This window comes from Chaetodon trifascialis, chromosome 19, assembly GCF_039877785.1.
Source record: "Chaetodon trifascialis isolate fChaTrf1 chromosome 19, fChaTrf1.hap1, whole genome shotgun sequence".
NCBI lineage: Eukaryota > Metazoa > Chordata > Actinopteri > Chaetodontiformes > Chaetodontidae > Chaetodon > Chaetodon trifascialis.
Window position 1 is genome coordinate 7,221,391 of NC_092074.1, and position 72,089 is coordinate 7,293,479.

Below are 72,089 nucleotides of genomic sequence, written 5' to 3' on the forward strand. Positions count from 1 at the left end.
GCATTTTTGTGATTCTTTCTTAAAACGTTCTTTGGGAAAATTTAGCATTTAGATATGACATTAACCTGATAATACTGAGAAAAAACTCACTGAAGACAATATCTGCACTAGCAAGTCACTCAAATCCATACTTGTCATTTACTCCTCTGCCTATCTTCACATTCAGCGTACAGCCATGGGAGTGGTATTATCTTCTCATCTAACGCTCTGCAAGAAAGCGAATGCACTTATTTCCATAACTGCTCCTTTCAAACCTCAGCACATAAAACCAGCAGCATTATGTACATTTCTAGCCGTAGCAGTGAGCGGGAAAACATGTGTTTTCTATGTGTTCCTTAAAGATGCCTCTGGGGCTGCAAGCTTTCATGTGGTGGAAGAAATGAAGCAATTAGAGTGTCAAGGGCAAATATAGTATTCAAACTGTACTTTATAGCCCCCCCCCCCCCCCCCCCCAAACATGTGCATTCATATACACTCAAAAGTCTTTGAGAGCCTTCCTGACAATCTCCACAGTTCAAACACACCCCCAACTTTACATTCAGTGACTCACACACTCCAACACACACGCAGTTTTTTGTCCAAGCGTGATAAGGATCTGGTGAAGGTCGTGAGAGGGATCTCATTCTCAGCAGAGATGAGCCCGCTGATAGCGTCAGTCCTGCGGGCAGATTAGGCCAGTCTGATTCCACTGCCGCCCCAGTCGTCCCAGTGGTGTCATAGCTGCAGCACTGATGCTATCGCGTCCAGCCAGACACTGATGACCCTTGAAGTCCATTAAAGATTCCATTTAACTCAGTGTCATGCACGGGAATAGTGTGAAGAGGACGACGCTGTGTGTGTGCAGACGTCTGAGTGAAAGCTTGTGGTTTTGCGTGTGTGTGTGTTTGTGTATTTTTTAAAAGGATGAATAAAATCTGAACCTGCTACACATTCACTCAACTGGGAGCTGCCAAGTACAACCCAAGTTTTTTAAGCAGCTCAAGTGGAGTAATTCTGGGATCGTGTCTCGCTCAAGGCACATCAAGGCTGAGGGAGGGGAGAGTTTCTCTCTCTCAGATACCCCCTCCCAAAGTTTCCCAGCCAGTGTGGAATTCAACAATAATAATCTGGAGGTCAGAAATATGGCTACGCCAACAGCCTGAAGGTGAAAAGACAGATATAAAAATGGAAGAAACATTGTCTCGTCTGCAGTTATTGTATCTATTAAAACGGGGGACTTGGTGTTGAAAGAGAGGTTGTTTTTCTTTGTTGTCATTTCAGAGATTAAATCTTGACACGTCGATCTATTTTAATCATGAAGATCTTAGGACACGCGGTGCATTTTGCTTCTTTGAATATCACATTATTCACCGTGTAACGCAAGTTGTTGTTTTGGACCCCAGACAATGTGTTTTTTTGTGCAGGAGTGACAAAAAGCCAAGTTTAAAAATAAAATAGTGACTAGGAGATGTTCATTTAAAGCGATTAAATAGAAAAGATTTATTTTAAAAAAAGAGCCCCCCTTGTTCTTTGTCAATAATTAGAATGCTTTTATGATGGTGTCATGTTGACATGAATATTTAAAACCGTTTTTGGATGTAAATACTTGCTTTGGCTGAGGAAAAATCATCAGTGTCACATACGTGTTGTTATTAAGGATGGATGGATGTATCTTATCCTCGTGTAAGTATGAAAGACCTTTAGCAATGGATTACACAGGTTTATAGAGTGAATTATTAAAAAGGTGTGGTATTTATGAATTGGCACAGGATTAAACTTGAAGGAAGTATTCACCATTATATTTACATTTTGCAGGACTGCAGTGTCGGATTGCAATAATCCTTTTGGTTCAGGTCTCGTTTGTGCTGCTTTTTCTTTATTTGCACATTCCTGCAGCCTGATTCCTGTTAAATAAACAGTGTTTCTGCTGGTGTGAGGCGAATGTTTTAGTGATTATTAAAATGATGATAAAATAATGATGATGTTCACCTGCCAAACCAACCACTTTGTTTTTATCTAATGAAATCTGTGTCTCATAAAACAAGACATTTGAAGACGCTTTGGATAAAGCCTAAAGCACTTTTTTTTTGGAAGGTTTTACAAATACAGAAATTTCATGGATTAAAAAGAGCGATAGAGTAATAATTGACCTTGTTTATCTCTTTTATAATGGTGCTCTACAAGGGAAATCCTCTTTGGGCCAAAGGGATTTTTTGTTGTTGTTGTGCAGGCCACAGGAACAAATTAGCATCAGGGTCAGCGGCAGTGCCACACTCAGGTCTCTCAATATATCCAGGGACAGTTTAGGTGTAATGGCCACTCGGTATGTAATCATTAGAAAATCACTGGAAAGGAGCAGAATTTATTTATTTTTTTCTTTATCAGAAGTTTATCTATTTCATCTGGAAAAAAATATAAATATTTTTCATCCCATTCATTTCAGTGGGGAGTCACTGGAGGTAACAGGAAATCTCAACTGCATGCAACTTGCAAAGGCTTTTTCAATTATGCAACTTTCTTAGGAACCATCTTTGAACTTGCCATCCATATTGAGGCTCTACTAACATCTGCCATATGTAAAGTAGTTGCGTTTTGGTGGCATTATTATGAAGGGACACTGGTAAGATTTCTGAAGCTGCTGCAGTTGTAATCTAAAGCTGCATTGTTTGTACTTTTAATTGTTGTTTCACTATGTGAAGCCCGATCAGACTGTAATGGCCTACTACAATTAACTAGAGTGTGTTACAAGGGATTGGGGGTATTTAGGAGTTTATACCCAAGACACAATGCATTTGCAAACACAATCTGGTTCTTCACACAATCCAGATATGACAGTTATTAATTCCACTTCTGAATAAAACTTCAAATGGAGTGTGAACACATTACAAAGCTACATCTGACAGCACAGCAGCATATTGTGTGAATAGCTGGCTTGAAGTGCATGCAAGGTTTTGTATTTTTTTTAGAACTCTATATACTGAATAATCAGATGAAAGGTCCAAACATGTGCACCATCTTTGATATACAAGTGTATCAGTGCTGAATAACATTCATTTAGTGCTGGTCGGGCCAGATATCTGAGGACTTTCTCTTCCCTTCCTATCTTGAAGGACTCGTGTTTGAAAAGGTCATTTCTTTGAAAATGTGATATATATTTTCTGTCCTTTGTGTTTTGTTTTGTTTTGTTTTGTTTTTTTGTCATTGAAACTTTTTCATTTCAAAACACTGTCATATGTTCATTCCCTCAGGAAGTATGTCCTCAGAGTGTTTCAAACACCAACTCACATCCATAGCGCGCCTGGCCTTCAGTGAGAAAACATTTTCAAAAAATGTGTTCCGTTATGAAACCCCTCCTTTCATGCACACAGTCTATACAGTCTCTGTGACCTCTGTATATTTCCAGCCTGAAGTGGTGGAAGTCCAGGAAAAACAAACATCCAAACGGTCATTTCTGAAGATTGAAAATACACTGGCAACATATAATTGTCTGCTGCTGCCTCTGAACGTTACTCATTCATGTTTCTCTGTTGTGTACATGTTGTGCAAGCGTGCAGTCGTCCTGATGGCTTCCTACTGCAGGAAGAAAGCAACCATTTTTGAATCATGGCTAATTGGTTTCAAGCAATGGAAACCCACTGTCTAACAATGCCCACTGAGCATTATTAACAGGTAATCACTTCATGTGCCAACATCTTCATTTATGTCAGCTCTTAAGATGACTGACAAGCAAATCTTCCCTCTGCTGCTTTATTGAGGTAATTTGCTGGTAAAACAAAATCATCTCAGCTGTGCAGAGCTGCGTTGCTCGTCTGTAAATGCTCTGGTTTCGTTTTTCTCGCACTGACGATTAAAACCCCACCAGCAAGCAACTTGTGAAATGATAATCAAAACAATGTGTCAGTGATTACTTTCCCAGTGTTTCCAGTTATTGCTGGGTGCTTCCAGAACAGTGGTTGCTTCTGTAATGTTCGGGTTTTACATAATACACACTGTAAAAAGCTACTCTTTTTCTTTTTTTTACCCCCACAAGAGTTCAGTTTTACCTCCTGAAAAGTATTAAAGGATCAACTCCGAGATACAAATTACTTTTACTCTGCCATAGACTGTGTCTCACATGTACATTCAAATTGAATTGATTTGAAATCATTTTAGAGAGTTTATTCCAAGGGAGCTTTTTTCTGAGGGGGCATTTCATGTCGAAAGTTCGCAGGAGAAACACAGAAGCTGTTAGCTGCAAGCTAAAAAGGTGTAAATAGCTTCTTTTTTTTTTTCTGGTAACGTTATGCAAGTATCTGTTGGGAATGTGGCTTGTTAGCAAGCTGAACAAGCGCAGTGCAGCTCCAAGCCTTGATAGTGACTCTCAAGAGCTAAGCAAAAGCGGGGCCTTGAATTGTCCTCTGCAGCTTCATGTCTGTACAAACAGGAATGGTGATGGAGAGGTATTCAAGTCTGTAATATCATGGTACAATCGTGGCTGTCCTGTGTGTTTTGCTAGTTCAGTGCAAACAGAGAAGCGAGTCTTTTTTACTGAATTGCTTTTGCTTCTTGCATTTTCATCTTTGGCTCAGAAAAATGTCCCTCAGGATGAATAAAGTTGGATTTTATCTCATCTTCAGTCCATAAAACATAGGCAGCCTCTCACAACTGCATTCAAACAGCTTAGCCTCCTCAGCTAAAACATTTCAAGTAAATATTGGATTTTTTGTTATTTATATCATTAGTTACTCTCAAACGTTGAACGCTAAACCTAAACACATGAATAATGTATTTGAATGAATTCAGATTAATGAGCATATTCAGCGCTGAATTTAGACCGGATAAAACCCACATCTGTGAAACAGATGCATTATTGAAGCACAATGCATCCCTGTCCTTTGTTAGGTCCCAAGGATCCCATGTTAACAACAAGTTGCATATTGTTCCTTTCAAAGAATTAACTATGCCTCTGTTTTTATTTATCTATTTTCATTTTGTTTTCTTACCCTTTTTAAGTCAAGTGGAAAGGTCTGATGAACCAACAAGACATCTTGTGCACTGCACACTGTGCCACACTGGCTGTCGCCGACTTTGTCCTTTAGCAGAAAATTAATTTAGACTGGCTTCTTTTAAAGTTAAAAATAATTGGCATTACAAAATGCACATTCAAGGTCACACAAAACATGGCTTCCAGCCAGACAGCCTGCACATCTGACTCTAACGGGGAAGGAGTGTGAATAACATCACCACTACAAACAGCCCTGCATCTTGCAAGCCAAGGTTTACTATTAGCCATGTTTTTTTAGGCATTGCAAGAGAATGCAGAAGCATTGCAAAGTTAAAGCAAAACTTTGTGAGGGATCAAAAAAGTGTTTCAAAGAACGTTTCCACAGGCGCCCTCAAAGGGTGTATGTGACGTAGATACTCAATGTTGGAAAATCTGTAAAATCCCAAGAACAAAGGTAAAAATTTGACTTTAATCAAATGCGAAACTTGCGAGTGAGTTTAAGAGAATCATTTAATATAAACTTTTCAGATAAAGTCACCGCAGGAAATAACTGGATCAGCAAGCTGCAGATTTTGGTGAAAAACAAATGTGTGATACATGGAAGAGAGAGAAAAAAGGAAAATCACAGCCTCCAAAATCGTCCATGCGTAAAGCACACTCATACTCTTCCTCACATTAATCATCCTGTCAGAGTTTAGATCAAGTACATTTATCATTAATAAATTAGTCAATGACGGTGATGAGATGGGGGGAGTTCGGGGGTCTATGCATGTGCGGTTTTATGGTTTTGTGCTAATTGGATCTTGGCGAACATGAAGGCTGAGATGTAAAAATGTGATATGTCTGCTTGTGTGTTTCAGCCAGTGACAGAAGCTAAATCCTCAGCAGGACACAGGTGACATTTGAGAACAGCTGGCTGGCCTTTCGGAGCTCCATGCTTCACTTCACAGGCGTCACAACACAAACATCTGGTGGTCAACCGTCCAAGAGGCAGCTTATTTTGAAAAGGTGAGACCGAAGAAGTTTCTATTCTGCAGTCAGACGGTTTGTCTTACACGGCGATGTCCAATGTCCATTAGCAGTAGGTGCTATTGGCAGAACATCTTGTTGTGCAGGAGGAATGCAAAGTTCATGGTTCTGTGTTTGCGCTTATTTCAGGAAATTTAATGAGACTATTTTGTTTCTTGGCTCTGGGCAAGACCACCTCTGTTGAGTCCAATTTAATGATCAGATCCAGTCCTATTTCAGTCAAGGCTATGACCAAAGCAAATTCTTGAGGTTTATCAGTTTACATTTTTTATTTATTTATTGCTGAGAGGAGAAACAGGTAGAGGAGAACACGACTTTGGAGAAATAAATCATGGTGAGAGTTTGTTTCTAATGCTTTGCTCACACATATTTACTGAGGGGAAGAATGGAAACACCTCTTAATATGACAAAACCCAACCCCAGCAAAAATTCACGTGATGTTTAATCAGCACATCCACACAGGTGTTCCTAATGAACTGGTCACTCTGTACTTTCTTTCCTGCTCTGTAACTGAAATGAGCTTTCACAGATGAAGGAATTGCAAGTGCAGAGTGAAATGCAAAACAAAGATCAACATCACAACATCTGTTACGTATCTGGAAGTGTGTTTGTTCATGTTGCAAGTTTCTGTTTCCCCTGGGGGGGGTTTCTTTTGATTGATCTTTTGATTGAGATGCGTGAACATCACACACTGATTCTCAGAGACTCACCATCTTGTGTAGACAAGATCTTGTCAAAACGTTGTGCATGGAGTGATAACTCAACTACAGACAAGAGGATGGGGGATATGGTTGAATGACATCCAAGGACAACATCAATAGTATCTAGACTAGACTAGTATTTCCTGGATGGTAATTACTGTGTGACAAAAATGCAGGCTGGAGCCAGAGCTGAAGCACCTTATGGTGCTCTCTGACCCTTAAACTCCATGTAACGTCCATGTTCTTCCCATGTTCCATCCACGCTGTGTCTGTTTCAGAAGGGTCCCAGAAGCATATCAATTCACATAAGACGTTAAATACAGGAACGGTGTAGAGAATCCAGGAAATTTTCAAAATAAAACACCCTGTGCAGACTCCTGATCGTACAATAAACATAATTAAACCACAAAGAAAAGGAAGCCAGTTAGCTACGAAACCCGTGGTAGGAGCACAATTATCATAGAAAAAGGACCAAATCAGCCAAATCTGATCAGGTCAACAAAACCAGGCAGGCTCTGCTCTGCTGCAGAAGCGCGCAGAAGTGATGTTACAGAGATGCATCAGCTGGAATCTTGGGGAAACACGGAGGGTCTTAGCTCTGAGGTATTAGGGCAGTCAAACCCTGACAAGCCTTTGGTAAAATAGTGCACTCCATAAGGTACACCTCTGGGCTTTAAACTGGTTTTATATAGTCTATGGTAATCACACTGGTATGGCAATTCAAGATCAGATTTTATGGGATCAGATATTACCTTGTCCTGAGAATAGCAGTTATGTACTACCATCCCTATAACAATGAGATGTCGTTTTATTTTTTTTTATGCCTGATGGTTGACTGTAATGTGAAAATGCAGACTCATTTGGTGCATCTACTGATGAAAAACCATAAAAACTGAGATATGACAGCTGGCTGTGAGCAGAATGCCTGAGCTGCTCTGTTGGAAAATCAAATCCAAAAGCCCACGTGGATTTGGGTGAATGTGAAATTGACAGCTCCTTCGGCGAATAATGTCTTGTTATACTGGTTGTAGAATCATTAGATTGTCGAATATCAGTCTCTAAATAATAAGTGTCAATTGTCTATGTCTTGCTTTTACCTTTTGGCTTTTTTCCTGTTTGAATCCTCCTTCCATGCCTCTCCTACATTTGTACCTTAACAATCAATAATGGGCTCTCAGATATCCTATTGCTTTGTTTCAATAAATAAACACTTTTCTAGTTTCACAGCAAGATCTTAAAAATATAAATAAAATTTTAACAGAAATACAGCAGAGACCCAGGTAAAACTATTACTTTCCACTGTACATTGTACAGCAATGTCACATACTGACTTTTAGGATGTTGCTAGGAAACAACAAGAAACTTGACGGTCAGCTTCATAAAGCCGCTTCACAACTTGCTCATCAGTGTCTTCTGCCAGTTGACAGTCAAATTGGATAAGCCCATCATCAGATGCCCTGCTGCCAGAGATGCTTAGTTAAAGTAAAAAAAAAAAAAAAAACATCTAAAGTCACTAATTTGACAGTTAATAAAATGAATTGAGCAGCCAGTGTGTGAAGGTTAGATGTGGCCACCAGTCATCTGACAGGCAGTGCACTTGTCATTGCAGGGAGCCATGAAGTTGTTATTCTGGAAAGCTTTGCAAACATTTGCAGGCATGATGTCCCAGCTTACCACACAGTCCATTGTCCACATAGCTGCAAATCTGATCATACTGCCAACGGAAAAGAGCATTCTCAGGCCCTTAACTGCAACTGTGTGGCTTCTGTGAAACATTTACATTTGTGCTGAACTCTCAGGGCATGAAAACAACCATATCACACGCAGGATAAAGGGGCACTCCATGAATTTAGAATTTAACTTCAATGAAGGTAGAGGACTCAAACGAGACAGAAGTTGAAAATATCATTTAGCTACATTAGTCTCAACTGGCCAGATCACAGATCTGACTGCAATCTGTCTGTGTTTTCCCAGGCTACAAGCTAATCAGGGCCGGCCCTCCTCCAATCCGTGCCAACATGCTAAACTAAGACTATGAACATGGCAAACATTATAGCTGTTAACATCAGAATGTCAGCACTGTTAGCACTGTTAGGCTGTAGACTGAACATGTGACGTGTCCTTGCTCTACACATATGGTTTGGACTGTGACATTAAAGATAAGGCAATAATGTTAAACAGTATAGAGGACACATAGCTATTAAGAGTTTTTTTTAGCATCTAAATATTTTATATAAATTGCTCACATTTTTCCATAAATGTTTATTCATGCAACTTTAACTGTGTTGCTTGCAGAAAGCTTAAAGTTTCAATTATTTAAAAGCTCTGTCAGACGCTGAGCCTCCCCTAAGATGATTATTCAAAATTTGCATGTCCTTCATTGGCACACAGCTTTTCCATAGCTCTGCAGATTGGCTATAATATCCTCCGGCCCGCCTTTTGGCGTCTGGTAGTTCCATTTAAAAAATATATAGACTCTTTATGACCCATTTCTGTGGAAAAGGACTGTGCACACCTTTCATAAGAAATAAATCGCCATGGTGCATACGCACAATTTACACCCCGCTCTCACGCCTGGTGTAGCCAGTTTCATTGATGATAGTGGAAGCGTAGTGTTGCAGCAGCCGCTCTGCAAATGTGGTCATTGCAGTAAAGGGTTAGTCTTGTTCTTTATCAGATTGATCTGCCCGAGACACATGAAGTGGCTAAGTGTAAATGGGACCTTAGTCCCTCATGTGGGTTAACTACACTTCTCATAATGCACCAGTAGCATTTGTTGTAAACCAGTTTGTAATCCAGGAGTCTGAATGAAATGTTGATTCTCAGATCTGACAGAGCCACAGAAGATATACAGTCACGCAAGTGTTTCACAGGTTAAGTAGTACTCCTTGTAACTAGTTATCAGATCATTATATGCGCACACACACAAAGGACATTATCTCAATGGTACTTATATTAACCAACTTAATGGCACAAGCTTCTGATGAAGTGAGTGGGGAAATGGGGAAATATTCGCTCTAATAACATAGGAGGTATACCGCACATTTATCCTGACAACATCTATTAGCTTACAGAAGAGCTCAGAGAAAATAAAGTGGGAAGAAGCAGAGCTGCGTATGACAGCATTTTGACAGAGGACGCACGCTCCGTTCCAAGGGGAATCATTATTTATGCATTAGCAATGTGAAACTAATTGTATTCATCACCACCTCGCATGAGCCCACAGAGCTGACATGTCATCTGAATTTAACATGCAGAGACATTTACATATACCTACCAAGAGCACCAAAGAAAAGAAGCTGCGAGTGGTGCTCGTTCATGCATGGGCGCTCGGATTGAAATTTCAAAACTGGCCGCTGTTTTCTCACGGTTATTTTCTGCTTGTGCAGAGTTTATTAGCATCATACAGTTTGTACTGAATTCAGAGCACACTGAGCAGCTTTGAATGTCAAAGGAGGCAAGAAATCTGTTAACAAGCACTCATGTGTACAGAAATTGTAAAAGATGGATGTAACAGATGAAAGATGAACAAAGGAAATAAAGCACCACTAACCCTGGAATACAAAGTGTACACACCCACATGTCTTCCTCCTTTTATCTTTTTTTTTTCTGCTCTCTTGGCCTGTGCAACATCGAAATATTAATGTGGTGGAAGTCCAAAGTGGAAGTCATTGCCCTTGTTTGCTCAAACAACATGAAACTAGGAAAATAATACAGTGGCAATTTTGGCAAAACTGCTATCACAAACTTGGCAGGCTAGAATGTGCAATAGCCTTATATCTTCTCCAAACTAGTGGCCCAAAGCTTCATCTGGGCAATGGACTGTGACTGGCAAAGCTCATTGAAAAGAGGGAAAAAAGACAATAGGATGAAATGTGCTGGCACCAGAAGGGAGCAAGTTTGGCTCTGTATTTCCTCCCCTCTGTTCCGCTCTCAGCTCCAGCCCCCCCACCTTCTGCCATCCCACTTGTATCTCTCTCTTTGTCTCTCCTTCCCTCCTGACACTACACCTCCATTCTGCCTCTTCCCTCACTCCCCTCCTGCAGCACAATCTAATCTGAGCAGCTTCACTCCCCTTTGAACCACCTCACAATTAGGCAAAGAGGACTGTTGCCCTTGATGTATTGTAGTTACAACCACTCTGCTCTGCTGGAGTTTGACTTTGATCCCTTAAAGGCTGGAGCAAAAAACGCTGGCCGGCTACAGTACAGGATACCCCCGCTTCGTCAGGCACTGCTACGCAGATGCGCTCCATTCAGATCGGACTGACAGCCCCCGCCCCTGAGGCCTGGTGTCAAGCAGATATAGAGAGGAAATCACTGTATCACTCCCACACCTACTCTTAAAAAAAATAATACAGTAAAAAGTGTAAAGGCACAAAACAAATGGCAGCATCAATATTTTAAGCTCTGTCATTTTGGAGGGAGTTCACTTGACACAGGCTGTAATCTAGCACTTTACCTGACGCACTCTGGCAGGATCGGCCGGATAAACTCTGTGGATAGAGAGCGATGTAAGCGGTGCAATAACAGCATCCTTTGAAGATTAGAGTGACTGGTGAGCGTAACAAATTGCTCTCCCCATGTTCCTTGGTGGCGGAGACAGTTGTGGAACACTTGTCGGCAATCTCTTTGACAGCAAAATGTTAGGATTTCTTTAGAGGGGACAAAAACAGCCTGGACAAGCTTTCCTTTCCAAAAATAGCACGCTGCTAAAGTGTGATGGCAATGTATTCTTGAGTATTGCAGATAGTCAGAACACATGTGCAACACCCAATTTAAAAAAAAACACAGAGTAGAAATGGGGATGTTTAGCCGGATGCTGGACCAATTACAAGGGTTTGGCAGGAAGGATGAGACTGACGCAGTATGTTTAGTCACAAAGAGAAACCCATCACAGACCCTCAAAGCAGTAATGAATACCACTCTTGGATGGCGCCATCACTGAATGAACAAAAACCTGACCTGTACAACACAAGCGGAGCAGCATTCACAGCCTACTTCAAGCTTTGATGCATCAGATTGAATCCATGGTTTCTTTCACAAACAAGCTAAAAACACTGATAGGCACTGTGTCATACCAAAGAGAATAAGAAACAGAGCTGACCTGAAGCCTCAGGATGGCATTGGCATGGTGACGTGATGCTAGAAAATGTGTGCATTGCATTTTTACAGTGTCTGCAACATTGCTCAGCGCTAGAACACACAAAGCATGACTATGTGTGTGGCCAGTGTGGATACAACCTTTCAGTTTAGTAACTCGGTCATGTCGCATGAAAAATCTAGCTTGTACCACTGTAACATAGCACTAGTTTCGTCAAAGGTGCTATCCAATAGACACCACTGTTGAACTCTACTGGAAACAGATCACAGATTTGCAGGTTTTGTCTCCTGACTTCTGGTTGCTGTTACTGCCCACAGTAAATGTGATTCAGAATTCTCACTTGTGATTGGTTTGCACAGCCTCAGGCCCGGATTGGCCCACGGAGCACTGGGAAAATTCCAGCTGGCCTGGCAGGCTGATTGGCCTGGGGTGTCAGGCCAGGGTTAAAACTGCTAAATGAAACGGACAAATCAAAGAGAAAACAGCACAGGACAGCTACAGTCACGCAGAAATGTAGGCCATTAGGCCCCCTGCTTGCTTTTAACCTGATGGTATGATCCCTGTCAGTCATCACACGTGATTGGTTGCAGTCATGTACACATCAACGCATGCTCAGACTCATATGATTGTTTTAAACTGAAAGAAAAAGATATTACTGGCAAAAACAGGAAACAGACTTGTACATGTGATTTGTTTGTGCCTGTGAAAGGAGTGAATGTGGATGTTGGCCTAGACTGGTGTCCCAGCCTGAATTATTGTCCCACTCAGTCCATGCACAGCCTGCTATACATTTCTCAAAGACGTTAGACCTGGCACCACCACAAACGCTGGATTAAAAAGGACAAGTTATGTACTGCATTAACTAGCTTTCCTCTACCGGTAGCTCATCTAGCTTACTGTGTGCTGTAGTGGTAGTTTGATGTATGGTCAAATCTTTCATGGTCAAATCAGTACAATGATTAGCTTATTAAGTTCTTAATATTATTTGCATTTTTCCACTAATGTTCTAAAAAAAACAAATGAAATTTCCTTTATCGGTCTGGAGCTGATTTATAGTTTTCACCAAGCTATATTGAATGTGATTTAAGTTTTGATTATAAAATAATTCTTAGCAATAATCAGCTTGTATACAATAATATCCAATAATAAAAGCTCGTCATGCAAAACTGGACTTTGCAGTGTAACAGTGTGGCACTGTGAGTGTCCTCTGGGCACTCTGTGTTGAATGAGGAATTACTGTATAAACACACATTTCAATAAAACACCTGATAAAGCACAAACGCCAGCACATTCTGAGAGTTATCTGATCCCAGCGCACAACTGATCTAATTAGCACAGCCGCTGTGGTAGAAGGTCTCTCATTCTGTTCCAGCTCTGGCAGTCCTCAATGCTGTATTTCATACAGTGATACTGGTCAGGACTTGCTGAAATGCAGGCACACGGGGGTCACAAGCTCAGGATGTCTACCGATACAACTCTATACATTCACATTTCAGGTGGAGAATGTTGAAATATACTGAATTTAAAGATCATATAGTTTTATGTAAATTTGCATTTGTTAGAATCTCACATTTGTCTTTATGTGAAGAAATAGTCATCCTCACCAGCCCTTAATACAAAGAGGGTTTTCATCACATGGCTTTTATTTCATGAGCGTGCTCTGGAAAAACTGATTTCCAGAAACCTTTCTGTTCAGATTTTATGCAGTCACGAAAAAGCCAGCATTAGGACAAAACAGACGATTCAGTAAAACACTGGCGTTTCACGATGCCTTCTAATTCAGTCGAGCCTCATTAGCTCAAAAGCATGTCACGTCTTTTAAATGTCAGGACATGCTGTTAAACTACAATAAAAAGGTAAAGAAGTTTTCCTGAAGGACTCTGATCTCATCCGGCAAATTGAAATAAAGGCCAGCAAGTTCATTTTTACACAGATTCTACATTGTGTGCTGATCAGATACTAATAAAGCCGTCAGCCCTGAGCTTGATTTTTTTTTTTTTTTTTGTTATGCATGATGCTGCTCTGTATTATGAGATGAAGTAACAAAGTAACACAAGCAGTGTATCACCTCAACGATTGCTCTGCCATTTCACAGGGAAATAATTAAAAAAAACATTTTATTCAAAATGATTTTGGAAGTGCTAATTTGTTGAATCTTCAGTTTGCATGAGCACTCACTCAATAATCGTTGTTTCAGCCATAAATTTACTGAAAGCAGAGGCAAAACTGATTGAAGCCTTAGTTGAATCAATAAATATCCCAGGCTGGATCCAACATGGCCAGCCTGCAAAGAATGAAATCTTGCATGGATTAAAAGCCCTGGAGCTGAGAAGCATTTTGCTGAATTCATAAATTTCCTTTGTTTATGCCTTCAACAAAAATCTCCTAATTACAAATAATTAGCCTCAAAGGCATTTGGGGCTGTAGAGATGATGCAACAACAGCTATATTAACCATTCCTTTTGATTCTGCCATCATTCTGGCACCGCCTGATCCAAGATATTTGCTGCTCTGATTTATGACTAATGGATGAGCAATAATTTGACCTCTGAAATATTTACGGAAAAACCTTCATCCTTTGACATTTGTGTCATCTATAAAATATAAGTTAGGGAAGGCAGTCATAAAAATAAGGTGGGAAGATTTGAAAATATTACATGCGTTCATTCATGGCATGAAACAGAATGTTTAAATACAATCAAAGGCTCTGTGGGATTAAATGTTTTGTTTGTCATATCTGGTAAGCCAAATACGGGCATGAATCGAGGACAGAGTATAGAGCTATTCATCCTGGCTCAAAGCATGTTGTTAACCTCTGTGGAAAATGCGGCTTACAAGAGTAAGCTGTAATAATACAGCAGTGGCACAGCAGCAATATGTCTGCTATAAAGGGATTTCACAAATCCAGAATTCTATCACTGAAGCAGCAATCTACACTCTTGAAGGTATGAAAGTTCACTCTCCTCCGACGAGAAGCTGAAACTTCCTTCTCCAGAAAACATTGCTCCCCCCCATGAAACTGTTTGCAAATCCTCAATTTCGAGGAAGCTCAAGTTTGTGTTTTGTGGTGCTTTTGTTTCTTTAAGGATGCTTTCTCCTCCAGGTTCCTGCTACCCTGTTCCCCTAAAACTGGAGATTTTTTCCCTTTTATCCTCTCTTCTTCTGTTTCCCAGAGTCCACACTTGCTCTCGTTTCATTAAAGCAACGTGAATGTGCTTGATGGGGCGGAGACATCCAGGGTAATTGATCATCTCCATGTCCTGGGTACAGTCAGCCGTTCGGCGAGCGAAAAGAGAGGAACCGCAGCGCCTCATTGTCAGAAAGACAGGAGAGAAAAGGCAATAGAACTGCTGATAAGAGATCGTCTGCCCTCATTTCCCTTGCCAGTTCAATTGTAGGAAGCTCTGTGTGTCGGTCTGCAGCTCACGGGGGAGCTCAGTGGTGACTAAAAGACGTCTGGATCCTTATCTGTTAGAGAGAGGGGAAGCGTAGAATTTCACCCCTGTCAGCAGGTTTTTGCAGCATACGGCGAGGGAGGAAGCGTGCTGTCGAGGGCTTTAAGCCTGACGGGCTCATGTCTTGTAGTAATGTGCGATAAATAGTTAACATGCTTCATCTTCACCCCAAGCCAGCTTGAGCCAGGCCAGAGTTCAGCCAGCATACTGAATATAACATGCAGATTATTATTTGCCTAAGGAGATAACTAGTGTGATAGCCACATTCCAGACACACAAGTTTTCTGATAAATGACAGTTTATTTTGTTATAGTTTTACTCGAAAGCTTCAGCTTTTGATAAAATATGCTGAGATCTGTCTCAAAGGGGAATGTGCCTCACATTTTAAGTGATAACCAGTCAAACTATGGACTTGCAGAAATACGTTACGTTCTCTGTTCTGTGCTGGTTTGATTTATTCTGCAGAAGAGCTGCTGAATAAAAGGAAATGCCAGTGATTCAAAAAATGTACCTTGATAATGACATTGAGAATTTCTTAGAGTGGAAGAATAGAAAATGAGGAATTTAAATGTGCATTTGTGTAGATTGTATCTGTATGTGTGCCCCTGCCTCTTATGTGGTATGCACCCAGCCGGGATGGTAATGGAATAGAAAGATGTAGGATTATTGACATATTGATTTCAAGGCCTTGCAGTGATGGAAATGCGGTGCATTCTCTGAATTGTATGGACTAAAGAGTAATCTTCCAATTTAAACTGCTGGAGGGTGCTGTAAATAGATTTGGCAGAGAAAGAAACTGATAATGACTTTGGGCTGAGTATTAAATGTTGGGTGTTATTTGGGTTGGGATATGCAGCGGGCACGCTCAGTGCCCACATGGATAATTTCTAAAGTGGAAAGCACAGAGAGCACATCATTTTCAGTTAATTCCTGTTGTGTGTGTCTGAACTTTATTGTTGCACCACAACCACTCAGCTGCAGTATCAAGCAACTGTTGCCAGGAAAAAAAAGAAGTCTGGCTGCTCCCACAGTCTTTGCCCGGGGTGGAGGACGCACACTAAATAGTTATTTTATGACTTTAAAATATTGCATTTGCATCACACCGAGTTGGCTGCTCATGAAATGTTCTGTTCAGTATATATGTGTAATCAATATAACCTCACACCAAATAAAAATCTTTATTGGACTATGCACTGACCTTCCAAATAAAGATCCCATCTGTGGCACCAATTATACAGGAAATAATCCTTTAATTACAAAACAAAAGCATGAGTTGCTGCAAGAGTTAAATGTTTCGCTTGTTTTTTGTTCATCTTCTAAGTTACATTTTTATTGTTGATGGAAAATATCATTATCACCAAAATGATGATTAGCACAGCTCTCATTTAACCCATTGCCGGGTGCAGTGGCGCGCGCCTGTACCCTCCAAATACATGCAAGAAGATCACCACCTGACCAATGTTGACAAAGAGAGTTGGGTTCTTGGGCGCCGCTGTCGGCTGGCAGCCCACCGCTCCTGGTCTGGAAGGATGGACCAAGGATGGGTTAAAGGCGGAGAAAATAATTTCACGGGAAGCATGGTGTGTAGTGTGCAACTAACTCCATGTGATGTGATAATAAAAAGTATGTTTCTTCATCTTCTTCTTCTTCTTCTTCTTCTTCTTTACAGTGGTATACACCACTACCTAATCTTCACTTCACAGTCAAATTATTAAACATATTAAGTTAAATCCTGCATTCAAGATCCTACTTAAGTAAAGCTATTATCAGTTTGCTATCAACAAGTTAATTGTGTGACAGATATTAGTTATTATATATGACATTATGAGATCATGTAAGCAGCACTATTTATTTCAATGTTGGTCTGATAAATTTCGGTCCAGTTTTAGTCCACTGATTGCCAACAAGAGGCTGGTCCCCTCCAATGGGTCACAAGATAAATCTTACTCTGTATCTGCACAGGAGGTAAGCAGCACATTAGCATAGCACCAGCTGCTTCAGTCCTGTGTCTGTATCTACACAGGATATGTTCAGGGACAGGAACCGAACACAAGCGCTGTAGGTACACGCAGAAAGTGGAGGGAAATATCCTTTAAGTGCAACAAATATGCTTTGGCTTACATTAATTCTGTTTGTCAGATAAATGTAGTGGAGTAAAAAGTACAACATTTGCCTCTGAAATGTGTTGGAGTAGAAGTATGAAGTAGTAGAAAATGGAAATACTTCATTGCAAGCACCTGCAAATTGTATTTAAGTACAGTACTTGTCTCTGTATCTACAATACATCAAAATGCACACAGCTGAAAAATGACTTGATAAACTGATGCTTGTGAGGGTGGGTGTCACCTTTCCATCCTCTTGTTCATTAAAACCCTCAGTGGAAATGTCAGCCATAAAAAAAGGCTGAAAAACAAGAACTCTTTTTATATTTGCGGTGGTGGAAAGAGAAGATGCTGTGTTTGAATGCAAGTTTGACTCCTGTCACCATGGAGACTGATACACATACCGAAAAGGATTCATTCATTTAAATGAAGAGCATATGCTGTCATACGGTGGGGAATTAGTATTCAACACGTCAGCATTTTTTCATCACACATATTTACATATTTTCAAATTAGCTATTGACATGAAACCGAGACCAGATGTTTGGTATTAACTCCATAAAACTAGACAAATAAAGAAAATATTCCAATCCATTAAAAACTTATGTGTGTCTGTGTGTTACAGCTGGGAAACAAATGACTTGTTTACTTGCGTTCAGAGGTGGATAACCCTCTTTCAGAGTGGAAGCACCATCCTACTGACAGGCTCTAACCCTCTAATTAGCACAGGTAGGAGAACTAATCAGTGGAATCAGCTGGTTTACAGCTTTTCTTACTGTGTTCAGTACTTCTTTATGTAAATAGCTGCATTTGAAATATGTTAAATGAAAACAATGTTGATGTGTTGAATACTTTCTGATTTCACCCACTAGGTGAGAGCAGCAACGAAACCCCCTGATTACTGATTCCTGATTATTGAAACTGAAGTCCTATTTGATGTGTTTGCATGAAGGTACATGATGGAGACCAAATGGCAGGAATTACCCTGCAGCTTTTAACTGGAACAAAACTGTGATGACCTTGCTTCACACTAAAATGAGTGCAGCATGAATGATTAAACATTCAGCAGACATTTAAGGATGACAGATGCTGCCAGAAACACAAGATGTAGTATAGCTTAACTCTTTTTGAGGGTCTCCTGCTGCTGGTGGAGCACTACGAAAACACTTGACTTTGGAGTCAAAATCAAAGAGCGAAGACGATAGACAGGAGCAAGGAGAGAGTTGAAATTTAGGCAGTCAGCACACTTAAGAGATAAGACATGCAGGAGGAAATGTGGCGAGCATATATGAATTGTTATCAACCATCTGCACACCTCTCACCCACTGTTCCTCCTCGCCCTGCCTCTATCTCTGCTCCTGCTGAGCGCTGAGGCTGGCTTGTGATGCTCCGCCAGCTCCATCTGATTGCTAAGATCAGATCCAGGCACAGCCAGATGCGACCTCGACCCTGTGTGCTCGGGTGTCATCGCCAAAGACGGAGCCAAGGAGGCCTCCCCTGCTTGTCTCGAGGAGGAGAGGGCTGGACTTGGAATGCTACTTTCAGATCATCTTTGAGTGATTTGGAAATTGTGTTTGGCATTTTTAGGATGCGATAAAATGCTGGCTAATGACTTATTAATTTTACCTTCATGTCACAACAAGTCCTACAGATAATTGAGGGGTCCCCTGAGTGTATCTGTAGCAAGATGATTCATCCATCAAAAGCAGACTGGTGGCCTTTCAAGTTTTGAAAGTCTGACCTTTCAGAAGTGTCCCCATGTTGAACATCTGTCTGTTTGAATGCTGGTGCAGTGGTCCATCATGCCTCCAGATTCTTTCCCATCTCATCCCAATATATCGCCTGAGATCGTGCTTCTGGCAGTCAGATGCAATCACTCTCTGGACTAAAAAGCAAACACACTGCAGTAACTCAACTAGCTTTTCCCATGACAAGGATCATGTTTCTCATTTACAAGTTCAGGGACTGAATTTGCATGCGAACACCCATCGGTATGGAGTCATTTGCATATTTTAATGAGAAGGTGAATGTGTCTTGATGTTTAACCGATGATCATTCATGTTTGCAGTCATTTGCTTGTAACATGCAGCATGAATTTGCTTATGACTTAAAGGTTGAGTTTGTTTTCCCGAATGCTTATTTTTCCTATTCACTCAGAAATTAAAATAATGTCGCCATTTTCACATAAACAACCTGGATGCACTCCGGTGAAGCTGGAGATTGTGGATGTTATTAACATTTTCACATAACAGCAAGCAAATTCTCCCACAAACTGAATAGTGATTGTCCAGTCGCAGCTTAGTATCTGTAGCCAGGCACAGCAGGCCGTCAAGAATGATAGTTGCAAGCTAAGGTGTTTGGAGGATGATGTGTTTTCAGAGCTTTTCCAAAATGGAAAAAACAGGAACAAAAGTTTCAAGGCTTACTATGTGGGATTTGTGCTTAAACAACCACTGTTCAAAGTTGGCTACTCTTCCCTGTTTCAACAAGTGAGAGAGAGAGAGAGCAGTGGTGGTCGAGCGAGCTACAGGGTGAATGAGGAGAGGGAGCAGTATTCCATGACACAGACAGCAAGAGGAGAAAGATGGAGACAGCAGTGTAACCTGTTTGCAACGTTTTTACAGAATCCTGATCTCACACTGTGCACAGTTACTGACTGGAGGCTGCACACACAAAGCCTGCAGCCCAGAAACGTGATGAACACAGCTGAATAAAAAGAAAATAAGAAGATACAGGCAGGGGGCAGAGTCTCTGCAGATAAATACACTGCTGCATGCTTCCAATGGCTCATAAGTAATTGAGAGGGACTGTGTTTTTATGGGTCTATACATTGTTTTTTGGGAAAATCCTGCATTGAATACTTCAAAGGACTGGATTCATGTGCTCTATAGTAAACTGCAAAATGTTAGCACGCTTAGCAATTTACTACCTACAGAAGTAATCTAGCACAGCAATATTTCCGAGGTCAAAGAGCATTACTTTTTTACATTTTATGGGCTTCATTAAACAAGCCCAGCTCACCACTTTAAAGGTCCAGCGTGTAGGATTTAGTGACATCTAATGGTGAGATTGCAGACTGCAACTCACTGAATGCCCCTGGCTTCAGCCCTCACTCTACTACTAAAACACACAAGTCATTCTCTAGAGCCAGTGTTTGGTTTGTCCGTTCTGGGCTACAGTAGAGTACAGTACACCTGTCAGTGTAAAACGGCAGATTCTGTGGAAGAGGACCTGCTCATTCTGTAGATATAAAGAGCTCATTGTAAGGTAGCAAAAACACAATCCTATTTTTTTTTTCAGGTGATTACACAATATGAAAACATAATTATGAATATTATATTCAATTTCTGCAAATAGATCCCCCCTCATCCTGCACACTGGGCTTGTAACACCCACTGTATCGGCCTGCTGTCAGAGTTCAGGCATTAACAGCTCTGTCCTGCTCTTTATTGGATTTTGTCATGTTTACGCTCCAGCGACTCCAGCAAATGCCTGAGATCAATGCCAAACACATTGATAAGTCCTACCCTAAAAACCTTTGATGTTGTCACATTACGTACTGTTTGATTGTATACAAACAATAAAGCACAATTCTACCCTCCGTATGCTAAGTAGGCTAACAGGTACAGTGGCCTGAAATATGCATCTGATTTTTCATTTTTCCCTTATCTTACTTTCCTGATAATATTAGGACTCACTAAGTCTACACTGCATTACAATGCTGTTTCTCTATTTCCATGTTTTCTACATGGATCAACACCAGGTGAGGATGCTTCTGCGTGTAAGGTGCAGCTTTAACATCCGTCTTTAGCATATCGTGTAAATAGCCATCATGTGCACATTTAAGTCCCCTGTGTCGGCATGCTCAGGTTAAAGCGAGTCAACAGGAAACATGGCAGAAACTGACAGATATGTTTTCAACCAACTCATGAAGCTAACATTGGCTTAATTAGCTTCTACAGCTGCTAGCGACAGCTGTCATTTGCAGCTAGCAAAGCATCAGCCACATTATCATTTGAAACTGCATGTGTCCTGTACGAGAAGGGGAAGTTTGACAGGAGCAGAAACATTTACAAAATATGCAAAAAGAAGAAATGTACCCAAAACAGGTTATTCACATAGATCTTATTTTTTTGCCGCTCTGTGGTTTCTCTAATAGAGTACAACAGGAAACTAAATTAAGATGGATTTGAAATTTCTCTCCTCATTGCTCCAGAGAGACAGCGGCCCTCCACATTAGAACTACATTGGTGATATCTTTGATGATCCATCCCTCTCTCAGCACATCTGTCCTTTAACTGCTGACAACTCATCAACTGAGACAATGTCTTCAATTCTGGGAGGGGGATAATCACTGCAACTTTATTAACAATTCAACAATGACCTAATACATGACTGCATTATTAAGTCATCAGTCTTACTTGGAAAAGTTGGCCCAGTAAAAACTAATTAAACTTCTGAAGCAGGCTGTTAGCCTGTCAGCCTTTGCCAAAAAGCCTAAATCTGAACATTCTCAACGTATGAACTACTCACATACTAATCCTATGGATTCCTCTGTGAGGAGGTTAGGAGACTCTTCAGCACCATATGTTGTGTATCATCACCTTAACCAGAGGCATATGTTTAATGGTGTGTGTGGATGTGTCTGCATGTGTGCAAGTGCTCAGATGTGTTTGCTTGAGTGTGTACATGCTGCATGGGTCTTAGATGTTTTGCTGTGGATATGATACTTCAAGGCTGAGACAGAGATGTAGAACAGGTGGTATTTTAATGACTCGCTCATGGCTTGCTTACTCTACTTACTGCAGTGATGGAAGGGAGAGCTCTCTTCCAGAGCATTCCCTCTGTCTCCAAATTCAGTCTGAGTGCTGTTGTGGGTGTGAATGTTAACTGGATCAGGGTAAACTCTCCGCAAGCCCCTGGCTTTAATCTACATGCAGATCTCTTTGATGTGCTGTCTTGGGAGCAACGGAAGGAATTACTCAGCCGACCTCAGAGCTCATTGCTCATGGCCAAGGTGAGTGCACCTGGGTAAGGTGAAACGTCTTCTCAGCGTCCTGCGAACTCGGTCGGCGAGAGAACTGCTTGTCACAGTCGATCGGCTCACAATTCAATATGATTGACCCAGGCAGGAAATCTTTAAGTTGCTCATGCATGGATGGTGAAGGAGAGGTGGTGGCACATCAAAGCGTCAGGGATGCAGATTGCTCATGCATGCTAACATGGCAGCCAAGGTCAGGAGGAGTTGCTAAGTGACTGCTCCCAGTTCAACCACTGAGAATGAGAGCGGATATTTATTTAATGCAGCTGTTAGGTGACGAATGATGTTACAGCTGTGCAGTTTTGGGGAGATTTGTCTTTTTTTTGGCATGTAACCTTTATTAAGCAGTCAGTGTAGAGATAGATAGTAAACATGGCGGCAGAGAGGGGCATGACATGCAACAAAGGTCTACCAGGACAACAGTTCAGTAGAGTTTTGAAACCGTTTGCTCAGAGCCTGAGCAAAAAATCTGCAACTTTAACTGAGCGATTTGTTCATTATTCCTCGCTTTTACTTCTACACTCTTTATTATTTGGACATTTACTGAGTGATGTGGTGAAAATGTTGTGAAATCAGAAAAAGAAAAGCAAGAGAGAGAAATATGGCATCTCTAGAAATCCATCAGTGAAACTACTTTTTAAAGTAATCTAAGAAATACCCCTTGCCTTGATTGGACTATATAGTATTATAACATACTGTACATATATCATACATTATTGATTTCTATGAATAATAGAACATACCGATATACACTGCTTGAATCAATGGCTTATACCTGATATTACCTGTTGTGACAAGTAGTAAATAAATAATGGATTGATAAGCATTTTGGCTTTTTGCTTTAGTGGTTTGAATCACCCAAAATTGATTTTCCAGCACGGGTCCCCTATCTAATCAAGTTAGGTATGTGTTCCTGATAAACAGAGTCGTACGTGTGTGTGTGTGTGTGTGTGTGTGTGTGTGTGTGTGTGTGTGTGTGTGCGTGTGCATGTGTGCGTGTGTGCGTGTGCGTGTGTGTGTGTGTGTGTGTGTGTGTGTGTGCGTGTGTGCGTGTGTGTGCGTGTGTGCGTGTGCGTGTGTGTGTGCGTGTGTGTGTGTGCGTGTGTGTGTGTTTGTGAGACAAATGGGGCTGGTGGGTAGGTTAACAATTTGCATTTTGAGTGTTTTCTTTCCCAACAGGTTTTATTATTAACCATAAATGAAGAGATTGTGTTTAAAGCTGGGGATTTAAAGGTGCCTATATTTTCCACGATCAAACACAACTGATGTATTCATTACTTTTCAGATATGCATGTTAATAAACACACCACACTGTAAATGTGAATAGCCTCTAATGCGCGGTCTGGGTTTATCCTTCGTCAGCCATCGGGGAAAACAAAGGGGTTTGAGGCTGTAATTGAATTGTTTTTGAAGCTTTATATTTGGGGGTTTATATGAAATACGCATGCAGTGGGTTTTCTTCATCTGAGGCAGTGACTTGAGAAGATGATTGAATGCTGCTGAGCACAAAAGCTCTCTCTGCTCCCTCTCCAGGCCCTGGAAAGCCCACTGTGTGCACTGCTTCATGCGTCTGCTTCACAGAGTGGCAGCCAGTATTTTGTTTGTCCGTCCCTGACATTCTCTGAAGAGCTGTGTTCAGAAATTAACATTCCCATCATTTCCCGCTGTCCCACCTTGCTTTAAACGCATCTCCAGAAGCTTTCACCCTTGAACGTGGAGCTCCCTGAGTTGAGTGCGAGTTACGCCACCAGTCTTTGTTGAGGGACCGGTAAGGGTTTATTTCATATCATGCTCCATAAACCAGCACTAAACCTGGGAGGGTGAGCAATCAGGAGGTGAACACATTGTGGGCCGTGGGGATTCTCCAACATGGCTGCACCACCAACTCCCCCGGATTCACGCCAAGCGTTAAATCAAAGATGGGGGAGCTGGCTATGCGCAGGGCTTGAGATTAGTGCTGGAGAAATGATTCCATGCTAATTGGAAAAAGAAACCCTACGACACCTTATAAGCACAAAACCTATTATGCGGCAACATGGTGAGAGAGAGTGGGAGAAATTGAAAATGTGATGAATACAAATGACGACAGAGTTTAAAAGCGAGTGGGCCGAACTTCTGATGGATGGGTCAGCCTAATAGGGGATGAAAGTATTCAGAATGAAAATCACAAAGTAGCCCCCCTTCAGCCTGATTTGAAAGGGCTCATATGTCGTCAGGTGGGGTGGTTGGAGGTGAGCCATTAGGTGGGATGAAAGGCCGATCCCCCAAAATCAATGGATGTACCCCGTCTGCTCCGCCATTACAACACCCGACACAAAGGGACAGCAGATTTCATCATTTCACGATCATGCCCTCAAAGGCTATTCTGTGTGAAAAGGAGTGGTTATAATGTACTGGAGGGAGACAAGGAGCTGAGAGAACCTTAGGAGCAAATAGAAAACCGTGCCAACAGTGTCGGGGTAGTAATGGGCAGAGGTTCGGCTGAAAGGTTGGAGTTGTACAGTTAATTCAAGCTGACAGGGTAGGGGATAAAAATGGGTTTCTCTCTCTACAGCGAACTGGAGGGCCAACCCTGTCCAATCTCTTTGATGGAGAGAGGTACACACCCCTCCCCTCCCTGATAAAGGGTGAGACGGGAGCGCGAGGGAGGCGCTTTATTGAAGGTGAAAAGTTGCAATGTTTCCTGAGTGGACAGCCTCAAGGGCAGCTGGCAAGACATTAGAGGATGTTATTAGAAGGCAATGGGCTGTACCTTCCACTCATAATCCTCCCACATGGGAACGTGTGCGTGAATCTGTGAGTGCACCCAACCTGATGCTATCAGTGAAAAACAGCCTTTACTCCCACGTTCAGGTAAATGTTTCGCTTCTTTGTAGACCCTCAAACTAAACTCAGTCTAATCACATTTTTGAATCAGAACCCCAGCAAGCCCCTGTCGAAATATCCCCAATCCAGAGGACAGGCTCCGTAAGGCACAGATGCACTATATTGTGTATGTAAATACGCTGGCAGTTTTACATAACAGGCTCATGTTTGAATAAGCTCCCAACTCCCAGTTTTCAGAAAAAGTTAGGTCGCAAATTTCAAGTTGTATCTATTTTCCATAGCACTTCCAAGCATGGCAAGTCTTAATCTAAAGAGTGTCACACTGCATTGAAATATGTTCCATAACAATACAACAGCCATTATGTTTTTTCTTAAATGACACTTTTCTTCTGGAAGCTACGAAGCTGGGTCAATGAGCCTCCTCAATAAGTGGAAGCTAGACAGTATAGCTTGCTAACGTTAATACTAATTCCCACTAGATTCATGTTATTTGAACACTTGGTGAGTCACTGGCAGCTCCTTTGTACTCAGTGTTATGGTTTATCCACATTACATGGAGAGGGATTTACATTAGCTTTTTGTAACTGCTTCACGAACAGCATGTGAGTTACAACCTTTTACTGTTCTTGGTTGCTGTAGGCCTGTATAAAATCAGTTTCCCACCTCACACATGAGAAAATACATTGGGGAATCCACCAGAGTGAACCCCTAATAAATGTTAATGATCATTTTTAGTGTTACCATCCCTCATTCTCCCAACCCTCATTAATTAAGGAAACTTAAATGCAAAATAAGTTTTAGTATCCATCGCTAATGCAACTAAAGAGAGAACTAGAATGATTTTCTTCCATGATGGCATTCATTTCAAACTCTGTGTTAGTCTCTGTCCAATGCCAAACATCATATGAGCACTGCACCTCGATCCACAATGCTTCTGTCATGTGAAGCCAGCAATCAAACAGATTCTGTGCCTGAAAAGGGTTTAACACTTAATGCCAGATGTGTAGTTATCCAAGTGTGATCACCTTGGTATGCAGTATGCTGAAGCTCAGCATCACAAAACAATCTTTGTTTTTTCCTTTATTTTTTATGCAGCAAACCTGGCATAATAACGAGTTTTTTGTCTTCTATTTGCAATTTTCTCCAGGTGCTCTGCCTCTCATCGCCCACCCATGACAATAATTGTTGTTTTCTTCATGGGGATGCTTTGAACAGGTCTCTCAGAACAAGGTCACATAGGAAGACATCCGCTCAGTGCATCGTTTTCTGTATCCATTCATGTGGCTCTCACATCCTGTTTGAACAGCCAAGGCTCTTTCATTTACAATTCCATTAGTATGTGCCAGTAATATCTCATCTTGAATGTTATGCAGCTCAGAAAGCTTTACATCAGATTTTTTTTTTTTTTCACCTTTATTAACCCTTAATTTCAGTCAGTTTGTTGCAGGTTTATTAATTTGTTTAAACTATAAGGTACATTTCTAATTCCTTCTGTCCTGTTTATACGGCTGTGCTCACCTTGAGTAGCCAGTCAGCAGGACTCACCGTTATAGCATTAGCATTATAATGTCTGAGTATGCATTCTTGAAAGATATCCAATACATTAGTATTGTGAATATAGGCTGTATAGGTCTGATTGAAACATATATTAATGTGCATAAGTGCATTTTAGACATAATAAGGGTAAACTGCGTTTGGAATGAGACTTTCTTAAAGCAATCATTGTTCTATGTTCAGCACTATTCTCTTGGTGAACCACAGCAGAGCTGCAAAATCATGTTTGTTTATTATGTTAAATGATTGCGGCTGCACACCTGTAACTCGAAAGCTATTTAGGCCACATGCATAATTTTAAGCTATTCCTTAAAACGCCCTCTATTTGTGTCTCACTCCTACTGTTTTAATGCTAAACTGTGTGACATGTTGAAGATGTCTGCCATGACTATTCTTACTGATAATGGTTTTACTTGAATTTTTGATAGCTCATAGCTAAAGGTAGTCCCCATAGACACCCATTGTTTTTATGCAATATAATGTATAGTTTCTGTATACAGTGCAAACTCCTTTCAAATTTCAAAATGGCCATCACTGCACATTGATTAACTGTCTATAAGCTTATTATTTTGATATTTTGCATGACAATTTTATAGTTATTACGAGCAATTGAACTGAGTGAAAGTTTGTGGAGGCCCATTCACTCCCACTAAGTCGGCAAGTGTGCACAATACAAATTCCATTTGGATTTCAATATTATGACTATTGCACTCTGATCTGCTGTACATATGGTCATTATTATGTTTGTAAAGTGCATGTGCAGTTTTTGGATTACATACCACACTGTATTAAAGCTTGATGCATAGCCATTTGAAGGCCCCATTAAAATATCATGGCAATCTATGCACACAGCAAGTACACACATTTTCTTAAGAAAGTGCTTTGCTAGCATCATTATGAGGTGCATAAATGAAATACACACATAATATCCATGCAATTAGCATTCTCCATGTGGAACATTTCACCTGAAGAATTTCCAGCTCAAACTCGTGTTGCTCCGTGTGTGTATGTGTCTGCATTAGTATATTTCTAAATCATCTGTCTACCATGTGTGGATGCTGACCGCCGCAGCACAGCAGCTTCCTTCACTCTCTGCGATCTGCATGCTGCCCGTAAACATCTGACCAGTTTTCCGTCTCTTCTTGCCTCGTCATGAAGAGAAGCTTGGCAACATTTAAAAATTCAATAAAAACAGCACAGCTGACGATCACTCTTCATCTGTAATAAAGCACAAATTTGTCGACATGGTGATAATTATAAGAAATTTAACGGAGGGACTACACGGGGAATGACTCGCCATAATTGCAGGGACCATAAATGTATGCTTTATTGCCTTTATAAAGTATTCATGCTCTATGGTTGATGTGCTCAGAATGTCTCACGACAGCAGCACTGATACACAGCGTGACTGATCAGAGTAATAAAATCCCAAAAAGGGCAATTGGAGGATAATTCTCAGGAGTCGAAGTAGCTACTAATTTAACATAGTTGGGTTTTATGCTGCCATTTCAAAGTATTTCTAGTTTTTCTGTATGTAGAAATATAATATATCCAATTTGGCAGAAATCTCTCAGCTTTCACCCTGCATTTATCCATTCTGAGTTGTTGAGGACGTGAGCTGCAAAGGCTGTTTCGAATCTATATCTATCTCTAATAAATAGTCTTTGGCTTAGAGACAGTTACAGACGGCATCTCTCCAGGTTATTCTAGGACCTCGGTGTAATGACTGTGAAGTCAGGCTGACCCACCTTTTCTCCAGTGACTCAAAGCTAGATGAGGAGCGCATCTCATTTGTATAATTAGCTGATGGGAATAAAGTCCACCGTCACATCACTGTGCAAAACATTCCAAATTAGCATTTAAATTAAGCAACAATTGTTTTTGCATAAAAAAGAGGAAAAATTATTCCCCATCAAATCAAAGTGTTACATGTATTGTGACATCTAGGAACACCTTGTGTCGGGGACTTGTTATTTCTTGTCTGGGTGGGACAGCACTGACTCATTTGGAAAATCATGGCTTTCAGATGGTGCATTTTCTCATTATTAGTAACAGGAACTTTGAGTGGAGACTGTGCTCTTATTTCTCAAATTCCTCAAATTCACTTTGGATTTGCAATCAAGTTGTTATGCGCTTTAACAGCAGGCAAACCCAGGTAGATGGTGTCTTGGACTGCAGGTTCAAGTCCACGAGAGACTGGGCTCCCCCCCTCTTTCTCTATCTTAATCTTTCGCTGCTTAATCATTTAAATGCTTTAACTATAGAATTCATTGGTATCATTTAACAATTTGCTGCTTCCTCATTATTTTTGGAAATATGACATATTTGACAAATTAATGCATGATTTACAAATATGGTGTTAATCAAATAAGCATCTTTTTCCTTCTAGTAGATGCTCTCTTGACAGAAGAGTGGTTGGTTTACTTAATTTGGATCCTCATCAGTCAGAGTGTGAAGCAAAGCCGTAAAGCTGCAAGATGAGCAAGAAGCTGCCTAATAAAAAAGGCAGTACAACAACTAAATAATTGGTTCATTATTTTCCCACCTTTTACTAATGTCGGCTGTTGTAACGTGTCATTAGTATAGACATACATTGTACCCACTGAAGGTAAAGATGTACTCCATACTGTGCTACAACAGTCAACAAATCTTCAGAAAACTTGCAGGCAACAAAGCCAGAAACTGATGTGCCCGCAGTGTCTTTAAAACTGCTGGAGCCGAGTTATCAGTGCACCCTCCGTTCAATCAGTGGTAGAGTTCTGGCACGCATCGCTACTGTACATCAGATGCTAAATTGGCTGTCCCTCAGTACAAGCTGAGAGTGCTGTAGCCTGTGGTTTATGCATCAAACAGTATCTTAAAATGACTGGATATCTCTTTTATTACATAAAATTTCATCTTGGTGAATGCAGAATACAGGCAATGCTGATCTTGAGGATACTTCAAATGACTAAATCAGGGGGAAAACTGACATCAAGTAATATGCACTTTCAATAAAGAAGTAAATTGTATGCATATACTGGATTTTCACTGGTTGGATCTGGCTTAACAGTTTCCTCAGAGATGTTGAACTTGTATGTGCTGCTGGTCTTGCAGTGCTCTGCTAATGCCAGTGAATGGATTAAAAATGAATTAATCAGTTTGATGGTGTCTGAACAGCCTCTGAAGGTCAGGTCAGCCGCACAATTTCTTTTTTGCTCGGTTTTAAAATCTTTCTAAGCAGTAGTGGTGTCCTGAGAATCAGCAGGGGGGAGAAATAATGAGATATGCCATTCTAGAGAAGCACACAGGGGCTATAGAATGTATCGCTAGTTGTCAGTTTCGAGAAAAAAAAAAAATGAATATCCTTATTGAAAAACCAGTGTAAGCCTTTTAAGTGCTACTTGTTGATTGCCCTGCACAGAACGGCAACTTGTGAGGGATGTTTGAATTTGTGCAGCATTAATGAGAATTTTTCATGCATTCAGTTGATTCAGTTTTATTAAAGCCTGGTGATCTCGCATTTAGATGCATAGGAAAATCAAAAAGATACAAGTATTTCTCACGCACACAAAAACTAATCTCTCAGCTCTGGCAATCATCGCCCTCCGAGGCCCTCGGTGGGTGTTATGCAGCCTTGGCCCCCCTTGGCAGCATGCCGCCTCCTGGCAATCAATGCTCATTTTACTTACTCATCCACACCCCTCGCATTGATCTGTGTCGCCCTGGACATCCTGCATGCAGGCAGCAACTCAACATTGCTTTTCTCTCCAGTCTGGAGCACAGATGGCCCTACATGGACCCAGGAGAGAGGACTTAGTGTTCCAGGTCTTTAGTAGAGGGAGCAGGGGAGATCAGGGGAGGATACTGGCCAGTGTGAGGCCACTGGCAGCGTTTAGCCAGACAGACTAAATGATAATGTTCCATAAAGGTTTGATGGATAGGTGGGTGAGTGGGTTAGTGAGATGGGTGGGTGGGTGTATGGATGGCTTCATAAACTAGTGCGCAGATAGATGGATGGAAATAGGGTGCCGTCGTAATGAGGGAGGTGGAGCTCAAGAAATGACTGCCATCATCCACCCTGCTGAGAATGTAACAGCGCAGTAATCCAGGAAATGTCCAGGTGTCATATTTACCCGAGCAGAGGTCTGGATTGGTGTGCGAGTCTGCATCCTGTGTTACATTCTATCAAAGAAAATATCATCTAGAAGTAGGTAAGATGAAATGGCGATCGGACCCAAGGTTTACTGGGTGTTAATTGTTTTTTGGTAATTTGATAAATTGCAAATTTGTATTAGAAAATTGCACAGATGTCAGGTCCTTCATTATTACATAAAAGGTTTTATCCTCTGTAGGAGCATGACAGCACATAGCTTAACTTAAAGCCATTGGTTACAGGTTGTGCTTCTGTTTTCTCTGCCTGTTGTGGGTGGAGGATCAATAGAGTCCCAACAGTGACCTTTTGCCCCGTGGCCCACTAACAGGTTCATGCGGCCATGAAGGTGAGCACACATGCTGATCCCAAAATTCACAGATGTATTCATTACAAGAAATGCTCTCCAATTGTGGGCGCACAAGTTGCCACTCCAATAATCAAAACCCACAACATTTCCTACGTTCATCCCATCTATTTCCTCAAGCTCTTCTTCTCTTCCAATTACCCTCAATACCAACTGCTGTGCTGCAAGAAGAAATACCAACAACCAATCAGGGTTCTAAAAAGTTCACAGTCTTCTCGGGTAACATTTCAGATTGTAGTTTCCCTCTTTCCACAACAGGAACAAAAACCTCTTAATATGACACAGCAGATCCTGCAAATGATAGGCAAATCATTGATCTGACTGACTAGGGAGATTGTTGGATCTTATAAACCCTTGAAAATAATGAGCAGCTTCAAACAGAGACAAAAGTATCACTGTGGTCTGCATAACAATGCGTATACAAGAGAAACTTTGAGCACCTTGAATTATATTTGTTTGTGTCATTTTTTTTTTTTTTTTTTCATATTCTCATTTTGCCTGCATCACTTTTTGAAGTGTGTGTGATGTGTATGAAGGAGTGAGAACAAAACACAGATTCAATATTAGCAGAGGCACAGTTAAGTCCCTGGGCAAACTCTGAGTTGCAATTTCAAATGAGGTCACTTTCTTCCCCTCGGATTTTAATGACGTTTATTGATGTCTTTAATAAGTTTTTCCTTTCTGTTGGGTATTAATGGACAGTGTAGTTCTGGGCTGGCCCTCGTGGTGCCACGAGGAGCAGACCAGCGGACGAGACAGGGAGACAGATGGGGAGAGAGCGAGACAGACAGAGATTGAGAGAGAGAAAGTAGAAGAGATCCCAAGAGTTCAGTCATACTAATCCCTTTGGCCGAGAGCTGCGAGTCAATTATTCTTCATTTGTCTTTTATCTTGCCACTACTGTCTGGGAATGGGGCTCCTCCAAGGCTCTTATTGATGCCGTCTGGCCTGAAGGGTTCACACAATTCTGGAGATGGGACCAGAGGCGTGCAGGGTCCGAGGGGGTAATTGTGTCAGGAATTGGGGTTGGTGGCTGAACAGCTACCTTGGGTTGTAAAAAATGACACATGATGAAGCTATATCTTAAAACTAAAACTGAGCAAAGGGTGTTTGGCAGTGTTACAGTTTTGATTTAACTTTATGGGACTGAGCTCTGTTTAATGTTGGGCCAGGACATAGTGGTAATATTGGATACAGCTGCTGAACTGTTTAGTGTAAATGCATACTGTTACATGCATTATATAATAGTATAGGATGTGCCAATCAGGATTAAGATTAGAGATTTGGAAATACATTTATTTGAGTTCTTGTCGACTGTTAGATGAGAAAATTCATACCACTCTAATGCCTGTGTGATAAGAGCTAGGGTCAGAAGACATCATCTTAGCATAAGAACTAAAGTATCATTTCAAGTTGTAATTGCCAAAATGTTGAGCCATTCTATGCAGGATGGAAAGAAATTACCATAACTGGTGACAGAAGCCATAATCAGCACAGAAGTAGTTGTCCCAGAAGTTTCTGCTGGAGACTTTCCTCCCAAGAGGAACAACAGCATCACTTGTTGCACTAAAAGGACACCCTTCCACAACCTTTGTTATTGTCACCATGACCGCAAAGCTCCCCTAAATTTTCTAAAGTACTTCTTTGAACCCTAACCATGAAATTTCCCTAAACCTAACCAAATTGTAGTTGTGCCGAAACCTACTCAAACCTTAACCTTAACCTTAACCTTAACCACAGCACTGTCACATCATGAAACAGATTTATGTCTCAAAAGGAACTACTATGTCCTCAATATCCTGCTGATAGCAGCGTCACATCAGAACACTTCTCTGTGCTTTGCTAGTGTTTAGATGGGAATTTCTCTGGAAACTTGTGGAGAACAGCCTGTATCAGTCAATGGTCAGGAGCAAATCCAAGAAAAAGAAATTCCAGATCCTTCATCTAAACCCAGACGTGATGTATCTTTCTGGTTTCAGCAGACTCTTTTTATTTTTGTGAGGTATTTCTAACATTTTCTCATGTGCCTCAGTTGGCTCTTCTTGTCTCCCTCTCATCATGTCAACATGAGTCTGAAGGCTCACACATACGTGTCACGTGTCTCCGGCCTGTTACTCAACCAAAACACATCTGCATCCAGTGTCCCGCTGGCCTCAAATGCACCAGCTGAAAGAGATATCAGAGCTATCAGAGGCAGGGTCTTTATGCACAGTGTGGCCCTCCAGAAATGTGTTGATCAATGCGTTTGTCCCCAAAAATTCCCCAACTTTGACCACATGGGACTTCTGCAGCAGCCTATGTATCTATAATTATTAATTGATCTCCAGATCTGCAGCAGGCTCTATAAGAATTACAATACCAACCTCATTGCATTTGAACCTGACAATAACAGTTTTAATGGCTGAGCTCCAGAATGACAAACATTTGTCTCCATGGCCTTGGGCTGATAATGAGACTTTAAATGGTGCAGTGTTGGTTGTTTCAAAAATGCCCCAGTTAACCTTCAAACACTACCACTATAAAGGATTTAACAAACCAGCATGTCAGTAACAAATGTGCTGATTTCCTGAAGGTCAGCATGTCAGATCTATACTCTGTGTCGCATTTTCCATCTGTAGCGTTTCTGCGTTCATTTATTCTCAAACCCGAATGACAACACAGGAGTAGAAAGGCTGGTTAAAAGGGAAAAAATGCTGACAGACAGCCAACAGTGATGGAGGGAGAGAGAGAAAAAAAAGAGGGAGAGAGGCGTCCTGCTATGAAATACCTCTTTGATGCTTCAGTACAACCTGAGATGAAAAGTCTGGTCTTTCATCTCCAGTTTTTGAGCGAAATATAGATGAAAAGTCTCCATCTTTGAAATCGTTGCAAATATGATTGATGACAAATCACTTTTTTTTTGTTATTTTTACAAGCTAAAGCAAAATCACAAAACCACAGTCCTCTGCATTTTACATGTATTGTTTCATGAAACACCTGATTTCTATAACACAGGATTTAGGCTGTTGTAACAGTTTCTTATTTACAGATCCAGCAGTGACACAGCAACGCCTGAATTCATCTGAAGTCGTGTTTCTGGCCACCTGACGAACGTGAGTCTAGTAGTCCATGCTCTTTTAGCTCGGTATTTGTTCTCTACCAACTTCTGAGGGAAATCTCTGGCTGTTGAGCTGTTATTCCCGTTTACATGCCGCCACGCATACAGTCTCCCTCTTTCATTCATTCAACCACTTATGTGAAAAAGTTGGCGCTGCCATATTTGCAGATAAAAGCCTAGTTAAGCCAAGTTAATATCCAAGTCTTTCATAATATTTAAAAGTAGGTGTGTTTCTCCTTCTGATCAGAAATGTGGGCTTTTTATGTGCATGCATCTTTAGCCCAGCCTTGTAAATTGTTGGCTAGTTGGTTTGTTTACAACACGCAGAGCTGACCGCAAACAGGCGAGAGGCCATGTGTCACAAACTGCTGTAAAAACACCAACTGAGCCGCATATTCTGAATGTGCTGCACACATGTTCAAAAAATGCTTATCCTGCTTGTCTTAACCAGAAATGTGCTCCATTCGCAGTAAAGTTGAATTGGAAATACAACCAGAATCTGCTGTTTACATGACATGAAATTTGGAATATTGTTATAATCAGAACAATAGTGAAATATTTGTGTGCATGTAAATGTAACATTGTCACTATAAATCTATCAATTAAAGCCACTTTAATGTAAAAACTTAATCTGTAAAGTTCATGTTAACTGTGGCTGTTCGGTAAAAAATAAGTAAAAAGTACAATATATACCTCTGAAAATAACATAACATTGAACTACTTCAGTAAAGTCTGTCAAAATTGGAAATCAATGGCCAAACAACCTGGATTCAAAACTGTCTAATGTTAAAAGCTGGTTACTTTTCTTTTTTTCAGTCCAATCACTGCAGATTCAATTATAAAGTACATTTTTAAAAAAAAAACACCAAAAATAACCAATGTCCCATGTTGCCATGCCTACGATGCACAAATAGTCCGTAAAAAGCACAGCGTTGGTCTGTTTCCAAAGACCTGCTGCACAGCTTCAAAAGCCGAGGAATGAGTTTGAGACCCGAGATGTTTTAAAATTCATGAATGGGCAGGCTTCATGTAAGATCTCATCATGACTGATGTCATTCTAAATTTGGCTCCTGTTAGCCATTTTCTTCAAGGCACAAACAGGGACCAGATGGAGGAGGGTCACAGAAGCGTTGTTTTACCAGTTAAAAAAAATTCAAACAGAGCTAGAATCTGCGAACACTCTCAAAATGTCTGACACGTCTTTGAATGCAGAAGCCAACGCTCGACAGACACTAAATCTGATTTAAATGATTTCCCATCCCGCTGAAAATGAGTGACATAAAAGATTAGCGCGAACACGGCAGTAAAACAGGCCTTTATTTTGAAATATGATCAGCTGACAAAAAGAGATCATCCATTTCCACTGAACCCAAAGCTCTGCGATTATACATGAGAATACACCTTATATTAAGAATGATATGCTAAACAATTAATTTTACATTTAAATAAACCTAGAAAAAGGCGCATTTACCCACACAGCACATTTAATCTTCCAGCTTAGTGATTCGCTCCTCTTTATTACCAGACAATCGACATGCTGTGTTTTGTTATGCTGTTTGAGAAAAAGAACTTTCTAGTGTTTTCCCTCCTTTATTGCATTCCTCGATGAAGCATCGATTCTTTTTTCTTCTGAAAACAAAGCAGAGCTGGACTATCAGCCAGTCACTGTGGTCTGAGGTAAACCTGAGAGTGTGTGTGTGTGTGTGTGTGTGTGTGTGTGTGTGTGTGTGTGTGTGTGTGTGTGTGTGTGTGTGTGTGTGTGTGTGTGTGTGTGTCCATTCTCCTTATGTGCCCCTTTTCTCATGGACAAAAATGACTAATTAGTGAGGAGGCATAGCGCTCGGCCAATTATCAGGTATGACTTATGAATTTCAGATTCCTTGATTTGCATTAATTAGCTTCAGGCCTTTCCCGCATGAAAGTCACGGCTCATAGCTTTTTGTGTGATGCCGGCCAAGCAGCTGTCCAGCGTCGAACCTCCTTTGGTTCATTCTGCTGGAGCTCAGTTTGAAGTTTGTCCAGCATTTGAGTGTCATGCGCCACAACTTTCCATTTGCCGTGTCGTTTATGGTCAACGAGCAAAGGGAAATGAGGCTGTTATGGTTATAAAGGGGAAATTGAAGTTATCCCTGTTAGTTATATGGTTTAAATATTCTAAATAAACAGCTCAATGGAAAGCAAACAGAATGAGGGGTAACCTCAGCATCGCACCACTCTTGCTGTTAATGATAATGGTTATTCCATTAAAAGTGCATTTCCTGTCAATCATGTTGCTTCCTGCCACATGGAGGATGCTGCTAATTGTGCCCCCTCCCTCTACTGTACCTGGCAGCGCTCCACGTTTGTTTTGCATTTTGCTTCGGAGGATGAGCAGGTTGGGAGTGCTTTTTCCACACAAACCCAAATGCTGGCTGCTAATCCTCTTGTCACTGGTCTCATCTGATTACAGTAATTATACCAATGTCTCAAAATGAATGCAGTAATTATTTATTGATGCTTGAATGGTAAATGCAGGTCTATGTACAGTGGCACATGTAAGGCAAATCCGTCAATTAGCCAACTAAACAGTCAAGTGGTCTGTGCGGTATTTATATTATTATTATTTTTATTTTTTTGGTTTGTTTTCAATCTGAAGTGGACCTGTTTGTGCGTGTATGATGTTGTGATATATATATTTATATATTTCCTTTCACCTTGAGTGTTAGCAGCCAAGGCAGGTCTGCTGGATTCACCGGATCTGTTGGTCAGTGCAGGATGAAAGCTGACAGCAGGTGAGCACAGCCATGAGAGCTTTTCAGATTAGCCTTTTCAATTTTTTTTTCTTTTTCAAACAATCTCTACTTTCATCTGCACCTCCTCCCATCGCTCGCATAGGGAAGCAAATAATGGCTGTAAAGATTTGTGTCCTCCAAGCAACTGGATTTCTAACTGTGAGTTTTAATCACTACTAAATTTTTAATGTTAAAATTTATATACCGCTGAGTTTATGGCACTTAAGTATTGTACTTTTACTTTGAAAACATTTAGCTGATTTTTTATGGTCTGAGTTCTCCTCTTTGAAATATTTGGCCATCAATTTTAAGTTGGGGAATTTTAAAAACTTCAAGAACTCATAATTTGCAAATTCGGATAAAAATATTCAAGTGCTGAATGCTACAAAGGATGTCCAAGCCGCTGGAGGAAGGGGATGGCAGTGGTTACACCTCTGTCAGCTGATGCTAATGACCAATTACCTAAGTAATTATGTTAAAGTCAGACTCTTAATGGAAAAGGAAACGTCCAAAAAGGGGTTTGCATGCGTTGTGGGACGTCGTCGTCGTCTTTAACACGCACCCACATCCCGTGGGTCACTGTCAGTGTGTGGGGAGGGGGGCAGAGATGAAGAGGTTAGACATATTTTTCTGCTCTGAACAAGCAGAGATACAGATAGAAGCTTTGCATTGCACGGCTGATACATGGAGACAGCTAGAAAGGAATATGATGAGTGTGTGTTTGCATGAATATATGTGGTTACCCGATGGATCTGCCGGTTGGAAAAGATGTAAGCATCTGCTTTCTGGCCTATGTCTCATTCGCACACACACACACACACTCACACACACACTCTCACACACACACACACACACACACACACACACACACACACACACACACACATACCTCAAGCACTGTACCATAATTCATAATGAGAAAAAGATTAAATTGGACTTATGAGGAAGGCAGCGCTGTGTTTCCAGCCAAGGGTGTCTCTTAAAAATGCATCAACGTTCATTACTTTGTGCTTAATGGGCTTCGAAGAAATGTGTCTCCTTACCATTTTGGTCACAGCTTGGGAAAAGTGGTGATAATGGATACAAATGAAGTCATGAGTAAAGCTGGACACACAAGCCAACACACTCACACACTGCCTGTGACTCTCCTCTTGGTCCTCCATTCAATATCTCATCCACGTTGTGACTGAAATTGGCCGCAAATATGATTCACAGGAAACAGCAATAAGTTATGATTAAAAAATGATGGAGAACCTCATCCCCCAATTAGGACAAAGACCGTTTCCAACATCTGAAAAGACTGGCTGGAAGTCCTCGTCCGCGGATGTTCCAGGCATATGTGATCACTGATCCCAGCCAAGGCCTACACACACAGGCCGTTAGAGCCTGCTTTGCACGACTGTTGGCGAAAAACTTTTATCAGAGCAGTCAACTTTTAATGATTTGAAACCAAAAAAATACCTTGATTTTATATTGGCAGCCACATAAAGTCGCACAGATTCCAGTTGCTTCATATGTTATTTTCTCCACCTTACTTTGCATATAAAATGGCTGTGTAAGTTTTAAAATCGAACTAACTAGTACAATGGGGCCAAAAATGACTTGAAGTGGTCAGTGATCCCATTGAACAGAACTATAATTATCTAGTCTCCATCTGGTCATGTGGCCTCCTGTGCCAGGAGTGGACCTCCTGCTGTTTGCTGTCTGAGCACGGCCAAACACAGTTAAGCTTCTCAAATGAGGTCAAAGGAGCGGGCTTGGCACAGCTTAAGTTACAGCTTGGACATTGTAGTTTTCAGTGGTATCCATGTTGGCCAAATAACTCCGGTCCCATAGCTCTTGCTGTCATTTATCATAATTTGTTGTGATTATTTATTTATTTAATTGTTTTTTTGTTTGTGTTTTTTTTTTGTTATTTTTTTTTTAATTTGGCCGTTTTTTTTTTCGTAGTTTTTAAATGATGTGAGTGGAGTCGTGACGGTGCTGTGTTTGGAGAAGCTCGAAACTCCTGGAAAAAGCAAAAACACAGAGTCTTAAAGGGAAATTTGACAATTTTGGAGGCAGGATGGACGTGTGCTTGCTCACCAGCTTTGTCACTGCACTTCTACTGTATAACACTGTATCAAAATCAACACAGCAAAACCAGAGGTTATAGTACATGCATCATCAGCTCTGCACAACTTGCACCTTTAATGATTTCAGCCATATTCATCAAACTATGATGAAGCTAAAGTTCGTACTACTCTGAAAGTGAAGAGAGCTCCAGATGTCTCTCAAGGCGGTTCAAAGGACATCTTAGACGACTGCTGCCCAGAAAAGAGACGAGCAATTGCCAAACGGACCATATTTCTGGACTGCAGAGTCTCTCTTTTCTTTCTTTCTTCTTTTTTTTTTTTTTTTTTTTTGCATTACTTAGACGTGCAAACAAGAATAAAAGTGCCACTGGTTTTTTGCCTCCCCTGTCTTCACTAAATTCTAGTAATGTTTTCTCTAATGTACCTCAGCTACCAGTTGCACAACTTCTCTCCTGCTCCAGTTTTTATCTCCTGTTCAATATCCTATTGTTTAATTCATATTTGTATATTAATAATATGTTAGATCGTTGATCAACGTTCTGTTTACACTCTGCAGTAAGTACAGTAGGAGTAAGTAGCGTAATGGATGTGACTTCCAAATTTACTGTACAGACTTCTGTTGTACTCACAGAGATGTGCTAAGTGAGGCTGTGTTTGAAATCCCTCCTGAGCGACTATACAGCAACTTTAATCTGAGTATCTGAATTCTGTGTGTGAAATGCAGGAACTATATAGTGTCCTCACAAATGGAGTGAAAAAGTAGAGTTTGATGTGTGTCTTGCATAAGGAATAAAGTGAACAAAGGAGTTATTTAGGACACAGCTGGAGAGCAGCTGTCAAGTGTTCACATGACTGGTCACATGTATGCTTAGAGCAGAAACAACCAATTAATAATTATTATTTATATGTGTGAAACACAAATATTGGGAAATCTTAAATTTAAGCGTGTTTTAATTTCCTAATCAATAAAATAAAAGCTTTTATTCAAAAGTTTAAGCCCAAAATTTCAATTCTAGCAGTCTGATAAGTTTGTTTCTGCACATGTTTGGATTTCAAGGAACATGGTTGAGAGTTCAGCTCATCACATGCACTTACAGCCCCAAGCCATTCCAACCTTCCAACACTGGGCTCTTTGATGCTGTTTACATGTAATGATGCAACATATTAATTCCATAAGGAAGATGCATCTGCGATATATATGCTGCTTGCATCAAAAAACAAAACAACTGCAGCTGGCTAACTAAAGCTTAGTAATATTCCCACTGCTAAAAGGATGGCCCTGCAGTGTCATGCTTCATTTATATGTTGCTGCCTCAAGCTGTTTCATTGCATGATGCAACTGGAAAGCAGAAACAGCTTCAGATAAGTGTTCTGCTGTCCGCTCTACAAACCGAGGATTCAGCCCAGCGCACTCATACATACACACTGTTGAGACTACAACTCAGGGCTATCTCTCACTCTGCATAAGAGTCAATGTTGTTCCTCGGCCAGCCAGTCAGTCACTCACCGATACTGTTCAAACAATCAGTCTCCCTGTCCAAACATGTTAATCCACCTACTTCATCCTTATTCCCATGGACACTGGCTGCCACGGGCGCAAACACACACACATGCACATGGGAGTGTCAGCAGCATTAGCGAGCGTCGTCAAACAAATACCCCTTTTTTGCATATTCGAGTGAGAGGCGTTTCAGATAACACTGCTGGGACTGACGTGGGGAAAGAGAAGCGGGTAGCTTTCCTTCTTGGAAATAGAAAATAATCAAGCCAGTCGGGAGATTATCAAGAAGAGTGCTTTTGTTTCATGTCCTGGGTTCCCTGGATCAGAGAAAAAATATGTTGCATTACGATTATACAGCATCTTTAGCAGAAATTTTTTTTTTTTTCTTAATTAATAGGAAAAGATTTGTATTTATTTTTGCATTGCTTCCAATGCTGATGTCATGCTGGTGCAGACCTCTCTGTTTTTCTGTGCAGACTGCTAGCATCTGCTGTGCTAACGCTGATGTTCGAATATGAAGCCAGATATAGCTAAGTCATTTGAAATGGCTGGCAGGGGAGGCCATTATGAGCCACCGGCTGTAAAAGAGACAGCTTTCTTTTGATATTGCACTCTGCGTGAGTAATCAATATATTTTATGTGCATTTCATATTGATTGTTGTGACATGCTATATGTACTGTAGTTTAAGCAAAGCACATTTAAGAGATGAATGGGTTGAGTTATTTTTCACATCTGAAATACACTTCATGTACTGTAGCTCATTTCTGTTACAAAGATTTATGGATGTGAAAGCGTGTTGCTGTCAAGATACTAACAGAGTATTGATTTCTGTGGAGACTATGAACTGTTAAATGCATTCATAAATAATTATGAAAAAGAACATTACAAAATTGTGCAAAATGTTCTAAATGAAATCATCATTTAAAAATAAAATGAATAATTTAAGAAATTCAAAAAATGTGACATTTTATTTCATCATTTGTACTTTAGTTTTTTAAGAGTTCAGTTTTTTCTTCTTCAAAATTCCCTTTCAATAGTCTGTTTTTACTTCAAAATGGCATTTTCCGCAGTATTTCATGCCACTTTTTACGTCATAATGTGACTTTTCATGACAGTGGCATTGTCATCTCCCTCATGTTTCAACCGATCATTACTACCAGATTTAGCTCGGTAGTTAGCACGTGTTAGCTCAAGCAGGAACAATATCAGTGTAAATTCTGTAAACAAGGCCACACATGTTACCGACCTAGCTGACTAACTGGCTAGACAGGGCTGTTAGTGTGGTTTAACAGATGATGCTAACAGCAGCAGCTAACATTAGCTGGCTAATTTAGATGTGGTTGTTCAAGCCAATAGTGTCCAGTTAACACAGGCTCTAGGTAGCATTAGCAGTTGGGCTAATAAACTACAGTTTATAACTGCACGAAGAGGTTTAATTAGTTTACCTCTGTACTTTATTTACAGCAGTTGGTTGATTCAGAGGAACTACATCATTGCTGCTGTTGTAGAAGGCAATGACATCTGACTCCTGGACAGAGGCATTTCTATAAAGAAATAAATTGATGATATGCTAATAAGACAATTAAAAATGACAATAGCACTAACATTTCATAATAATGAGTTGTGTTTCAATGATTAATTGATTCATTCACAAATTGTTGGTTGACTTTTACAGTTTATTTATTTAATATTTAACACTTTTAGGGTTTATACATAACATTTCATTTCAAAATCAGATAGTCAGCAGTTAATTTTGGTGTATTTGTGCATTTTGAGAGTGCAAGAGTTGATTAGGCTCCACTGTGAACTATGAAGCTGCATAAAGGATCCTCAACACTGGAGAGACGCAGCATAAATCCAAAAGGGGGAAACTCTCCAGGGAAAGCTGCTTCATATTACGCACATCTGCTGCTGCTGGAGAGAAAACGGCTCCAACAGATATCCATAAATTTATCAACACCAGTCATGAATCATAAATTCTTCGGAGCACCGCTGTGTATTCGTTCAATAGAGTTGAGCTGTTAAAGCGCCTTTGTTTATAGTGATGCCTCTTTGTTTCAAAACCCATTGTACCCTTCAGCGACATCCCGGAAGACGTCTTAAAAGGAAACGCCATGGGCCTGTCGAGGAAAACTGTGACATTAGCTCTCATATCCGTTTCTACAATGTGGCATGTGTACATGCGTCGTGGCACGTGTTTGCTTGTATGTGCGTGTAGATGTAAGGGTTTTTAATGGTGAATCATTTCCATACCAGAAGGCTTTGGAGTATTGGGATTTGCCATGACACTGACATGAAACACCTCACTGTGTATAACAGGCACATTCAACAAGCTGCATGTACATCCACATGGAAATGAGGGAATTGGAATGATTGTATGGGGGTTTATTTTCGTTGCAGACTGTGATCTCTGAGCTTCTGTTGTGGGTGGTGACGCTTTGAGGCTACATTTCCTACCAGTGCGTGGGAGGGGCACAAGGCAAGGGATGGATTGAGGAAAAAGAGAGCAGTGAATGATAGAAATTACACAGTCCTCTGGTTCACAATGTACTGTAACTGTGTGGGCTTGCGTCTTTGTCTCCCTCAGCGCAAGAAAAGACACTTTTGGTCAGACATCAACTGTCCCCACACACCTCTAAAGCCAAGGTTTTCGCACTGTCTGAGAGGAAGAGGAAAGAAACAGGTGAGGTAAAGAAAACGGAATGATAAGTGAGTGAGGAAAAAGGAGCCAAGGATTGAAGGCAATTTTCATCAATAAACAGTGATGTTCCTTGCAGTGTGACCTTGTAGGTCTAAACTGATTTTGCTGTGGTTTGGTTTTCTGCAGTGCCTGCCACCTACAGTAAGAGAATCATTAAAGTGACTTTGCAGAAGGCTGGCACCCCTCCCTGACACATATATCAAGAGCAGCAGTCATTAAAAATTAACATTAAAAAAAGGAGAAGGCTTACCCTGCATAGTCTTCCATCGATCCTCTCAGGTACAATTAAAAACTAATTGGTGAGGCTGTTTTGATGGCATATTCCAAATGACTACCAAATGTGTAAAGTAGGAAATTATGAGGTGTTTAAAAAAAGTTGTGTTGTTCTTTAATTAGCTGTCAGCACAGGGTGTGTGATTTATTGTGAAAGGTATGTGGAGAAATTTTGATGTCTATCATAAAAGTATCAGCCCTCCCTTGAGCAACACTGTTATAAAGCTTACTGAAACTGTGATGCTTCCATGCTCAGCGGTGCAGACAATGATGCTGAGCTGATATGATCACGCCTGCTGATGTGAGCTGCGTACCTCTGACCTTTCAACCTGAAACATCGGTATGTGTTGCTTGCTTTTACTCATTCCTGCAACTTTATTTCTCTCTTATTAGATGTGTTACACTCCCCTGTGGCTTTGTCTCCGTTGCGTTCAAATGCTTAAAGGCCAAGCCAATGAAGTATTACATGTTCACTGACTGATAGCTGAGACCTGCCCACTTTAAGATGCAACCGTTTTCATTTCTGCATCAGCAATGTATAACTCTGTCTGAAATCAAGGACCCACTCTTTCAAAATTGTGTTCAAATCAAGACAAAAATGTCTCCTCCACAGGTGAAACTGATGAGTCAGAGCTACCACCCCCCAAGTGTGGCATCAGGTGTGACCCTGCTTCCGTCAGCCTGCCTAAACAACGCCTACTCCTACAAGACATCAAGCTCAAAATAAACTGATAAACCTTTTCCATAACGAGGCAACAGTGACTAAAGGGGGGCAGGGCTCAGCTAACAGTCAACACAGCGCACTATGTAATGCTTAATTGGCTTGCCTTGAGGCGCTTTAACAATTGATGACAAACAAATCTGTGAAAATGGATAAAAAGTATGGAACAGATGTTTTCTAAGTCCTCTGTCACATAGCTGATTAAGAAAATAATCCATTCTCTTAGACTAAGACAGTGTTTGTCCTACCGTCGCCCCCTCTCCCTCCCCACACGTTGAGTATATCAGAGGTTTTATACTTTAAGGTTCTTTTCCCAAAGCAGCCAAATTTGACCTGTAATTCTCTGCATTTTGATGTGTTATGTAAGAGTCACTTATGATGTAGCATAGATTCTTTGAAATGCATGAAAAGGCATTATGCTATATTTACCATCAGCAATGAAACGTTTTGATGAAGCATTCATTGCTATACATCCAGTATATATGCACTTCACTTTGCTTAACACATGCAATGATAACTCAAGACCCTGCATGGACTATTACAGCACACTGTAAATCCTTACTTCAGCTGATTGTTTAGGTGTAGGTTAAGTGGTATTATATATCCTATAAGTCCATTTTTAGTTTCTAAATAGCCAAGAGCATCCATAAGACATATGACATTCTGATTCATTATGAATTCATTATTTATCGTTAAGTCAGATTTATTTGTTTATGTTTCCTGACTGTTGATACGGTGCATCAGAAAGCACTCGGTGCTGATGAGTGCCATTATGAAGCTCTGAAATTCACAGTGAATGCCCCCATAAAGCAGTGTAGATGTGGTTATTTGTTCCTGTTGAATTCATGAGCAAAGTGAGTTAAGCAGTCTAAAGCAAATAATGACGGAGTTCTTGTTACTAGTTTATAATTCCAAACATAAAATTAACGGTAACGAAGGACCGTGTCAACCAGTGTGAGGCTGAGGCTCACTGAGAAGTTTTTAATAGTTTTCTTACAACAATGGAGCTCTATGACGCTGCAGCGTGGCAGACGTGGGTTATTTGTTAGTAGGATCAAATCAGTGTTGGTTTTGGTCTTTTTATGGGATGTGTTGACAATAAGAAAAAAAAAATATAATCCTTTCATTCACTTCAGATAATATAGCATACTGCTGCAGTGAATATCAGTCAGGTGGATTTCAAGGTTGAAGACCTTCCTGCTGAAAGTGGATTACATTACTTATTGTATGATTAGAGAAAAACAATCCAGTTTTCAGCTTAATCCTGGATCCAACGATATGGATCTACGCACTACGGCATCATTAGACTAACTGTGAGAGTAACTGCACACTGAGCTTGTTTCTTAATGCATGTACCAGGCAAACCTGTCTAAATGTAGGTGTGGTAGCCAAAATGTGCTGATTTCAAACCTGTTAGGATACTGTATGGTCTGACTAAGCACTGTAATATTTTCTATTCAGAGCTTTTGATGAGCCTATAAGTGTCAGTTGATGAATCAATAGAGAAAGATATCTTGATTTTTAATTAGAATATTATTAGCAATTCGTTTTCACAGTCCAGGAGGAAAAGAAACACCGCTCTGCCATCCCCACAGAAGTGCAACCCAGTGAAAAGATCAGATCCACCGGGCCCTCCAGCATGGAGATACACCTCTCTTAAGTCAATTTAGAGAAGGCTGAGAGGGAGATCAAAGAAGCAAAGAGGCCAAAAAGAGCAGGAGAAAAGAGAAGACGATATCAGGACTGATGCACACTGCTGCTGCAGGAAGAGGGAGCATCTGCAGGAACTGCAAACCTGCACCAAACGAGGCAAAACATTATCCAGACTGAAGAATATAGCTCGACTTGCAGAGGAGATGATGGAAGAGCTCGGGGAGCAAAAAAAAAAGATAAGAGCATTTGGAGACGCTTTCTGAATTAGCTCAGTGTATTGTTACAGGACTGCAGCATGAGGAAAATCGCCAGGACGAAGAGGAGAGAGCTGGAGAAGAGCGATCACATCTACAGCAGTAAGATAATCCACTGAAACACTGACAACAATTTTTATCGCCTCATTTTTTCAGTTCTTTTTCATTTCACTGCTGTGAACTATTTAGCTATGATGTTAGTTTGGGGCACACACTCATACAAATCTTCTCCTTCTCCTTCTCCTCAGAGAGAGAAGAAACTTCTGAACCCTCACTGGAAAATACAGAGATACCAGAAAGACGTGCTGAGACTGGAGGAGCAGGAGCACTGTGTGAACTGGAGAGCTGGACCTGGATGGAGGCGTTCCTGAATATTCACCAGAGCAGCCCAAGAGGAGGATGAGCAAGAGAAGAGGTTCTTAAGGTGAGTCACAGTCAGCCACCATTTATACTGGTTAAAAATGTCTCTGTTTTGCATCGCCTACATACTCACCAGGCTCAGTAACTAGTAGATAGCTTCTTTTTTTCAAGGTAAAACTCCACATTTTAGAGTGACTTTTTGTGGTGACCAGCCCAAGACACACCTGTGTAAATACCACATTGTTAAATCGGCATCTTCATATACTACACCTGCTACCTTGGCAAAGGAGAAGTGCTCACAAACACACATTTGCTTAGATGTGTGTATAAGTTTTTTATTTCGACTCATGAAATGGGAGCAAAAACTTGCATTTATATTCCTGTTCAGCCTAGTTCTACCACTGGCAGTGCCTGCTTAATGCAAGTAGCCTGGTGCTGAAATAACAAATTCAGAAACGTTGGCATTGAATGAAATTCTAGTACAATCTTCCAATATTGATGTCTTCCTCGGAGAATGACTTGATTTAAATACATTACAAATGCATCATTTGTTGTTATGTTGTAGCCTCTATTTTTGTTCCACTAAGAGCTCACACAGCCTCACAAGATGCTTGCCAGCATAGTGTTGCCACATTGTTTTGCATCCATAACTGATGATAATGAATATTATCCAGAAATAAGAACTCACACTGGCTCATATGGGATTTGTAATATTGAATGAGGGAAAGCTGTCATAACAAAGCCAGTGTGGGAGAATGACATCATCACTATTACATTATCCACCTGGAGATGGAAGGATCAAAAGTTTTAGGGGGTCAAAGGGTCAAAGCACACACAATAGTTACTCTACAAGTATTATATCTTAAAAAAAAAAAAAAATTCTACTCTTTATAAAATACTGAATGAATTTCAGTTGCTAGATGTCTTAAAAGGGCAAAAGCATTATCTGGTTGAAGTGTTAACGAAAGGCCCGAAGGCAAATATTATTCTAAAGTCAAAAGAGTAACATAATACATAAATACATGTTTTTATAAAGCTAGAAATGAGGACACAAAAACAAAAAAATATGTTTTCATCTAAATTCACTCAATCAAGAGAAAGGAGTTATCTTATTCCCGCAGTGTCACATACTGACGCTTTGTGATGCCCCCTCAGTGTGTGAAGCACGTGTATAAGACGCACCAGGCTTTCAGCTCACCGTAAAACCATAAAAACGACAATATGAGACGCTCAGAACAAGGTGACGGAGTATTAAGAGCAAGAAAGTTCACAAATGGATGAAAGTGGGGTGGGTGGATGAGTCAAACAAGCATACAACCGTCACCCAGGAGACCAGGGTTCATGAACCATGAGAAACCAAAAGTGAGCAATCTCTTGCTAAACTTAAATCGTTTTAGTGCCACACTACAACCATTTCACAGCATTAACCACATGTTAGAAAGGTTTTCTGGCAGGAGGGCTTTGTTGCTGGGATGAGAACATGTTGAGCAGCTGCTCTCAGCATCTAATTATGTGTAACATTAATAATATTGCTTTGGAATTAGTTGAAAGCCTGGTTTATCTCATATAGACGCTGAAGGGTACCATGTGCGTCTGTATGAGACACCGAAGGGCATGACAGTGTTTGATGATCTGGAAATGAGAACAGGTTGCTATAACATGATAAAATGAGCATTAAATGACATGCAGTCATGCTCAGGAGACGTGAGCAGCCCTGTAGCTAAAATCATTTACTTCATTATTATATGCAATTATTTGAGTGCCAAAACATTACAAGAAATCCAATGAAATGCAGTGAATGGCCCGAGGCAAGGGATCACCACTGTGGGGCATTTACTGTGAAGCAACTACAGGATGTGAGTTCTATCACCAAGATCAACAACTAAAGACCAAAGGTATCTAAATCAAGATGTGCAGAGGGAGGGACAAATGGACTTCTTTACAGCTCTGACAAAGCACTGCAAAGCCAAGTGGATTGTAAAACAGCGAAGCACCTTTCTGCTGAGCGACGTAAATGTAACTCCAAATGACAGCAACTCCCACGTTATGTAGGAGCGAACAGCTCTGAGACAGTCTGGACACACCCTCCTCTTTAAGTGATGAGGAAAACTGCACAGAAACAATGTGTGTGCTGTAAACTGGAACACGCGTTCGGATCAAATGACAGGAAAAGTGAGGAGTTGAAATAAGATCCTGTAAAAACTGAGAGGAAAATGAAATACATTTTTAATTTAGTGGAGGCACAGGGATGAATTAAACACTGTTTTTACAGTCCATGTAAATCATTTTACTCACCAATATAAATTCTTTATGTATTCAATTATACTTCTATTCGTCAGATAGCCCACTGGTGACATTTGTCCTCTTTGGGTTTTAAAGTTTGTAAGATTGAATCTCTGTTTTAAAGGGACTGTATAGTATAGTGTTTGGTTTTAAATGTGAAATAAATCGACTTTTTACATGTTTGTTATGGTACATATTCATACATCCTAGCCATCTTTTGAAAAATGGCGGTTTTGATGAACGATCTTTAGTGTTGTACAGCAGAGAAAGTATTTCTTTTGTCTCTTTGGCCTTTTTGCTGATATCCATTCAATGAAATCTTTGATATGAGATTAAACTAGGTAAAAAAAACTGCTGGGTTTCTCTTGTGTTGTGTATGCACACTGAGCCGGTCCTGAATGGTATCAGAGTTTAAGCTAACATGAGCAGCACTACATTACACTACATCAACCCCATCCACACAGATTACTGCTTATCACTGCGTTGACACGTATCTTATTCCAGTTTACAGCACACACATTGTTTCTGTGCAGTTTTCCTCATCACTTAAAGAGGAGGGTGTGTCCAGACTGTCTCAGAGCTGTTCGCTCCTACATAACGTGGGAGTTGCTGTCATTTGGAATTACATTTACGTCGCTCAGCAGAAAGGTGCTTCGCTGTTTTACAATCCACTTGGCTTTGCAGTGCTTTGTCAGAGCTGTAAAGAAGTCCATTCATCCCTCCCTCTGCACATCTTGACTTAGAATATCTTTGGTCTTTAGAGACATGTTGGCTCTTCATTAGTTAATTTTGGTGATAGAACTCACTTCTTGTAGTTGCTTCACAGTAAAAGGCTCACAGTGGTGATTCCTTGCCTCGTGCCTTCTGCTGCATTTCATTGGCTTTCTTGCAGTGTTTTGGCACTCAAATGATTGTATATAATTATGAAGCAAATGACCTTAGCTGCAGGGCTGAGCACGTAGTTTTCCTGCATTCAATATTACAAAATCCATGTGAACCAGTATAATTTCTTATGACATTCAGTATCATCAGTTTTGGATGCAAACACTACAGCTCTGACACATGGATGAGAATATTAATGCAAATGTACTGAATGTAATGACAATCATTGCAGATAATTCTGCACACCCTGGTCTGTGTCATTCATAATCTAATGGTGAATTCTTGGTGAAAACACAGCAGAATCATGTCAGTGGGTAGAATGATGTTCTATTATAATTGACAGGACATGCAGTAATCATGCCTTAATGAAGCATTGGCAGGAACAAGCATGCATCACTTGACAATGGATCATCAACTTCTCCGTCATATGTGTATAGCTGGAATATGTATGCTGTCAATATCTTAGGTATGCAGAAATGACTTAGTTATACTCAAATTAGCAGTCGGTTCTTGGTTTGTATTACAGCTGAAATACATGGGACACACATCTGGTGCAACATGTCTGCCACAGCATGCCCGCAGCAGAGCGTGTCCTTTTCAATCAGCTGAAGCTGTCATCCTGACCACAGAAGTGCACCCACGTGGGCATAGCACCCACACATTGCACATTAAAATCAATCAAATCAATGCTCATCCATCATTCTGCAGTTAAAACAATGCAGTTGATTAATATTAATACAATATATATTAATTTAGAACAGTTATTATAGTCTACGCTATTAAACCAGAGCACGTCTTCACCAGAAAAACAGCAGCACGTGTTGACCTTACAGGCATGTTATTATGACCCATATTTACGTTAGGTGGCAACCTCTAGTGGCTTTAGTAATTATGAAAGGAGCAAAGGAGGAAGTCAGGTGACGTGGAATAAAGAGCAAGAAAGCCTGCATTGAGAGTAAGGTGGGTTTGATAGATGGGTCAAACAAACATTGGGACACATTAGACACTGTTGAAACTGCAAGTCAACATTGACCTATTTTAAGTTGCATTATGTACTTACCAAGCGCAATCAACCCATTCAGCCTTTCAGGTACGAGGATGTGTTGTGTTTGGCAAAAATCAATGTGCACACAGTGAAGCTGATCACCTATTTGGAATAACACTGATTTGTTGGGAGTGGGGGGTCCTCCACAGTGATTGTCATGTGGGGATTGGGTCACATTAAATCTCCTCAGAAAGCACGGCTTGCACACAACCACATGCTGCAAAGGTGGAGTCTGTGCAGCAGGTACAGAAACCCACGCTGCATGAAGCATCTCGTCTGTGCCTCGCATAGTTCACCCTCTCTGTTTCTTGTTCATTACCTTAGAGGAGTGGAAGAAAATCAAGGCTTCAACATAGCAACAAATGATGTGGTTGTAATGTATTCAAAACAAACTATTCTCCAAGGGAAAACATCAATATTGGGCAATTTTACAAACTGTATTATATATATAACATGGAGACTCCTGTATTAAAAACAATATTTACGGCATTCCTAGTATTCATTTAGATTTATTCTCCTTTTTAACACCAGTTCGCAGCGAGTGCTGTTTCTGCCTGCTGGCTTCACGACATCAGTCGGGTCATGTGACTGTAGATGTGGTAACTCACTCATCAGGGTTCATTGTTTCTGTTTCAAAAACATGAAACTTATTGGAGGAAAAATGTTTCTTTTTCAAAAAAACAAATCTGGTGTTGACAGGCGGTGACACACACTGTCCAGCACACTGACTGTTGGTTTAGTATCTTCTAATGTTTCTGTATTAGTCATAAGTATGGCAATCCAACAGCATTAGTCATCACCGAGATCACCAGTCAGACACAAAGTGTACGGTCTTTTCTCTCTTTGAAAGCAGCACATTATGACTACCACACCTACATTTGGACAGATATGCCTGGTACGAGTACTGCAGATCGATATCCTTGATCCAGGATTAACTTGAAACCTGGATCGTTCTTTCCTGGTCGTAGAATAAAGCTCCCTTTAGAGGGATTAATTGGAATCTGGAACAGCTACAAACCGGCAACACTTTCACTACGACTGTATTCAGTGTAGAAACAGCCATACAGCTGTACAAAGTTTAGCCGAAAAAAACAAAAAACTATTTGAAATCCAAATGTCAAGTTATCCTGAAACACTGTGTGATCTCCTGCAGAAGCAATGTCATCATCTCGTACCAGGAAGTCCAGACAATGAGGATGTCATGACAAGAACAAGCAGGCCAGCACAGTGAGATTAGTCTTTTGTTACCAGTATGGATTAGACCTTCCAATAAACACCATCCAGCATGAAGCAGTTTCACTCCATGGGAAGACCAGAGGGGGATGTTAAAAAAAAAAGAAAGAAAGAAAGAAAGAAAGAAAGAAAGAAAGAAAGAAAGAAAGCAGACATCTGTGATGACTTTATTGTTTGAAGTGTTTATGTACTTGTCTGAGAACACAATGTGGATGTGAAACAATTGATTTTTTGTGTTTTGTGGAAGTGCATTGATGTTATTTTAACACTGGATTCAAGCAAATAAATGGTCAGAATGATAAAAGGGAGTCAGAGCGCTTTCAGAAAAGAGACAATGATGATGTGTCAGAGGTGCAACAGATTAATGCTTCAGTTCACATTATCTCCACAGCTGGAACAATTCCTTGATTAATCCATCAGTCACTGAACTGAAAATGAATTGGCAACTATTTTGAGAATCGCTCTTTATTTTCTATGATAGATAACAAAATATTATTAGGATGTGGACCTCTGGACAAAACCAGCAATCTGAAGAATCGCCTTGATCAGTTGCGATGGATTTTCAGCTGTAAAATCCACTATGACTAACTGTGATATGCTGTATTATCTGAAGCAAATTGAAGGATTATATTCTATATTTGTGCTTATTGTCAATAAATCCCACGAAAGTACAAAACTAACAATGATCTGATCCGACTAATAAATATCTGATAAGTCTGATACATCTCTGTGCCATGGAGCTGCATTGTTGTCATAACACTACATGAATGTGACACTCAGCAACAGCATATTTTTACTGTATCTGCGTTCATCATAATTCTTATTATATAATAATAATTAGATTTACCAAATTAGATTTACAGAATTTACCAATTTTACCAAAAAAGCACCTTTACATAGGGAATATTGGCACTGCACAGACCCGGGAAATCGCCTGAAATACAGTGTAAATAACTGATGTGGATCTTTACATCTGTGCAAATCAATTTCAATCACACGCCATGCTGCACAAGGACGTATACAATCACTTAAATCTTTCACTGCAATGTAATTTATATTATTTTCTCAATCAAGTATGCAACAGATGGCTTTGTAACCATCTGTTACTTGCATTACTTTTTATCTATAGTCACAGATTGTTCGGATCTTTTTTTTTTTCCAACTTCGGAAGCCTTCCTTACATATCAGATCTTATTTTCTGTTTGATTTCAGTACTGAAGGTGTGCTACTCATTTACAAATAAGACACTTGTAGTGGAACTGATAACTGACATAATTTACTATTAATTCAGTTAAAGGTTTGTGAATTTTAATTACAGAGGAGTGTTATTATGCTGTATGATTTGCTCAATAAAAGCCCACACTGTGTATGATGTGGTAACGCAAACCAGATCTGCCTCCACCCTCTTTCTGACTAAAGGGGCTGATGGCATGATGGAGTTCACCAAGAGGGAAAACCAACAAGGAAATTGTTCCCTCCACCTCCACCAACACCAAACCCTGCTGTTTTTGAGTAAATGAAGCCCCGGTTGCTGCTTGTCCGGGCCTGTCTGAAGAGAGTGCTTTGGATGCTTTTTGTAGACAGGCAGAGTTCGGACACGAGACAGCCATCAGCAATGTGGAGGCAATAACTGCAGTGCTGAATAATGGCAGGCAGCGGTGGCCCTGGACCAGGTTACGCCCATCATTTTGAGAGACAGAAGCCCAGGTGAGGACAAAAGACCTCTGTGGTGATTACAGATGGTTATTCTCCCACTCAGACTCTCTCTCCTGCTTTTAATATTCCTCATTTTGCCCTTTCTCATTTCAATTTTTCTCATTTTCTCTGTTCTTTCCCTCGCAGCCTGTCTTTTCCCTCCCCCACCCTCTCCCTCTGCCTGCCCCCTGGACAGCTAACATCATCAACATCCAATAAAAGATAATTCCCATCTTAGAGAAGGTCCAGATGAGGACCCCGAGGTTCAGCACGCTCTGTTCAGAAGCTGATTAAATGGAAACTGTAACAACTACAGATCCTGCTTTATTCAAATGTTTCCTTAAATGAAATTCATATTTGGAATCTGCACGGTGTCTTTTACACATTTACACCTCAATTTGAATTTCTGCATCATTTATGATTACTGATTAATCAATAATCAGTGCTTTTTGAAATGACGGTAATCAGTGGACAAACAGCCTATGTTGTGTTCGAATAAAGTTGAGCAGATGAACAAAAAAAAAGAAAGGGCTGGTTTAAAAAAACAAGTTGAAATTCAAATGTCAAGTTACCCCTGAAAGACTGTGTGATCTCCTGCAGCAGCTTTGTCATCATCACTGAGGATGTCATGACAAAAACAAGCCAACCAGAAGAAGATATTTTTCACTGTGATACGGAAAAAATGGTTCATTGATTAACAGTAGAGGAATGTACCTAAGAATACTAAAGCACTTGAGGACACATTTTGACATTTGACAATCCATTTTTTGTTACTTTATACTTCAACTGCACATATTGTATTTTTCATTTCACTTTCCACATTAGGATTTTATGTATAAAACATATGACCGGCCTCTAACTTGTGATACCTGTATATTGTTGTACATTGAACTACCCAGCAGTATATAAAGTAGAACAAATCAGCTCCATCCCAGCAGTTGCAGCATTTAAATGCTACTTTAAATGCTGCCCCACATTATGGAATGAGTAATAATAAAACAAAATTATACTGTTAATGCTTTTACTATTAATTCTTTAAGTACATTTTGCTCATAATACTTTTACTTGAATTTTGAATGTACTTTTACTTGTAATGGAGTTTATTTCTGCTTTTACTTTAGTAAAGCATCTTGATGCTTTTTCCACTATATGCAGAAAGCTGATTAGCAACTATTTTGATTATGGATTCTCTGTCTTGTAGACAGACAGTATGTACAAAGTGAAATGTGATGAACATTTCACTTTGTACATACTGTCTGCTGCGGCCTAACAGCACTTACACCACATCCAAGAAAACATTTCTAAGTCATCATTCTACTGATCTCTGGCTGTCAAAAAACAGAATGTGTGCTATATAAATATAAAGGAGTAGAGAGAAGGCCGTTAATCAATGCAATGTAATTAAATGAAATGCAATGACTGGCAGGAAAGTTTACTAACTTCCTTTACTAATGATTAACTTACTGGATATGTAACATAACTGCATCTAATCATAGTCTCATGCCATTATAGAATTTCCAATGTGGCTCATAGCATGTTTCTAATTTCTTTTGCAGCTCCAGACTCCATAAATATGAATGTTGGATCCAAAATGTCCTCCAGAAGCCAACTAGCGCAACAGGACACCATTAGTGCTTTTGTATGCTTTCTTTAGTGTAGTATCCCTGGCAACTGCAGTACCTGTGAGACACTGATTAAAGTTCTTTTCCTCACTGCCAAGCCTATGAGAGCTCACCATTAACACTCCATGGGGCTGCATTGTCAGCACACTAATGAAGCCAGTGTGTTCTTTTTAAAGTGTCATTCTGGATTATGGCCATAATATGAGGGTGAGGGTGGATCTGTATAAGTGTCTCTGTGAGACCTAACAGCGTGTGTCCCTGCGCTCTGGCCCCCCTGACGTTCCTGTAACACACTGTGGGTACGTGAGGGGCCTCGGCGCCTGCACGGCCCAGGATCCCTGCCTCCCTGTCACCTCACAGGGCGACTGACACCGGAGTAATTTCATCTGACAGGTGACTTAACAAAGCTTTGGTCCGTGGCAGGCAGCAGACCAAAGGCTGGAGGATATATGTTGGGCCTGTCAGCCTTGTTTTCAGCTGGGAGCTACGTGTCCTGTCAATATTTAGATTTGCAGCCAGTTTCTGATAGCCTGCGTTATCAGAGCAAAGAGAATGAGATATTGCAGGCTGCGCTTTGCTGCCTGTGAACTTGTTTAATCTGCTGAGAATTATTTAAATACCACCTGATGTCAGATATTGAGGAACACTGCGCTACGGGAATCAAAGCCTCATATTTATCTTTTTAAAATTTCCTTTCAAACCCTTTCAAGGACACATCCTCACTCTGGCCTCCTTGAAACATAAGTAATGCCACAGTGCAGCCTCAGCGTTCTGAATGGAGCGGACAGGCCAAATGAGATGCTGTGGGCACTGTTCATGACAGCAGATAGGGGTCACAGACAGCCAGCCATTCAGCCACTAAATATCTGACACATTTATTGGACATGAAAAATGAAAATATCGATGACTTTAACTCCAGGGTCAGAGTTAGCAGAGGAGGCGGGTTACCTAAATGGCTGACACACCGCAGAATGGAGAAGAAGCAACCGCTGTGAATACTTGAATCATAATCAATGCTGTCACTATACAACCATCTCATTAGGCAAGCAACAGGTGTACATAATCAAACGGCAGGTGTTGGTAATTATATGACAGCAACACGGCCAATGAGCACTGTTTGTGGCAATTTTCCATATTGGCAAGAAATGCATGAAGTGTCATGAAATGTAATAAATAGGAACTAATTTCCCTCACTTGTGTATTTCCACAGCACTGTTAGGCTTCAGCTGTCAAATTCAGGTCAGTCCAGGATGAGGTACCACCATCAAACTTAATCACGGTTTCAGCAGCTCCTCACATCTTTTCTTTTCCTTCAAGGACATTCTGTTTAGAGTCCGGTGTCTTTATTGTCGGTCAGGTAATTAGTTATCACTGAGCGAATAGATTTCTACCAGGCTAGAATAGATACCAGCAGACCTCATGGGCTTTTAGAGAGCAGAAAACATGAGGGTTTATTATCATGAACATTCAGAGCTGCGTTATTACCAAATGGACAGCATGAACACCATCTGCTTGCACTCTCAAATCATAACCACAACTGTGAATGTTTTGTTTATTTTTGTTGTTATTATTAACTAATATCTTACTGTTAATTGATCATGTAGATAGTCCCTGTATGGTTATTCTCAATACTCATTTAGACAACTTAGCAATCAATACAGGACAATAACTCCAAATGTATGGTTGTAGCTTTTGAGCTCAGCATCAAATTAATGTTTTACAGCACTGATGTTGTTCTTATCTCTCTGTATATTCTTTGTGTTTCATGTGTGACTTGGCTGCTGTGATGCAGCAGTTTCCCACTGTGATTAATAAAGTATCCATTGATCCATTCATCTACCAGGCTTTCCGTTACCGTTAATGAAGCCATTGGTTTCCACTCACAGGCCCTTTATAAAGGGTGCCTTGTTAAAAAGTGGTACAACTTTTTTTTTTTTTTTTTTTTTACACATTTTCGAAATGTAAGAATTGTGCAGCCTTGGCAGAGCTATGTGTTGTATGAATGCCATCTACTCCACTGAGGGGTATCTGTTTAATGAAAGGAAATCCAGTTTCTGTCTGACATCTCTCCTCAAGAGGTTTCTCCCTTTTTGTCAGTGTTGAGGTATCCAAGTAGTTTATCCTTTCTTCCAGTTGATCCTCAGTTGGGTCAGGAACTTAAGAGAACCATTGTGACATTGAGCTACACAAATAAGCCTGACTGAGAAATATCATCAAAACAGTCCTTACCATAGCTATGAAGGCCGGCGATGATCTCACAATCAATTTTTTGATTAATATAAAAAAATCTACTTTAGTTGGCAACTAATACGCCATGGGACTGCACTGCATAATCTGTACTTGTTATTACAGAGCAACCAATGTTTTACTGTATATCAGCGAGAGGGATTAGATTGGGGGGGGGGGGGGGGGGGGGGGAGTGAGGGGAGAGACAGACCTGCGCCCGGGTATAAATCAATACCGAGCATGCAGTGATAAATCCTCCCAGCTCCAATGACTGACTGGCCCTCACACCCTCACACACAAAACAATCTCAGTCCCCCATGTCAAAACAGCCAAAAGCTATCACTGCCATGGATCACCGGCACGCTGATGTGTCATCTGAAGTCAGCTAAAAGCCAAGCTACAAGAGATAGCAAGTCCTTGGCTTTGGTGGCTTCAACAATGTGTGGTAGATATTTAAGGAAAGCTTTAAGTTTATTAAAGATGTCGGGCAGTAGTGTTCAGACAGTCTAAGCTCAAGAATCATTCAATTTTAAGCAGGAACTTCTTATATTAAAGGTCCAGTGTGCTGGGTTGAGTGGCATCGCGTGGTGAGGTGGCAGATTGCAGCCAAATCCTCCTTTACAGCGACCACAAAAAACAACAAAGCTGGTCTCCAGAGCCAGTATTTGGTTTGTCTGACCTGGGCTACTGTGGAAACATGGCCGACTCTGTGGAAGGCGATGATGAATATGAACTTGGAATCTTATATTATCTGCTGTAAATCTTACACACTAGAACTTCAAGAAGAAATTTTCAAGTAGATTTTCATAAAATATCAATCCTTTCCAAATTCTTCAGCAGTACTGAAGATAAACAAATAAGTAATCGCGCATTTCAAAGCAGCGCACACTTAAAAACCAGAGACAGGTCACACTTCTGACCACATCATAACTCTTTATAATGGAGGGAAGCCTGGCTCGGTATCACTGACTCGCTGTTACAGTTTGTTGAAGCTGTTTAATGAGAGCAGAGTCTGGGTCATGTGACACTGTCCAGCTGTTGGCCTGTCCAAACACACTGACCTGCCTCAACTTCAGCCAAAACAGAAACACATGCATGAGACAGAGACACGTATCAGACAACTATGAGTCAACACAGGGCGTCAAACCCACTGCATGCATCGGTGATCAGCCTGCAATGTTAAGACTATAACACAAAATGCGCCATTACACGGCTGAATAGATCCACTATTGTTGGTATCAGGTTGGTTGACTTGGGCATGTTGATGTATTAAGGGTGTCATCATTCAAACGGTGTGTGGGCTTTGGTGCAAGGCCACAGCACAGGTTGCTATTTGAAAAATCAATAGCAGCCAAGCAGTTTATACCTGTGAAAAGGATCAAATCTGCTGCTAAAGGATACACCACAAAGCAAGAACATACAGTAGCTTTGTTACTTCATCCTGCCAACTGAGAGGTAAATAACATTGTGAACTACTCAAAAGCATATGGGTGTTTTTCTCTTCTAAATGCAAAAGCTCTCAATCATAAATCTGATGCACATCAAAACGGAGTGACGGTGCTTTACTGCAGCCAACAACTGGTGAGCAGTGCAGCGAGCTGAGATGGAAGCTGCAGTGTTTTCAGGAATGATATACTGTTCTACATTCACACGGCTGATGCATTTTTTATGTTCAAAACCAGAGAGGCTTTCTCACCTTCAATTTTAAAAGTGTTTACTCAGCAGCAGTCCTGAGAGCTGATAAAATAAGTTAGAGCACCTGAATTAAAAATGATTCTTCACCATAGAAACTGTCCCCAAAACGGTCCCCTGTGGCATCTCCTTCCTCGCGATAATGCGATTGGAAAATGGTCTTGCATCACCAGTAAAAGCCAACCCTGGCGCAGTGACTCTTCTTTTGTCTTTCACTCGTTCTCTGCATTCCTATTGTGCAGCTTTGCTTTGCTTTTTCTATCTTCTTTCGTGTCATTAGTGATATGCATGCACAAGTACAGTGGCCCTGAGGGTCATTATTGGCCAAATGCATCAACAACAAATGCATGAAAGGAAAAGCTTGATACTTGGCTTTCTTTCCGAGGGTTGGAGAAGAGAAACCACTCTGGTGGCTGGTTTGTTTAGCTTAACATGAAGACTGTGAACAGATAGTCTAGCTCTGTCCAAAGGTAATACAGTCATCTATCACCACCTCTGAAGCTCACTAATTATCATATTAAATCTTGGTTGTTTAATCCATGAAAACAACAGAAGTGTAAAAACAACATTTTACGTGAGGTTATGTGCCGGACTATTTCTTCTCTTGACCACTGACTTCCTGGAGCCTCTGCTGCTTGTCAGCCAACAAACTTTAGAGGTGCTGTTAGGAGAATTTTGTTATCTTTGGACAGAAGCCAGCTGCTTGTCTCTCCATGTTTTCAGTCTTTATGCTAAGATGAGCGATCCAGCAGCTGGGCGTTGCTTCATATTGAAGAGCCAAACATGAGAGGGCTATCGATTTTCTCAACTGAGTCTCGGCAAAAAAAAAACAAATAGACACAAAATGTCAAACTTTTTAATGAAAATGTTTCAATTTTGTCATGGGGGAGGGGGTTATTGCCATTGTGTTTCATTATTTGTTATGTCAGGGTTTTCCACAGTGTTGTTGTGTTTTGCCCCTCAGGGCCACCTTACCTGAGCCACGGCACAGGTTACTTACTTTAGCCTTGGGCTAGTCAGTGGAATATATGTGATTTCACAGATGTAGTGTGGAAAAGAGAAACTGCATGTAGTATAACATTTATCCAGCTTCTACACTTCCAGTAAATCTCGAGCCTGGAACTCCATCCAAGCCAATGTAGATACTGTACAAGCTGAAGATTTATTTTGACTTGGACACTAAACTAATCCAAACTTCTCAATGAACTGACACTTTGAAATTTAAACCAGATAAAGAACAAGTAAAGCACAAAAATCCCATTTTGCTGTCACTTTTGGCACCTAATGAAAACTAAATTTGTAGGATGAGGAGTAATGTTCTCCTGTTGGAACATGTCCCCACGTCTGCTGCCCTGGGTCAATGTTGTGCCTTTGGGGAATTTCACAGTGAGCAAGATGAAGCACATGTTGGCCTGGGCATGCGCTGGCCCCAGGAAGCTAGCTTTACTTCTGTGAATTATTTACAATGATGTATGGGCCCCGCTGCTGGGAAGCCATTCTGTTTTTGGCTACAACCTCATATCTGTTTTCCAAGACATATCCGTCACAAGGAGAAATTGAAAAAAACAAATGGTGGACTTGATGTATGTTTTTGGCTCCTTTTTGTGCAGGACACTCCAACACCTGAAAGAAAGAAGATCGAGCTGGTTTTTATAACACACTTATGAGGATTAGAGAAACAAATACATGAACCTCTGAACACAGCAAGACAGGAAACACAAAAGGAAAGTGGAAAAATGAACAGAGGCCTCTATGCATCTTCTGCGTGTATCCACCCAGAAAACTATTTCTATTCTAATTCCATTCATCATCAAACGTATATAGTGTGCGTTTCGTTCTCACCAGAGAAAAAGCAGCATTCAGCATTTCTTTAAACAAACTTTGACATCAGAGACAAGGATTCCCATCATATCTCCAAATAACAGTCAACACCCTGTAGATGACCTTTACCTAACTGAAACAAAGTATCATGAACTTAAAGGAAGATAGATAGATAGATAGATAGATAGATAGATAGATAGATAGATAGATAGATAGATAGATAGATAGATAGATAGATAGATAGATAGATAGATAGCATAAGTAAACAATCCAAAAATGGAAATTAACATTACTTGTGGTACCTTTAAAGCTACCCCGACACATTTTAGAGAGTGCTGCTTAAAGGACAGATGTTTAGGATTTAGTGGCATCAAGTGGTGAGATTGCAAATGGAAACCAAATGAATACCCCTCGCCTCACCCTTTACCCATTCCAAGCATGTAGGAGAAACTATGGTGTTGACACATGAAAGGCTCTCTCTAGAGCCAGTGTTTGGCTTGTCCGTTCTGGGCTACTGTAGGCACGTGGTTCACCCTGTGGAAGAGGACCTGCTCCCTCTGTAGATATAAAGAGCATTCTAAGGGAATGACAACACTCTTCTTATTTTCAAGTGATTATACACTGATGGACACATAATTAGGAATAATATATTACATTTCTACCTATAGATTCCCCTAAATCCTACACAGTGGACCTTTAAGCATAATGTATTTGCCATAGCCATTCCCTTTCTCTTATCTGTACCAAGAACTTGAAGTACTTAAAGTATTGATGTTGTTTCTTCGCCCTCATGACACTCATATGGGTTATTTTAGACAAGGTATAAGGACTTGTTGATTTTAGTGGCCTCTTTAATTAGTTGAGAGGAACATCTTGGTTTCGAAATGTTCTGACATAATGAACCCAATCACCAAAATGCTAGCTTTGATCATGTTGTGCTCTGAAGTGAATTAAGTACAGCGAATCCACTGCTCTTCTCTGCAGTGCCATAATCACATAATCAAACTGTGCCATGTTATGTGCAGTATTTAGGAAAAGTCATGACACCTCTGTGAACCAAGCACACTGAGTTTTGGATCACCAATGGACCCACCAGTGAACCTTTTCATACACACGGTTTGACTTTTCATTGTTCTCTCAACATTTGCTTAGCTGCATATATTCTTTTCAGTATAAGGAGCACTCCCAAAGTAGTGGAGTATTTTCCTCATTCTGGCTAAGAAATACTTATTAAAGCACTCTGTTCATTTTGATGCAGTAGCACAATTTAGTTATTGACAGTGTGAAAAGGGAAATTAGGTCACAGGAATGTGGAGCACGAGGCATTCTCAGGACACACAAAGGCAGTCTTTAGCTTTATAGGTTTATCCTCCAGCCTGTTTGAAGTCACTGATTTCAGGTCATTGGCATTCAAGCGCTGATGACGAACAGAGATGGTTACTTAGTGTCTGAGGGTGAATGACAGTTTCGATTAAAGTAAATTTTGTGAGTTAACTTTAAGAGGTGGATATTGATTGATCTCGTTTTTTAAAAGTCTTCATGCGTGTGATTGAAACTGCTCAATCGCTCCTGGTTTCCTGGCCCGAATGTGAGTCATTGTAAGCCCCTGAGGAGAAATGTGGTGGTTTGAAGCCGAGATCAAGAAGACTCGGCTGAATAAAAATAACACCAAAATACATTTAGCATTGAACAGTTTCCAGGCTTTTCAATAGCAATTGATTGTGGTTTAAAAGAATGGACAGACCATTTGAGTTCTCGGTGAGCCTACAGTACAAAGACATGTTTGTAAAGATGACTTTTTCTATCTGGAGATTTTTCATTTGAGGCACTGTCCCCATATTGAAAAAGTCAGAACTGTCAGTGGCACATACGCTCTGAGATAAAAATACACATTATCACTAAAGCACATAGACAGAAGGGAAACTTGAAAAGATTGGCTATCCTTGAATTTCACATTATCTCAAGACAAACATTTGCTTGGCCAAATTTTCACCAAAGAGAGGAAGTTTGGTGGAAATTGTTCCTCTGTTAGGCACAAATTAATTTAGTGAAAGGCAGCCGGCTGTCATGATACCTCTTGGGGCGTCTCAACAAGTCATTAACACAGAATTGAGGTATTGGCACCACATTAATCTAACTTGGCAAATTTGCATTTATAGCAACATGTAAGACCAAAATTCATTCTCTGTCTTGCTCTGTTTTGGTCTCCACCAACTCCTCAGTTAAATATGTCTCTTTAATTGCTAAATGTTTTGTTGAGTTCATTAGCTAGTCATTAACTTTGTCTGAAACTTTTTAGTTGAAACTGGGTGTGATTGGAAATGAATCTGGTGAAACTGAACTACAAAAAAAAATTTCACTCAGCTCAAATTAATAAAGGGTGCTGCTGATTATTATTAGAAAAATTGTACACAAAAACTGCAAAATTTGGAAGTTTTTGGAACATTGTCCCCGAACGTCCCTGTCACATATACAAACATTTCAATGCTTGAAAGACAAGAGTTGATGAGGAGAGTCCTCCCGAGGCCTTTTTCCACGGTTCCCTACATCCTCCCTTGCATGCTGCAAAGTGGTGAGTGTCTGAGCAAAGAGGTGGAGCAGCGTTATGAGGAGATAACGTGTGGAGATTGAGCAATCCAGTGAGCATGACACTGCCTCTGGCTGGACTTCTTGATTACCAGCCATTCGCTGCTTCTGTAACCTCAGCGGGGCCCTTCACCATGGAAACTCCTCATCACTTGCCTCCCACTGCGCCTCATTACAGAGCCATTGCCGCAAGCGCTGGTCCAGGATCAGCTCACCCTGCCTTGGTGCTTCAAACCGCACACGTTGCCTGTTATTAAAGCTGATCTCAGTTCAGAGCCCAGAGACAGTAACAATTGACTGTGCCTGAAGGGTTGATTCTCCAGGATAATCAAATAGCCCCCTTGGTATCACCTATGCTAATGGATCATCTGAGATTATGTCAACATGAGCAAACAAATGTCACTGCGATAAGGTTTGGGTGGCTTGTTTTTTTTAGACCTTTTGGTGGCATGCACCATACTGTATCAACAGATGCAACCAGCACTTAGCAGTTGTGTTAGACTCATTCAACAGATAAAGGCAACAAGGGCTTTGATTGGAAAATCAATATGGAATGTGGAGAGATCATTAATGAAATGGCTCAGTTGAACTGATAAATAGAGGTATTCTGCACAGTGAACTTCAGATCAAAATAATCATTTACGTTCAAGGACCATAACAAGCTCTAATCTGACATTTTTGATGTTTGGTCAATAGCTAATATCTGAAGAAACTATGGGTATAAATCTCTGGTGCCTGGTACATAGCTCTAGCTTTAGCATTCAACGTGTATAATGAGGTAAGTCCCACGTTTAAAGATGAATAATGAGTGATCGGCTCTTAATCCTTGTGTAGATATAGAACGTTTGGAAAAAAAAAAGCTCTGTTTTAATAATTAGTGAAGTCTTCTATAAATGTGCTTAAAAGTCTGTCAGGCTTTTGTGTGTAAGTTCAATGTACACACAAGTTCCTCTCACAGTGTCAGGATTGGATTTTCTGCTTTTGTTGTTCTGTTTGTGGCCTTTTACTGTATGCCAATTTTACCAATCCCTTAAACAAACTTGGTAAGGTACATGAGTTTAATTTAAATCACCCTCTAGCCTTAAAGCTGCTTTAATACCTACTGTAAATCCCCTTTTGTCACTCAGAGATTATTACACCATGAGAAGGTATTGCCTTTGCTGGTACATTACGCCATCGTCCCTGTTCAAAATCTCCTTTAAAAGCTTTGTCTTTTCAAGATTGATCTCAAGGAGGAGGCTGTACAACTGTTAACATCTTGAGAAGACCTAGGCTTTAAATGGATGCAATAGACTACATGTTAGAACATGCATCAGCAGTGACTGGCTTCATGTGAAAATCAGTGATTGCACACCTCTCTTTGAGCTACTGTGCTGGGATTGTGGCACTAAGGGGTGAGTCAGGCAGGATTCTCAAGCTGACAAGAAGGGAAAAAAAACTGTGGGTTCCTCTGCTTTTGGGATGAGCCACCATAGCCTGGAGGCATCAGACAAGAGAGGGACAAAGACTAACACTGTATCCCAGACTTACTGTCTCTGTGGTTGAGTGATGCATTTGAGGAGCACCTTCAGACTCCAAAATACAACATGAATCACTTTCGGTGCCGTTTTACGCCAGCGGCCATCACACTTGGCGCTCGCAGTTCCTGCACAAAGAGGTGAAGCCTCAGCCAACTAAGAGGCAGCGGAGTCAGGGCGACTGCACTGTTAAGATTGACTTTCACACGTGCTCAAGAATAATCTGTGCAAGCTTTGCTTGCTTTGAGTGCAAGCTGCTAATCTGTAATCTGTGATATTCATTAACATGGTCTGTGAGGCACATGTGAAACTTTGCACATTGTGGAATCTTTAATCTAATTAACACCATGCACTTTTTATATATACTGCAAACTTAACTCTTTATCATCTTGTCTGATATCCAACTACATTGGCCATTTCACATGGAAATACTTTATTTGCTAACAGATGTTTTACTGGAGTACATCTTAACTTGAGAGGCCCTTGCTGTTTTTTGTTTTTTTTAAGTGAAAACCTAAAGTCACCACCCACCACCCCAATCATTTTCAGACAGTACCTAATGGTTGATGATGATTCACAATGCTCTCTCTGCTCCACCACCTTGAAAACAAACATTGTCCTTCCCATTTGCCTTGCAGTGGTCAAAGCAAATACATGAACGAGAGGATAGGTCATAATGTGGTATGTCAGCAGAACAGTAAAAAAAAATGTCAAAAATTATTTTGAAAGAATAGAATAAATGAAAGTGCTGAGTAGTTAGCCGTTTAAAGGAAGCTGATTAGCTTCCAACTCTTGAGGAAATATTAGAAAAGAATATTTGTCCTGGGTGAGAACAGAGAAGCAAACACAGGCCGTGATGCAACAATGAGTGCATGGCAAGGACTAAAAATTCATTACCGCCTCATAATGACTGTGATTAATTTTCAGCCTTGCTGAATTCAGTCCTTTAAAACGGGTTCAAATTGTTATGAATCTGGAATTCAATAAGGTGCTGAAATGCATTTATGCTTGTGATGAATTTTAATTAGTTACAGTTAGACCGTTCGCTGCAGTATGGCGCAGCTTTTACTCGGCTGAATGTTTTGCTGAGGTTGCCCCGAGAGGAGCCTGCGGTTCCTACTCAAGTAAACTGGTGTGCCCTCACAAGCATATTCCCATTTTCTGCTTCACTGAACTGGTGGTCCCCAATAATCCTAACACCATCATTTAGTCAGGCAGGCTGTGTTTTCATTTTTCTTTTTCTTTTTTTTTAAGTCTATTTTCTCAATCCCACACAGAAGGCTTGGATTCCCCGAGCCTAGCGGAGTAGAATTAATGTGTATAGTTTGATGGCCTCCTTTTTTTATGCACCTTGGAAGAAAGTAGAGTAGAATCGCCTGAAGAAAAGGTGTTTTAAATTCACATGCTCGTTTTTGGAAGCCGAATGCCTTCTTCTGTTCTGATTTGTCCTGATTCTGCTGCGTGCTTCTCTCCTGCGCCTCGTACAAGCAGCACAGTTTTTGGGAGACTGTTCCCTCTACTCAAAAAGGCTTTCAAATACAGGAGCCTGGGCAAAGTGCTTTTCCATCATCTCTCCCATGCTCTGTCATGCGGACAGCAGGTTGGAACAGAATGGCTGCTGCGCTTGTGTTCTGAGAGAAAAGGGAGTGCAAGAGAAATAAAGAATGAGGCCTGGTGATGGAGAAAAAGAGAAAGAAAGGGTGGTATAGGGAAAGTAAAGCCGCGCTGTGATGCTGGCACTCGGTCAGGCGCCTCTAACTCTCCTATCTAAAGCAAAGGATAAATGGACAGAGCTGTAATAACCAAACTGGAAAAGACAGACAAAAAAAAGACACATAAAATGCTCTGCCAGATACTGTAGAGGCAAGGGAAGTAAAAGTTAAGCTTCCTTGCTTGTCCTTTGCACCATGTCCTTTAAGACGGCAGCATTTTTCCTCTTCAAAGATAAGGATTTGATTATCTAGGACGAGCTCCTCTTAAGCTCAGCCCTCTTAGTTCCACCGGCGGGAAAGACATCATAGACGAAACAATATGTTGTGGATATGAATCAAATGGGAAAGTTACACTCTGGAAGAGCAAAATGGCTGTGTTTACAGAGGTCTATAAAGAACAAAGGCAGCGAGGTTTACGTTGATGGACACAAATCCTGAGTCTTGGTAACTACCCGCTTCGCCTTCCATTCCGCACACGCCTGACAAGAACTTTGATCCCTCATATCCAGTCACCTGGCTCTTTTCCATCAGCCCGGATAAGTCTAGACAGATAACACACACACGACTGTGCTCTTTGAATTTCAACTGTTTACACTGTCGAATGGATCCGTTCTCTGCCGCTCTGCCTCCTACACCAATTTACAGGATCAGACATGAAACCACACTGAAATATTGTTCTTTTTCTCTCACAACAATCCACCATAAAATGACAAGCGTTCCTTATCGCGGTGAAGGAACATGGAAGACAGCTGCAGCAGTTATTCATTTACTCACTTTTGAGGATGAGGGTTTTCTTAAATTTGATGTTTTTGATGTTGTATCTGATGTTGGCAAAATTGGACTTGAATAAAAGCAACACTGACTGTGAATTCATACAAGTAAAACAAGCCTAAAAACAACATACGCAGCATGCATCAAAGCCAAGGAGATATGTGTGTGTGTGTGTGTGTGTGTGTGTGTGTGTGTGTGTGTGTGTGTGTGTGTGTGTGTGTGTGTGTATGTGTGTGGCGGCATGTTGGCGGGATGATATCGATTTAGCGTTTCACATCCACCTCTCCTCACCTCCTGTGCTTTACCTCCTTTAATATCATGTCATGTCTGTTGTCAAGAGAGCAGGTTACAAGCAGACCAGAGCATCTGAGCACGCCGACACAACCCTCCACAATACAATATCTATAGGAGGACGTTCGGAGGCGCTTCTTAAATAAAAACACAGAACAGTTTGTGACTTCCTCTCAGAAATTAGTTGTGGAACAATTTACAATGAGAAATTCAGTCATTACATCACAGTCAATGTTTGGTTAGCATTTTAGCATGCTGATATTTTGTAATTGCCACAAAACAAAAAAAAAGGAAGTTTTGAACAAATTCATTTTGACCCCATAATGGCGTTAGATTAAAAGTGCTTTATGGTGAAAACTTCCGGGAAATATCCCAGTTTCTGGTTTTTAAACCCTATTTTGAACGCATTATTATTTTGTGTAAAATGCAAAAATGAAATCTTTGGGGATGATTTTGACTTATCTTAAATGTTACATGTAACAAATGTAAAAATAAAATTTGCCAACTTAGATGATCTGTCTAAATTTAAGATTTTACAAATTTATATCTAGATAATTTTTTTCATACTTGTTTCCATATTTATTTGTATGTCTGACTGGGTACATATGGAGACCAGTGGGACATGTCATTTATATTTCTATTATTTTGCACCCTTGTGTTAAATTTTTTTTCTCCTGATAAAAATGCTGTTTTTTTGTTTTGTTTTGTTTTGTTTTGTTTTGTTTTGTTTTTTAAGAAACAATGGTCTGACTTAAAGTGCCAGTTGCTTCAAAAACAATCTCACTCTCTTTCTCACTTTCCCTCTGAAGCGGCTCTTGTGTGCAGAATGTAAATGGAAAATGTCAGAAGTAATTGAGAGACAGAGATTTGAGCTGGAGAGCTGGAATTAGGTGAGGTTAAATTGCCATCAAGCCTGTGCATTAGTTCATACCCGTCATTCTCTTGGCCTTTCAAAGAGGAATCTTCCAGGTCACGTGCGCCCTCAAAGTTTAAAGGGCTCCATTTTCTCTATCTCCAGCGTTTGATTCTGAGAGGCACGGATGAAGCTATTATTAAACCCCATGATCTGATGCTTGATATGGTGTCCGTGCCTGTATAAGCTGGCCTGAAATATTGCAGGTTGATCTCGGCCTTTGGAGAACATTAAGCCCCACTGATCGCGCAATACGTTTTACCAAGCGGCGGCCAGTCTGTGCCTCTAATTCTGGGCTTTGTTTTAAAAGAAAACCTGCTATTACTCAAACGGGAACCCAAGTGAGAAATTTAGTCTCTCCTCAGACTTTGTTCCCCTCCCTCAACACCTGCCGCCAAGGTGCCCTTGGGTAACTCTCTTTACTCCAAACTGCTTCAGTGGAGCTGTTCAGGAGCTGTTCCGTCAAAGGAGGGCTCCAAGCGTACTGTGGGGTGGGTGTTTTAACTGTAACTGCATAGGCGTAAAAAACAAGTCGGCTAAAGCTCTTTTTCTTGAGGTAATTAAGCAGCAGCAGGCCCGCAAAGCATCCGTGACCTGACCCAGTGTTTAAGAAATCCCTATTAAATCATCGCAAAATGTTTTACTCTTGTAACGATCAAAAAGCCCATTGAAAGGCCTTTTCATCAAACGAATCCAAATGAGCAAGATGTATGACTAGTGATAAAATGAAAAGAAGAATTAGAACCAATTCTGCACCTTTTTAATCACTCCTTCTGTTGCAGCATCAGACATCTTTTAGGTTTGTAAGATCCAAGGATTTTTTATCTCCCTTTGACTGTCGCTGATGCCAACTAAAGGGATTGAGGGATTCACCCAATTAATTTACTGAAGCCTGTAATGCAAGCATCCAAGTGGACGGCCTTGCAATTCAATTAATTAAGTAGAGTGCATATTCTGCTACACATGAAACGCAGTGTAGTTCAGATTTTTGCTAGCACCGTGGATGCATGTATGGGCCTGTCGGAGTTACGAGATGCCAAACTTGCCAGGTCTCTCTTGAAAATGAGATCCCATGTCTCAGTGAGATTACTTGTGGAAATAAAGGTCAATAAATAAATAACTTCTGCTCAGACTTTATATACAAACTTGAGGACTGAGTTGATGAAGATGCAAAAAGCAGTGTGTTCAGTGTGGTGCGTGTCATTCAATTTACTACCTTGTGTAAGTGGTAGTCAACAAAATTGATGTCCCTTTAAGATATGTAAGTTTTATATTACTGTATAACAGACCTTGTCAAGCCTTGTAGTGAAAATATATTGCAGCCCGGCTGTTGATATTGATCCAGTTTGTAAGTTAGATGAAAATTCAATTCACTGCAACAGCTACAGGAATTTCAAGACAACTAGTCCCTGTTTTTACTGTCAGGTGTACTCAAGGACAAGGATTCAAGATGGTTTCTGTTCAATTCAGCTTTGCTGGAAAGCTGCGCTGGAAGAGACTCTTGCTTCTTGCCCCCAATCAGTGTCATTCTTGCCAAGTCTGCATTTCCCAAATCTCTGCAATGGAGGTGCTGGTAAAATGGTATCATGACTGAACTGGAGAGAGGATGACTGAGATTTTTGAGATTGAGAAACAACTCCTCATTCATGAAATACGTATTTGAAATTTTGCGTCCAAGCAAAATAAAAGCATTGTCACAGATTCACCATTTCACAGATTGTTTTGTGCCTGTAGACAGCGCCACCAGCTGTTTATGTCAAAGCACTCAACTCCTAATATTTGCATGATGGCAGTGGATGGAAACACAAATCAGTTCTCAGTTCTCTTTTGCCAAATGTCTGGAATTTCAGTGAAAATTTGGGCTAAATTTGTTTAGCTAGGCTTTCAAGTCAAGGACCGAAGGCAGCAAAGGCAAGACACCAGAACAATGGGAGGCGTTTAAAGACGATTTAATTCAAAGTTACGAACACACTGGAACAATCTGGCAATGGAGCTTCTCTGGCATGGTGCTTAAATAGAGGAGGGAATGACGAGCAGAAAGGTTTCAGGTGCGCCGTCCGCCCCGCCACCCTACCTGGCCACACCTCTGCTGCCACACTGGAGGAAGATACTCAAACCAGAGATTAGCCCAAGAGGCATGAAAACAGTGAAAAAACAATGTAACCAACCTCATTTCCTCACAAAATTGGATGGAAACTTGACAACAATGGCCCCCAATTGGAATCAAACCAGGAATTTTGTAGATAATAGTTGCCATGTTAACCTTTAAGCTTCAGAGTTCCCTGAATTACTGTTTCTAATACAACTTTCTACATTTTTCATATGCATAAACATTGGTGATTTTCTTGATATTAGATGATGACATGGCATAAAACGAGTCATTGTCTTTGGCAAACATTTTGACTTGTCAAAGCAGGAAAAACACAAGTGGTATTAATAACATTAATGAAAGCCGCAACCCTCTTAAATGAGCCAGTTCCAGGGCCTGGTATTGTGTCTGCTTGATCACTGGTCACAGCTAACTGGGGTCACTTAATGAAATGGAGCCATCTTTAATTGTAGCATTTACAAAATATCCTCTGGTCTGTAATTATGCCTCAGTGTCCTGCCCCATGGCTCGAAAGTTCTGCCTTTATTTATTTTGGTAAGATTCTCTGAGAAATCGACCCGACTTCGATGTTTTTGGTTACTAATTTTAAATGACATCCCCTGTATCTTCAGTTGCATTTCTCACCCATCCACCATGCCTAATTAACCACCCATCAGTCAAAATACTTGATAGTAATACTTGACACTACAAACAGCACAACCTTTTCCCCAACATCTTCCTGCAGCTTCACCCGGGAGAACTTCATACTGTCTTAGGCCAGCTGGGAAATGCAATCCCTCTGGCGTTTTATTATTATGACTCGGTTCTATCTTATTATTATTGCCTTTGTTGCTCAGCTATTGCTCAGTTAGATAGCTTGCACACGACACTGAGAATTCCAGGCCTTTTTAAGGGTTGTTTTTCCTGACTTGATTGCTCAGAAAGTGCATCCAATTTAAAAACAATTCTTTTTTACAAATGTTTGCACGTGAGTAAGAAATCACTGGCTGAGAGTTTTATTTCTCTCTAAT